Source organism: Sebastes umbrosus, chromosome 7, assembly GCF_015220745.1.
Source record: "Sebastes umbrosus isolate fSebUmb1 chromosome 7, fSebUmb1.pri, whole genome shotgun sequence".
Classification (NCBI taxonomy): domain Eukaryota; kingdom Metazoa; phylum Chordata; class Actinopteri; order Perciformes; family Sebastidae; genus Sebastes; species Sebastes umbrosus.
The window spans coordinates 16,629,134-16,700,462 of record NC_051275.1 but is presented as its reverse complement, the minus strand read 5'-3'; the positions used below and the strand labels follow the sequence as shown (position 1 = coordinate 16,700,462).

Sequence of the window (71,329 nt, the reverse complement as noted above, 5' to 3'; positions counted from 1 at the left end):
TCCAACTTTTTTTGTAGTTGAAAATCTCTGAACTTTTCAGAAAGGCGCTGCTGATGTCATCACTGTGGATGAAGCGCTCCCCAGCGCCTGAAAAAGCACGCTATGGACAGCAGTCTCAGGACTGCTGCTGTGTGATCCCGATAGCCGGGCAGAAGCAGCAGGACTGGCTGAACTTGTAGCCTATAGGTTACAAGAGGAAGTTACCCAGCCCCACTCCCTCAATCTCGCTACATCCACACACATAGGCAGCAGCAGGGGTTGGTGTGGTTGGGAATTAAATTATTTACATTTTATGATAATTAGATTTTTTCCTCTGTCAGAAAGATTCGTAGCTAGACAATAAACATTCCCGGCTAAAGCCCCGGAAGCCCGATGCTGACGACGCCACTGCTCGCCGTAGTTGTGCATTCAGTTTTTCTGTGCAATAACTGATTATTAGCGACACTGCAGCTGCGCTCACTTTGGGTTTTACCTCCAGCCAATCTGGTTTAACTGTTGCCTTGGTTTGAACCTGTCTGATCAGCATTTTTTGATACTTCATTTACTGCTGACTTGCATGCAAAACAGTGATTTTATAACTTTGCAACTGTAAGAACGCTTGTAATTGCACCGCAGCGAACACAGCAAATATAGATAGATAGACTGCAAGGACTGCTGCTGCTCTGCGGCCAGGGTAGAAGAGGTGTAAGGGTGGCAATATCCTCGAAAGGAAATTTAGGTTTGCATGTATTTGTGCAGCCAAAGTAGAATATTAATGACAAATCGTGCTGCAAAGAAGTGCTGCAATGGCCTCAGACACCACAGTGTGCACAGATGGAGCAAAACGGTTTTATCTTCAGGAAGATTTTAATCAATCATGGATAACTACGTTTGCTATTATTGAGTTGGGTTTTTATGTTCTCTGCTACATTCAGGAATAATTTCTCTCCTCTCTTCTATTTCCACAGGGACGATGAGGACAGGAGAAAAACTCAGCACTCAGATAGTTTGTCTGGCTCTACTACGTGACTGGTTGCCCTACAATGTTTTTGCCGTTTCTTTGACTTTACCACCAACACAACCTTTCCATAAAGGACAGAAGACCTGGTGTTACAGTCGAACGCTCTATACATGAACATACAAGCAATGGAAAGACTAAATCAACTTCTGGAGCTTTGCTGTGACAAATAAGGAACTCCTCTACATCCACACTACACCAACCACTGAAACACACATACATATGCACATTATGAGGAAAACGGGGGGTTAAAACAGAAATAAAATCACCATGTTATCACTACATTTTGTCAATCTGCAATCTTTACACACAAGCAGCCGCCTGTGAGTGAGAAGTAATAAGAGAGCTGGGGGATGAAACACTAACCAAAGACAGAACACAGACCTTTCTCACAGCCCTCCTGTTGCTCTCTTGTGTAGATTTCCACTGTAGTTATGGGGGAAATATCTAGCAGTTAAAGATTTTTTTTCATAAAACATACACATACCAGTGATACATGAGAAAAGTGGGATTAATGGCACAGTCACAAGACAAAAATAACGGTGACGGACTCTGCTGAGCGGACCTGCTGGCTTTAAACACTTGTTCTAGAGGTGGAAGTAGGTCACTGTCAAAGGCTTTTATATCCAAGGAAGCTGAAGATGTTAACGTGTCTGTTTAAATGTCAAATGTTTTATGTCTGTGTCCCCACCCCCCGACCATTTCTCCCCCTTCGGGGAAAAAAAAAAAAGCAACTCTTAAGGGACCTCTGCCAAAGTGACCTCCCTCTTTGTCTGTTTTCTCATCCTCTGCTCACTTTGGCCCCTCAGGAATCAGCGTCCCCCTCCGGTCAGTCTCCTCAGATCTGATGTGGAGGAGCTGCAAACTGTCTCTCCGCCTGCCTCCGCTACAACAACAAAAAAAACTCTTTTTTGAAAGTGACAAATTGCTCCCAGCTGAAAAAACCCAGAACTTCTGCGAATGTCGGAAAGCAAGATGTCTGCTTTTGGTTGAGTTATTTACATCCTTTTTTTTTTTTTTTTTTTCATGATTCACTGCATCTTTCAGACACTTATTATCGCTTCGTTCGACCAGTCATTTGTTGTGTTAAACTCTCTCAAGAAAAGCAGCTCGGTCTCTGTCGTCATCTTCCTGTCTTCCACTGGTACTTTGTGCCATTTCACCGCTCCAGCTCATCATTCATGTTGCCTTCAAAACTCACCACTTCAGATTCAGTCGTCATTTTTTTTGTTTGGGCTGCTTTAGAGAAATCAGTTATTTTCTATTTATTTTATAGCTATATGAGACTTTTCTGATTTATTTTTTTCCTTTTTCTTCTTCACCCCCCATCCTCATTTTATCTTTTTTTTTTTCATTTTTTGGGGTTGCTTTTAAAGATTAACCCCATTTTTTTATGTATATTTCAGATTCAAACTAGAGCAAATATTTAGATTTTGTTTTTTTGGGGGGAGGGAAGGGTAATCTGTGTTGGAAGGAAAGGTTAATATGATTGAATGGTTGACGATGGTAGCAGTCGGGGTGCAGTAATACAAGCAAACACAAGGGAGCAGCAAACATATTAGTTCTCATCAAAGTCCTTGTTGTTTTAACACTACTCTGCTGGGTGAAGCTGTGGCCACACGGGAGCGCTAGTGGTTGTGTTGTTTTCCCACAGAGGAGACAGAAGTAAAAAACTCTGAACATCATATACCACACACTGCAGGCGCTGATGACCATCCTGTCCTGAAACTTCCAGAGCAAGGACTTTAGCAAGCACCTTTACATGAAAAGTCAGCTTCATGTATGTCCGTGACGAGAGCTGCTTTGAATTATTTCCTGAAGCAGTTGCAGGCAGGTGTGTTTGTTTTTTTCTTTCCTCTCAAAAGGAGCAGCATTCGACCCTCATGCTCCTCTCCACCCAACAGATAGTTTGCCCCCACTGTTTGTTATGCTTTAATTTTTAGAAAATTTTAATAATTTGTTAACTTAATTGAAATGTGCTGGTAATCACAAAGATATGTATGGCGAAATTTGTTCCTCTCAAATAAATGCATGTAATGACTAAATGATACAACTGAATGTTTCAATGTCTGAACTCTGAACAGATGGAAAAATGTCTTCAGATCAAGTTTGGTTGGGATTTTTAGACAGCGTGCAAAGGGGCCTTTGTAGAGTCCTGTTTCTACAGTTATTCATCATAACATGCTGCCGATTTGTAGTCTAATAATAGTCATAATGCTTGTTATCAGTTATTAATCAGAGAACATAAATATACACATCAGAAGCAGTGAAGTGCTGCATAAACTGTCAGTCACTGTAATTTCATTTCTCCTCGTGGGTCCTGATGATGCAGGATGAGAATCAGTGAGTTACCTGTCAGTCTGTATAACTTCCTGTTTACTCCTCTGGTTGGTTTGTAAAAAGTCAGTGTGAACAGAGCCGGACCAGAACTAAAATGTTTTCTTTTGGTCCGGACCAAATGAACCCAACTACAGGCGTGAAAGCACCTTTAATGTTGACATGTCAAACTGATTAAAATTTAAAAATTGCACTTTATATCAAAAAGGTTGCCAACCCCTGCTGCACAACTACAACAGATTATAACTTTTTCTCTTAATGTTAGACAATAGACTAATTAGGTCAGAGTAGTTTTGCTCTTTTTTCCACTCTTTGGTGTATTTACAGAAAATGTGTCAAAGTTTGATGTTCAGATTCTGTAGGGTCCTTGCACTTCTTACTGTGTTTCTCAGTGGAGAGCCAGAGTCACAGCCAGATGGGGAGCCACTCCCAGAGGTTGGTGCTGGTCCATCTGAAGGTAAAAACAAATACAACCCTCACACCACTGCTCTTCATCATGTCAACATACCATGGACTGTTATACAATAATGACTCATCACATGTTGAAGTAAAAGGATCAGTACCACAATGCAATAATACTTCATTGAAATAAAATCTCATGCAATACATTATACTCAAGCAAAAGTAAAGAAGTGTTTGCAGTAAAAAGAGATAGTAGTTGCCAAATGTGCTCCAGGCATGGCCGTAAGAAGCATTGAAATGTGGGTGGGATTTCAGATGGCAAAACCTTTGTTCACATTTCCAAAGAATGTTTCAGCGAGTAGCTTCTTCATTAGCAAACGTGTAAATAATGTTCTCCACAGACGGATATATATAGACATAAAGACTTTCTGACCAACCATTACATTGCTTTGTTGTTGTCAGTTTACTTTGTAAAATATTGTGTAGCCGACAGGCAAATTTCACCCTAATTTGCATAAAGTTTAACATTTTAAACTTTTGAAATCTCCCTTTTTTTCATATTGGTGATCAGTCCTACGTTGCGGGGAATCCCACAATGCCTTGTGAAGCGATTTGCTCATATTCAATATAAAATTAACGTTGCCTCTTTCAGTGGGTCTTTACCCTCATGACACAGTCAGACTGAAATTCTGCCAAGAAGAAGGGATGCTGCTTGCATGAGTGAAATGTTTCACAAAACATAATAATTAGCATTCAACAAAGTACAACTGAGACTGATGGGAATCATGGCATTCCCTCTAATAGTTGTTTAGATATTTCAGTTCTGGAGCAAAGCGGTGGACCAGCCAACATTACCATAGAGCCACGCTGCTAGCATGAGTAAAAAACTATGTAAAATATTCAAAAGCAACATCTCTTTCCAAAAAGATTTGTCAGATTAAAACAACAGATGTCTCTGCTACCCAAATTGTTGTTATTTTTTCAGAAGTGCCTCCAATCTTTTGTGTTTTGTGATCATTTGTATGTGCTTTAAACCTTTAAAAAAATATTCCTACAAAGTACAGAAAGCCCCTCGCTCCCTCACGTCTCGTGTAGTCAGGGTGTGTAGCGGTGGCGGGGGGTCAAGCACAGGGTGGGAGCTCTGCTCTGCTCTGCTCTGCATGTGAGGAATTCCAGACCACACTAATCCGCTCCCGCCCAGTAATGCTCCAATAATACAGGAGACTGTGAGACAGTCAGAAGTTATTAAAATGTGATTTTAATTACCCTTCAACACTTACAGACGACCCCAGTGAGTCAAATGTCTCTAATATATAACACGGGGTCCTTTGTGTTTTATCTGTATGAGTAGCTTTTTGTGTTTTGACCCCTCGAAATGAAGCAATGTCTACTCAGGCAACCCTGTCTCCTAGAAACAACATTTATATAAGCTACTGCTGAATTGTTTTGCTAATTACTTTTTGAAGGGAAATGTATTTGCAGCCCGGATTATGTTCACTGGGAATGTTTTTTTGTAATGTAGGAAGGTAGAAAACGCACAAAGCAGGTTTTCTATCATGCTTCAAGTCACTGTTAACTTTTTAAATATTAACCATGATATTTTCCTAACCTTAACCAAGTGCTGTGAGGGCTTAAACATAAACATTACAACATTTGAATCAAGCTTTAGTTGCTACCAGTAGATACTTTTCTTAACGTTTCCTCATTATGTTGATAAAAAAAAACATAATCCCTTACAAAAGTATATTTAATTTATAGTTGACTGGAGACATGTTGTCGCTCATTGCATTATGTCAGGGAGTAATTAGAGGCCAGACACGGTAAAACTAGTTATTACACAAGAAAAATGAACAATTAGGAAAAAGCTTTTTTGTGTAGCCGAATTATTTTATGCCATTTTTCCAATCCTGTTAAAAGCATTTTGGGAAATACGCTTATTTGTTTTTTTGCCAAGAGTTTGATGAGAAGATTGATCCTCTCATGTCTGTATGTTAAAAATGAAGCTAGTGTCAGGAGATGCTTAGGTTGCATCTGAAATTCGACACTAACATGCTATTTAGTACGCTAAAACAGATCACAAAATTGCATACCATTTGCGGTGAAATATTACAGTAGGCAATGCTGGACACTACAGCACCATAAATATCCCACAATGTAATGGTCAATGGTAAGTCCAAACAGACCTGTTATATTCGCCACCACAGAAAAAATAATTGAATGTGACCTTTATTTTCTACCCAAATGTTCTCACCCACTTTCTTTATAATTATTTTTTTCCTCCTGAGAACCTGAGCAAAGGTTATTGTTGCCATTTACAAGAATGTAGTGCAATCTTAAACTCACACAAAACATCCATACTGCAAAAGAAAAGTGTCTCATATCACAGTGAGTTGCACCAAGGCCTATATTCACACACACAAACCCACAATACAGATATTGTAGTTTGCTGGTGTTCAGTGTGTTTTTGTAGGTTTTCTGTTCAACGCACACAGAAACATTGTGACTCTGTTGGCCTCCTGTTCTCTGTGTTTCCTCATCATATGGCCAGAGAAACTCCAGAGGCACTGTCTCTGTTCTTATCAATATGAAACGGGTGACTGAGCACCTCAGGGTGAACGGAAGAGTCAAATGTGAAGTTTTCCTTCTGTGAAACTGTTTTGTTGGATCCACAGACTTTAATTTCCTCAGTCTTAGGTAAGAAGAAGCTGGACTTTATTTGGTACTGCGTGTTCTCAGCAGGGGGTCAAACTGGACCAGGTTCAGGTATGTTGTTTCATAAACATTAACACAACATTGTGTACTTGTTTGGAGTTTATTTTTCATCTACACAGAGGACCACTAGATACAAATTCTCGGAACAAAACTGCACCAGCAACTACTCACAAGAAGCACGACAGTAAGAAAGGTTAAAGGTTCAGCCAAGCTGCCGGGTCTGTGGCCTCCAGGGGACAGTGGTAAGTGATCAAATGCTTTCTCGCTGAATCTTTCCTTGGGCTTAGCCGTGCCTCAGGAATGTGCTGGTAGAACAGTAGGGATTTATCCGTGGTGTCAGCCCCTATCTGGCATGTTGATTCGCAGTCCAGTGGAGTGCAACAGACCTCTGCACACTGGCACACAAGAGCTGGGGCTGATGGGACTGCAGCATCAACTGTGGGTTTATGAGATGTCTGAGATCAATCAAGGAAGGAATAACACATTCTCCCTCCTGCACAGATTTCATAAGATATAAAATGCACTATTGCTCACCATCGTAGTCTGTGCTCAGGGTTTTGTTGCTACATCCATACTTGGTCTCGTATGACCAGCAGCCTATGGTAACTGTTATTAAATGCATTTTAAAGGTTCTATATATGACATTCAGAACCACTAGAAGTCACACTAGAGCACCATGATCCATCCATTATCTGTGACCGCTTATCCCATTCGAGGTCACGAGGGGCTGGAGCCGATCCCAGCTGACATTGGGCGAAGGCAGGGGACACCCTGGACAGGACGCCAGACTATCACAGGGCTGACACAGAGAGACAGATTACCATTCACACTCACATTAACACCTACGGGCAATTAAGAGTCAACAATTAACCTGCATGTCTTTGGACTGTGGGAGGAAACCGGAGAACCCGGAGAAAACCCACGCTAACACGGAGAGATCGTGCAAACTCCACACAGAAGGGCCCAAAGCCGGGTTTGAACCTGTGACCCTCTTGCTGTGAGGCGACTAGAGCACCAGCATCTCAGACCAAAACAAATGGGCGCGTCAGCCACACCTCCCACTCCATTTCATTTAAATAACATTTAAAGTTAATTTGGAAAAGGTTTGATTGCACAGCATGATTTAGTTTTTTTTTTACATTTATTTATTCAGGGGAGGTTCTCTGAGAGCAATGCTCTCTTTTTCAGGAACACCCTGATCACATTCACACAGTTACACATTCACACCTGGAAGCCAGGGACGACATGTCCATATACGCTATGCATATACGCTTGTTCCATGCATAGTGTCCTTTCAAAATAAACTTCTGTTTTCAAAGGAAGTTAGATTTAGGCAACACAACCACTTAGGTAGAGTCAAGGCCTATGGAAAGGAGGCTGGTTCACATGCGGACATGGGTCTTGGGGTATGGGGTATGACACATGCGCAGTGTAACTGAAGCTGCGGTCGTGCGTTGCGATTGGCTCAATTTCGGCGAGTGCAGGCCAGATTTTACTGCGCATGTGTTATACCAACAAAGATATGACGCGTTGATGACGCGTGACCCAGCCTCCTTTCTATAGGCCTTGGGTAGGGTTAGGAAACGGCCTTGGTTGACGTTAACTTCACTGACTAACGACCAATGTGACTAACGAGTCACATGACTCACGGGACTGACGGTACCGACGAGTCACGTGACTAAAAACTGACCTGACAAAATAAGTCAACGTTACTTTTAGTTTAGTTTAGTTTCCTGGTTGAAAGTCTTGTGTTTGTTTTCCACCACAGCTCCCGCCCGTCCTGAAGGGACTCCCACGCTATTTTACTACGTCTATTGCTCCGACCATCAAATAACGCCACGGGTGGGTTTACATTGGAGTTAGTGTAAAGCCCGGTTCGTCACATACTGTTGCTAAAGGGCGTCTCTGTGCGTCTCTGTGCATCTCTGTGCGTCTCTGTGCGTACATATTTTTAAAACCAAATCAAACACCTAACAAAGGCTGACTTCAGCTGCTCTCTCGGGTGTGTTTCAGTGCAGACCTCACCTCCCCTTTTTATAGACTCTGGCCCTTGCCTGGGCCAAGTTATAGACTGCCTGTTACCTTCCCTTCCACATCAAGGCACAGTCTTTTTATTAAGACATAACCTTATGACCTGTTTATATAATCCTGACAACACTATAGGAATTTAATTAGTGTAAATTAGCTTCACATGAGCTGCTCAGAGAGTGTGTGAATGATGGGTGGGCTTTGTGATCGTCCACTGAAGGTATTTTCTCCCACCAACCCGCTGAGGTGGGAATGCAAACGGGGATGACTGAGGAGAGGACGGTAGCACCCCCCCACCCCCTCCTCCACAGCTCACATGACTGCGATTAGAGCAGAGGAGGAGTGTGGTGGGACAGAGAGAGGGAGAGATGGTGAGCACCATGAATGACATTTTGTCTGATTTCGGCGCACAGATCACATCCAAGGATTTCAACTTGTCTTTGACTGCTGGCTGAGGGTCGTCCACATTTCTGGGGTAATTTGACTTTATACTGAAGAGAAAATTGTTGACATTTGTCTTAAATTTTGATTCCCCAGTTCTGCTTGAGCAAATAGTTTGTTGTGTGTTACATGTACACACTTTTTCATACAGTCAGTGGTAGAAGAAGAAGTACTGTGATATTTTGCTGAAGTAAAAGTAGTAATACCACAGTGTAGAACTAAAAGTCATGCATTTCAAAATGCATCAAAATACCAAAGTAAAAGTACTCATATGCAGAATGGCTAATTTCAGAATAATATATTATATTTCTGGATTATATTTACTAATGCATTAATGAGTTCATTACTTTAATGTTGCAGCTGGTGAAGGTAGGGCTATTTTAACTACTTTTAATATACTGCTGTGTAACTTGTGCATTTCCTCCTGATCAACAAAGTTTTATCTTCAACTATATTAATACATCATTATTTATTTGTTTATTATATTTTGCATTATTAATCTGAATAAAACAACTCAAGTTATTAAATCAGTGTACTGGAGTAAAGAGTATAATAGTTGCATTTGAAATGATGGATTACATATATGAAGTTGCAGAAAATGGAAAGTAAAGTACAAGTACTTCAGAATTGTACAGGAGTGAATGACAGTCAGGCTCAGTCATGTTGTGGCACACCGGTGTTGTTAATTTTAAATGAATATTAAAAGCAGCGGGGAACTTACATTTACTCAAGCACTGCACTTAGGTAAGAGGAACTTACTTGTGTTACTTTATACTTCTAATCCATTACATTTCAGAGGGAAAGATTAATCATTTTATACCTGACTACATGTATCTGACAGTTATAGTTTGCAGATAAAGATTTTACACATTAATCTTATGAGTAATGTAAATTACCCGGCAGCATGAATGCACCATAACTAGGTATCTAATCAGTAAAGACAGCACAATGGTTCACAATGTGTGAACTGTGTGAGCTTATGCAGCTGACATCCTGACCTTGACTGTATGCAGCTGCAACGTCCAGTGTTGCTCAGAGGAGCCTGGCCGATTTCTCAGTTAAGCTTTCATTTTATTTTCTACGTATCCAAAAAAATTGTTTTCTTTTTCAAGAATACACGTAACACTGCACATCTAAGACAATGTTTCTAGAAATACAAAGTGACAAGAGGGGAGAAAATGCAAATGAGTTTTTAAATTATATTTACATCCATGTTTTTTTAACCGAAAATAAAGAGCATAGTGTCGAGCATGCTATATAGAGGCTGGAAGTGTTTGTGTGTGTGGGTTTGACTGTACTGTCGTGCTCGTTTAAAATATGCCTGTTCAAAACGGGCCGAATGCTAGGCCTGTGTTCATACAAATGACTTCACACTTCCTTGGGTCCTCAGCAATACACCTGACATAGTTGCGTAACACCAAGTCGCGGCTACTCAAGGTCAGAAACATTGGTGAAATACACTCTGGTTCAAGGGAAAAAAACACACCCAAGTCGTGGTTACTCACGGTCCGAAACATCGGTGAAATACACTTAGCGGAGGTAATTTCCAAATAGGAGTATTAGTCACTTGCTTTGACATAACCACTGTGGTTATAAAGTAGAGCATGGATTTAATTAGCGGAGATATTTTGCTGGTGGTAAAGATAAGTTAGCATCAAGTCATATACCAGGGAAAAACAGTCTTACTCACAGGGGTAAAGTCACAACGGTGAAATACAGTCGATCCTGCTTCCAGTTGGCTATCCACGCGTGTCGACTCCAGGGAAGAAGGAAGATTAACTCAGTCTGCACAGTCCTGAAGCCTGTTCGCTTGTTTATTCAAAGTTAATTTTATTGAATGTGTTGAGTGTCCAAATTGCACCAAATTCGACAAAGCACTTCCTTGGGTCCCCAGCACTACATCCACTAAGTGTGAAGTAGATCGGATGAACAGTTCTTGAGATATGCGGAGGACATACCCACAGACAGACAGACAGACGGACAGAGATTCCTTGTTTAAGGCCCTGACACACCAGGCCATGGTGACAAAAGTGGTGTGAAATGATCGGCAAATGCTGCTTTGTTTCATGTCGGCCAATGTATCAATCTTGATATGCTTGCTTGTATATCCGCCATCCTTGGTCTTCAAGTTTCCCTTTTTAAATGACGAATACCGCTACATGCCTGTGTGGAGAGTTACTTCCTCTCACATACGTGCTAGTTGGCCGTTGGCTGTAGTCTTTGCGGTGTGTTCAAGTGCAACTTTTTGGCCAAAACACAGTCGACTTTCGTCGCTGCTAGTATTTTGATGGTGGGTTGGTGTGTCTGGGCCTTTATAGTTAGGGGAAGTATTCTAATGTGCGCTTCTCAGTTGCAGGTATGAGGGTGCTACACTGGTGCATGCTGGGAGTGACCTTCCTGCTGCTGGTGTGCGAGGTCACCATCAGTCAACTGTGCAAGTCCCTCATCACCTTAGTGGATGGTTTCCACACGCTCTTCATCCTCATGCGTATGGCTCTTCCTCCTCCTCAAACGGCAAGCATGAAAAGAACTCCGCTCTTCTCTTTGGACTCCTCTACATCTCCTCCACATAATTCCTCCTCCACCCTGCCAGCAGAGTCCTCCGTCGAATCTCAACCTGGGACCCAGGCTGACGGGTCTCCAGACTGCGGCGTGGCCTTTACCAGCAGCAGGATTCAGCCTGTAGGGGCTTTCATTTCTGCTCTCCTCCTGACCTTTCTGTGTCTCTCTTACTTTATGGAAATCGTCAGCTTTTCCCTGGAGCCACACCCAGTGCAGCGCCCCCTGCTGCTCATGGTGGTCGGCGCCATCAGTCTGCTCCATAAGATGCTGGTGGTCTGGCTGAACTGGGATCGGCTGCAGGATGAGAGGGCCGGGGCCGACAGGCAGCCAAAGACCGAATCTCACCTTGAAGTAAACCGCAAAGGTAACATTACCTACAGATTACATGTTGATTTTGAGAGCTGATACACAAATATAGAGTATAACAATATGTGGTATTATTTTCTAATAAGGAATATTTATTATTAATGATCAATAAATCACTTACAAATGCTTTTTAGATCAGTTATAAGCCATTAATAACAACATTTGGGTTGCCAGGTTGTGGCTGCAGTTTATCCTCCTTCCAGTTTTTAGTCTTGATGCTAAGGTAAACTAACGGGATGCTCGCTGTAGCTTCACATTTACCACACAGACATGAAAATGGTATGGATCCTAGTGTGATTTTTACAACTGAAATCTGTACATGTGACATCTAGTTTTAGCTGAATATCAATAGATTATCTGATTAATCTAATCTGAGAAACAATAGTTACCTGTTTAATCTGTGATGACCACACTTTTACATGTACTTCACTGGATTTTAAAGTCTAATGACATGTATTACTGCATTCTGGTGGCTGAAATTCATTCATTTTGGAGAATGTGAAATTTGTTGAAGCTCACAATGATGCATGAGGCAGAGCCCCTCTCAAGTTAGTCATGTCATGTGAAAGCACGTACTTGTTCTGGCATTATGTAATAATAATCTTTCACTACAGAAGAATTAGTGTGCCTGACCAGGTGATGATATTACTCTGACAGATTTCACTTTGAAGCAGCAGCCAAGTGTATATTCAGCTGTAAGGAACATCAAACAGCGTCCATGTTTGTTTTTCATTCCTCTGTTCGACTCCCACAGTCTTGGCTGCAGAGGAAACCAAAGGCCAAGCTGAGCCGGGGCGAGTCCTGGGTGACGTTGGCCACGTCCAATCTGCCGTGGACGGCTCGCTCCACAATGGGGCGCTTGTCTTCTGTAACCCGGGGACCTCCAGCGTCCCTGACACTGACTCTCAAAATGCACAGCAACAGCCAGAAGTCCACTTGCATGCAGCAGCTCAGCAGGACAGCAGGGACTGTGACGCAGCCAGCGGCGCTACAGATTTGAAGGTTTGCAATTGGGAGAGTTATTCAGAAGACATCACAGAGTTTTCGAAAGACCACGCCTGCATGGGACATCTTGGTAAGAGAATTTAGCTCATTGGACTGTCACCTTTCTCACTTTAGTGTCCCGTGGAAAAAGAGCCTCATGAGAAAATATTGTGAATTCAATGCACACATGTAAATATTAGTGTGGCCAAATGAAATTGCCTATTTGTTATGGGGTGAGGTGTGTTTTTGCAGGTGAAATTACAATTTTTACATGACCATCATTGGACGTCGATAAAAGAAATGTTTCGTCAACGTCCAATGATTGTCGTTAAAACAAATTTTTAAAACTTGAAGGAACAGTGTGTAGCAATTATGGGGATATATTGGCAGAAGTATGTTGTAAGTATGTTTTCTTTAGTGCATAATCTCCTTAAAATAAGAATTGTTGTGTTTTCGTTACCTTAAAATGAGTCGTTCGTCTTGACGGAGCCCGCCGCCATGTTTCTACAGTAGCCCAGAATGGACAAATTAAACACTGGCTCTAAGTAGGGATATTCATGTTTTCACGTTTTCACGTCAGTCACCATAGTTCTCCTACATGCTTGGCACATGGGAGAAGTTTTAGTTGATTGCAATCTGCAACCACACCTCTAGATGCCGCCAAATCCTACACACTGCACCTTTAAGTTGAAAGTTTTGTTTTACATATCTGAAGATCATGTTTTACGGTTTTCTACCCTTTCAGACGGTCAAAATGCATCTAATACCCCAGCCTGCAAGTCATCACTTCACATTGAGAGGACTGTACCAAGCAGCCATTGGCCAGTCAGTCTCCTGTCGTTCGTCCTCGTCATTCAGGGTATTTGTACCTCCCTTCTGGCTCTGGTCAACAGCCTGGTGATGCTGCTGATCGGTCCACAGTGCCTGCACAGCTCTGGAGCCTGTGGTCTCTTGATTTACCTGGATGCTGGCCTCTCCCTGCTGGCTCTGATTACGCTGATTGCCACCGCTGCACCACAGGTCAGTGTGTTTTGTCATGCCTTTTAGTTTAAATGTTGCTTTCAAGCATTTAGCTGAAGCTCTTATGAAGACCAAATTAAGACTTCAACCCACTAATAACAATAATACATATTTGCTGCAGCTGTATCCAACCCCTATCCTGTTTCCGTTGTTTCACCGGTAAATCTCTCCAGGTGCTCAGGTATGGCATGCTACTGCTACAGTGCACACCTCCACACATTTGTGTGTCTGATCTTGGACGGAGGATTACGAGCGTCCCTGGGGTGCAGGCTGTGCACGACCTCCACGTCTGGCAGTTAACTGAATCATTCACGGTGGCCTCGGTCCATGTACACTGCCATGCTGGGTTTCCAGTGCACAGGTGAAGTGGAAAAGTTTGACTTGTGTACCTGCATGGTGCTTCTAACTGTTTATAGTATGGCTATTGAGGAATTCTCAATTCTGATTGGCCGGAAGGTTTGGATTCATTTTTTTTGTAACAGAACAATATAACCGGAGACCTAATATGTGTTTGTTTGCCGTTCTAAATGAATGTGCCAGTATTAAACTGTAGTTAAAGACAGCAACAGTGACGCTTAGCATAGCTAAAGCACATAGAGCTAGGGTTATTTGAACTCACTATTGGTTAAAAAAATGGTTTATGGTGGTTTATATAGCTTGATTAAAGGACCAGTGTGAAAGATTTAGGGGGATTTATTGGCAGAAATGGAATATAATATTCATAACTATGTTTTCATTTGTCTATAATCACCTGAAACTAAGAATCATTGTGCTTTTGTAATTCTGTCATATCTACATAGGGAGCGGGTCAGCCATGTTGCTCCGCTATGTTTCTACAGTAGCCCTGAATGGACAAACCAAACACTGACTCTAGAGAGAGCCTTTCACGTTTTTATATGATACCTGAAGGCCACCGTAGTTCTCCGGCACGCTTGGAAAGAGAGGAGGGGTGTTCAGTTGGTTGCAATCTACAACCTCACCACTAGATGGCACTAAATCCTTCCACACTGCCAGTCCCAGCTCACACTGAGTGACAGATGTGGTCCACTAATCATACTCACATTGATTTTATAGATTCTAGTGGCTGTTACTGGCCGGTTATCATAAATATGTCTTTGTCCAGATTAAAAACTCTATATTTTATTAATGCAGAATCCTTTCACACATGTCCAGGTGTGCTGATCTGATGTCCGGGGTCAGTAAGGTGCTGCAGAGTGTAGGAGTGAGCTGCTGCACTGTTCAGCCAGAGTTTGCCTCCTGCTCTGGATCCTCTGCAGGCAGTGAGGGGGACGCCTCCCCCGTCGTCCACAGAGAGGACCCCTCCCTGCCTCCTCTTCTGACCTGCAGCCTCGCCTGTGGAAAGGCCTGCGCTGGGAATATGTGTTGCTCTCCCGTGGTGGAGGAGACCAGGAGCCTTCTGGCACCACCAGCTGGGGAAACAAAGGAAGAGCCTCAGACACTGGTCATCGAGAACACCTTCCTCTGACTGAAACAAACTGCACTGGAGGAAAATAAATGAACATATGTAAAGATGATGGGGAAAATTAACAGATTTGAAAGTGCTCTCCTAAAACACTGTTTGTACGTTACATAAAATGTTCTGTTAGTTTTATGACATGGTGCTGCACCAAAGATTTTTATTACAACATCAAGTGAGGCATTTCTTCTTGCGTTGCTTCATTTGTACCTGGATGGAACCTCTGTATTCTCTTCCATGTATGTATAAAACAAATAACAATACTAAAGTGTGTCTCTTATCATTTTAAGATAATATAAAATTGATTCCAGTGTCACAGCAGCAAAACAAAGTAGAAGAACAAATGCATGGGTGTTTCTGCAACTACGGGCAATTTTAAGTCCCAGCAATGAAATTTGGGATTTTTGTTAAAAATTTGCAGTGCAATGCTTGATAAATACATACACAGTGTTATTACCCATCTTGATATGAAAAATAATTACTAAAATGTGTATTAAATTAAAATTAAATTAGATTTAAAAAAATGTATGAAGCATTTTATGGGTCTAAACACCACTTTTCTTCATGTCCCATAACTGTTGTCTCACTGTTGAGATACGTAAAACGTCAAATTCATTTATAATATGACATTATTTCATATACATATTACTTAACGCCATATTAAATCATACAAACAAAACAAATACCATAGTAAAATAATAAATAAAAATAAATAAATAAATAAATAAAGGAAAAAGGAAAAAAAATAATAGAAAAGGAAGAAAGAATATATATATATATACATACACATATAATTCAATTCATCTTCATTGACAGAATCGAAGTCCATTAGAAAACACACAACACAAACAACAATACATACATTGAAATAGAAACTGCAACTTTTTATAAAAGACAGTTACACCAATGTTTCCACAGGGATGACTGGTATCGTATAACACAAAAACAAGGATTTGACAGGAGCATGATAATGGCGTTCTGAGAATCATTTAGCCGACATATAAATGTATACATCAGGTTTATCAACAGAGCCTGGAAAGTGTTGACACCTGCATTACAGAACAGTTCGCTTGCACTACACCACCTGGGTTTCTTAAGTAATATCCGCATGCAGTCATTGTGGGCAACCTGAAGCTTATGCATGCTCGCCTTTTTAAACTTGACCCACAGGGAGGCAGTATAGAGGGGAGTGCAACAGGCTCTAAAGAGACCTAGACATGATCTGAACACATGTAGAATTTTCTTGCCAACATGTTAGCTTGAGCATATAACATACGGCACTGCCTGTACATGTCGTCATCATCAGACATTTCATCTGTAATAAAGTACCCAAGATATTTTGTTTTATTACAAACACATAGCAGTTGTCCTGATAGATAAAAAGCCGGAAAGTTGAGGTCCCTATCTTCTTTTGTTCTACAGAACAGGACAATACCCCATACTCGGAGCATATATTCATCAGCTGTTGAAACCCAGCACTGCTAAGAGAGACAATAGCCAGATCGTCAGCATACATAAAATGGTTTACCAGGGTGTTACCAATCATACAGCCTTTTTTACAGCCTCTTAGTTGGTCAGATAATTCATTCATGTGCACCTTAAAGAGGGCTAGTGAAAGTAAACCCCCTTGTCTTACTCCATTACCAACACCAAAGGGATCGGAGACTCGATTGCCCCATTTGACCTGCATATTCTGGTTCGCATACCAATATGCCAAGATTCTTATAATGCTGTCAGGCACGCCCCTTTGACTCAATTTCAGAAACAACTTTTGGTGATTTACTCGGTCAAAAGCCTTAGATGCATTAATAAAACCGATTACAACAGAGGAGTTTTGCCTTCTTTTGCTTTCGGCTACTTCTTTCAAGGCATAGATACACAAATCAGTGCCACGCTTAGCCTTGAAGCCAAACTGGTTGTCTGTGGTACCAAGATATTTACATAAACACTCTAATAAAATCTTCTGGAGGACTTTAGATACCACACTGGCTAGTGCAATTGGTCTGTAATTATCCAGGCTCCCAACCTTGCCAGCTTTGTCTTTGATGACAGGCACAAGAGTAACAGACAACAATATAAATAAAACAAATAAAGAGAGAGAATTACATAAGTAATAGTAGTACAAGAGATAGACAAGCTATATACATGCAGTATATTCTCTTAAACGGTCCGACCATGGACAACACCATTAAGAGAAGTACCAGTATGTGTTTAATTGTAATCCTCTATCATATTTCTTACCTGTGATGACATGTGGCTCTACCTTTTTTTATTTTCGGACAGCCAATCACAATGCGTCTGCTTTGCATAAAACAGTAGACCAGACTATGTTTCCCTTTTTGTGTGTGTTTATTTCACATAAATATGCTTTAGGACATCCAGTAGGTGGTCGTACTTTGTGTAGGAGCTCGTTGTGATGATGCAAACTGATTCCCTCATTGTGACACCCTGACTCAGAACACTAGTCATGCTATGAGGTATAAATACTTCTGACAGACCTAGATGTAAGTGCCCGGATGAGCCTCGGTGGTCCGGGGTGCAGGCTTCAAACCTGTAGCTGCTTAGCGGCAGAGTGGTTCAATTCCACCTTTCGGGCGTTAAAGTGCCCTTTCCTCATGATTGTTTCTTTTATTTATAGCTGAACTGGATTAAATAGCACATTTTAAACCCTCAACACCAGACTGTTCGTGTTTAATTCGGTTTTATTTTCACGTTTTTCAATTGTTTACATTTCCTGACTACGTCACGAAACTACTTCCTTGACAAACTGTGTCATTGCACTTCACAATAAAAGTCCAACTTGTTAAAAGCAATGAAAACAATGAAAGTATGCAATATCTTCAAAGTTTTTAAGTGAAATTATTGTCATACTCTCGCGTGGTCTTTTTTTTAATTATTATTTATTTATTTTTTATTGTGTTTTATCTTATGCTGGTTTTGTTTAAAGGGACTATTTGTAAGATTCAGAAATGCTGCTTAACAGCGACACCTGTGGCCTTGAAATCAACGAAAGTCAGCGTCGAGCTCGCGCTTGCTCGCTCTACATAGACATGAACGAGCATCGCTCAAAACAGTGAGGCGACAGACGTCAGCTAAAACCACAATATCACTCTATACTTCACCTGCTTGGCAGTAATGTTAGCTGACCAGATGAAGGTCTCTCCATGAATCAATGCTGATCCTAGTGTTTGCTTTTCCTGCTCAGCGCAGGCTTCAGCAGCGGGGCTCTTCAACGAGTTACGTTATCGCCTCCCGACCGCAGCCGGCAGCCGAAGACCCCGGCACCCGGACGGTAACGAGACGATAACGTAACTCGTTGAGGAGCCCCGTCACTTCGCAAGACACGGAAAACCTCTGTTGGTCTGGAGGAGCTGCAGCATTTATTTCTGCACAAACGTCCACTCTACATTCACTAGATATTCTCAGAGCTAAACTAACTCTTCTGCAGTGTGGAGTGAGCGCGCGTTCACGTCTAGAGGTGGAGCGAGACAGCGAGGACGCGCGCACTGTCTGAGTGAAGGAGAGCAGGCAGCGGAGACGAGGCTCCGGCCACACGCGAGCGCGCATATGCGAACGCGCATGTGTGCCAACCCGCTACATTTATACGCTTAAAAAGTTACAAACAGTCCCTTTAACTTCTGTTGTCCTTTTATGTTTGGCTGGCACAGCTCTCTGTTTATGTTTTCGCTGTGCTTCTTTTGTATGTAAATGTTTTTAATGTTTTCTGCTGTTACTATGTATACTGTAATTTTGAAATAATAATAAAAAAATAAAAACTTGTTAAAAGCAAAAGCATCACCCGGTGAGTGAGACCTACATCAGGAAAAGAGTATCAGATCATGTGTCAGTATATACCACAGAACTATTGGCAATATTATTGGCCCTGCAGTGGATAGAAGAGAAGGAAATAAACAACACCGTTATTGCATCTGACAGTTTTTCAGCACTTACAAGCATAGGATTTGGTAGATCATCAATCAGAACAGATATAATCAATGAAATATTCCTCATAATGTATAGGTGGAAATGAAAGGCACAGTTACACGATTCATCTGGGTTCCTGCTCATGTTGGTGTGGAGGGAGGGAAATGAACAAGTAGATATTCTGGCCAAACAAACACTAAGAATTAAGAATATTGAATTACAAGTTAAGTAAAGTTGAGGCTAATTAGCCATTCATCAAGACATATGCACAAACAGTATGGCAGGAGTACTGGGATGATCAGGAAACTGGAAGGCATCTGTACATTATACAAACACATGTTGGAGCAGGGAAAAAGGTGGGCCGGAAAAGAAGGGAAGAAAATATCATCACTCGACTGAGAATAGGACACACAGGTCTTCAACCATACATTATATAGAATAGGCAAGCACCCAACTGGGAAATGCACATATTGTAATCAACCAGAAACTGTTGAACATGTACTGATACACTGCAGGAATTACAGTATCCAGAGGAATCACCTTTTACAGTCACTAAGGAAGGCAAAACATCAGGACTTTTCATTGTCAGGTCTATTGGGGAATACAGCAGATAACATATACTGTGAAATTATTCAGTTTTTAATGGGAAACTTATTTAGTTAAACGAATAAAGAGTTTTCATCATTATTTTTTTTTAATTATTATTATTTGTTTCTGCACAATGTCCTGTCCCACACTCCAGTGCAGATGGTGACAGAAGAAGAAGAAGAAGAAGAAGGAAAAGCATCAAACGTTTTTATTAGCTCTTTTTCTTCTTTAAATCAAATTTTAAAAAAAAGGATTTGGATAACAATACTGTGCTGCTGTTCAGCATTCACACAATAAATAAATGTGGAAGGAGAATTTACTGTGAAACTACATCCGCTTTACCCAGAACGCACCTATTGATTGACAGCTTCTGAGAGCCAATCATCTGCGAGAACCTCCTGTCCGACATCCAATCACGTTCCTCCTCGGTGTGGGCGGGCCGATCAATGCGGAAGTGTGCCTGCTGCAGTCAGTCAGTGCATGTCCTTGCCTGCTTAATGTTGAGCTAACTTTGGGCTAACCTCGATTGGAAACTCTCCTTCTGCTTGGTGGAGGTCACTGTTTTCTTCTTACCCGGTAAGACAGACTTGTAGACATACTCTGAACGGTGTATTAGACTAGTAGAGGCTTTGTTTACATGTTTAACTGTGTTGTTAGCCTGTTCCAGTTAGCATCCTGCTAACTAGCCACCTTAGGAAAGTTGTTCACCTGATTCTGTGTTTCTGTTTCTATTGATATGTGTTAATTACAAGAGACAGTCTGTACCAAGCAACCAGCTGCAGCTATACTATCACTTATATGTCAGATTTATTTAGTAGGTTTTAATTGTCCTAAGTTAGATATGTATAATGGCTAATGTTTCAGTTAATGCATCTATTTGTGTCTGTTTGTTTGTTTATATCTTTACTTTAAGATATATATATATGTCTCTGTGTGTGTGTGTGTGTGTGTGTGTGTGTGTGTGTGATTATTTACGAATTTGTTTGGTTAATATGCCCATTACATAAAACCTTAAAATGGTAAGAGCCCTAATTTGTTCCTGCATTTTCACCCAGTCTTGAGGTCCTGTGTTTAGCTCTAAAACCTTTAGTATTTCAGCTGATATGATGCTTATCTGGTGTCTTAAACATATTTGTGTATAATCAATAATCAAAACAAACTTGCACACAGCAAACCTGCAGCAGAGAAGTGTTTCAGTGTAGAAACACTGGTTGGTGACTGGGACTCTGGGTGAAATGGGCAGGGGATTGTTTGTTTGTAGGGTGAACAATAGGGTAGCAGGTTAATCTGCCTATAATTAATCAACAACATTTTTAGTAATTGATTAATCATCTGCCATTTATTAAGTTAATTGCCAAACAATCACTGCTTCCAATTGCAAGCAATTGAAGATGTCGACTTGGGCACTGGGCATTTGTGATGGGCACTGTATTGTGACATTTTATAGACTGACCTGTCAATCGAAACAGAAATAGAACGATTAAAAATCAATAAATATAATTGTTACTGGCAGACCTAGAATTTATTACTTGGTCTGATCGGGAGACAAAATAGTCAGTGTGTCATGAATGAAACTAAGAAAATTAGAAAACCTTTACCATTTGTAAATCGATGATCATAAATCTTGCTTGATAAATGAGTAAAACAGCTTAATAGTAAAATTGAAATTAATAATTTTCTTTAACTAAGTCCTTTAATCATTTCAGTACAAATCTCTAGTATAACTATGAATAATCTTTGCCACCATATAAATGTAACTTGCCAAATTTAGCACAGAAAGGGTCCTCCGTTTCAGCTCTGACTCAGTTAAAATGCTGTGCAGTGAACCACTGATTTTCTTATTGATTTCCTACAGTAACTGAATAACAGTGATTCATTCTTATTCTGTCTTTCAGATTTGACTTTATTGGACGGTCTGTTATGCCTTTTCATAAATACCCCCCCAAAATCTGGGAGGCCTTGAAACTGAAGCAGGGCATCTATGCTCGTCTCCCCAAACACTACCTCAAGTCCCTCGAGCAGAAAGATCCCAAACCTGTGCATTGGAAGCCTCTGGGAGTCCAGTACCGAGCCAACCCAACGACGGGTCAGAAGGAACGGGTGCAGGATGTCCCGGTGCCCATCTTCTACCCTCCACAATCCCAGGACAGCCTGTGGGGAGGAGAGGGCTGGATATCAGGCTTCAGATACGCCAACAATGACAAAGTGAGTCTCCAGGAAGAGGATTGTCTTTCTTTAGTTGTGCTACAGTTTGTTGACATGACATGGTTATCCCATATTGCACCAAGTATAAGCTTCCAGCTGCTGTAGATTAACATCCAATTCAGGCTTTATTAGCATATTAGCCCCTTAGACCCTCCGCTCGCTGTGAACTTCACTCTCTTCATGTTAACCTTTCAATAAAGCAGAAAATCTAGATTGGCCTTAGTGAGAATTCAAATCAAATATCTTGTAGTAGCAAAAGGGTTATAAGTTATGTTTGTAGACAAATAAGCAACTGTTAATGCTATCTTCCTTTGAAGTTATATTATTACTAGGGGTGGAGAAAGAAATCGATTCACCTATGTATCACAATTTTTTTTAACGATTTTGAAATCAATGTCTTTAATGTCAAAATCAACATATTTTCTTCATTTGGGTCTATGCGGAGGTAGAAGGAAGTTACTGCTTTTATTGTTGTAGTCTGAGTAACGTGACGTCATATCCTTTCCGTATACGTCAACCAAAACAAACTGCAGAAAGTAGAAAACGGCGAAGGGTCTGCATGGATACAACTTGCACCCTCACATTTTAAATCCAACGTTGTAAACACACTAACAGTGAAGTATGGAAACACTTTGGGTTTCACACATTACCAGAAAAAGCAGAGCTAGACATCACGGCTAAAGCTGCATGCTAACTCTGTCATGGACAGGAAACGTTATCGTATTGCAGTAACGGTCAAGCCAGCCGTCACTCTCATCTCCGAGGTCAAATCGGCCGACGCTACAACTGTAGAACACCCATATACTGACATTTATGTTAAATGCATTAAAACGGCCCCGATGGAGCTGACCATGGATGTTTAAAGAGAACGGGGCTGACGGGAGAGCTAGAGACGGACATGGCGAAGTTAGCGGAAGTGTAAATGTGCGACTGTCCGGTTTTCAAAATAAGGTGTTAACAAAAGGAACTGTATATACAAAACACATATATGGAAATAAGATTGATGAATTATATTCACCAGTAGTTTAAAACATTACATGCCCCTTATAAACTGAAAAGAAAATACCACTAATTTGTCAGGGAAATGTATTAATGAATAATGCCTGACAGTGACTGATATATTTGACTTCAGGACACCTCTGACTACATACATGCTGAATATCAAACATTCTTTCTGTATTAATTTAAATATTTTCCAAAGTAAAAGTCTCTAGAAGTTTATGATTCAACTTTTTCCCATGGTCTAGTGTTAAAAAAGGTAAGGTAACAAAAATCGCAATAAATCGTAATATCGAATCGCAAGACTTGTAGAATCTCAATACTTAAAAATCGCAATACATATAAAATCGGCACCCAAGTATCGTGATAGTATCGAATCGGGAGATAGGTGTATCGTCCCAGCCCTAATTATTACAATACTTAAGTATAATGTTTTTTTTGTTTTTTTAGATTAGAAATTTCTATTACTTAAAATAGTCCCCAACATTTTTTTTGACACACGTAGCTCAATACATCATACTTCTGAATTATCTCTTTCTGTAGATGTCGACTCGTCTGAGGAAGACCTGGAAACCACAGCTGTTCAAGAGAGAGTTGTACAGCGAGATCCTTGATCACAAGTTCACCATCACAGTCACAGCACGCACTCTAGACCTCATCGATGCCGCCTTCGGATTCGACTTCTATATTCTCAAAGTAAGATAGCACTACCTCTGTGTGACAAAATTATATTTTCCATCTGGCTTTTTATATGACTGTAATCATCCAACTCCCATCAGACATCAAAGGAAGACCTGAACTCCAAGCTGGGGATGGACCTGAAGAGAGCCATGCTGCTTCGCCTGGCACGCAGAAACACAGAGCTTTACCCCTCCGACCCCGTCAAGAGAGAGAAAGTCTTCAACAAATTCAAGGTGGGTGGGATGTGTTCAAGTCCACTGAGTGATACTAAATGTTGTGGGAAGCAATGATTAAAGCTAACCTTGATGTTTACCCACTACTGTACAAGAAAAGGAGTTGTGATTAAAAAAACAATTGATATGTTTCTTTTTCTGATTCATTCTGTCTGAGCAGCAGTTTGAGATCCCAGAGGAGGAGGCGGCCTGGTTGGGTCTGAGTCTGGAGGAGGCCGTGGAGAAGCAGAGGCAGCTGGAACACAAGGTAACGAAGTCCTCAAAACACAACTGCTTGAAGCTCACCTCATTCAACCGTTTTATCTCACAACAGAAATAGAGATTCCTTAGGTTTTCTAGTTTCATATGATACCAGTATCTTCACTCTAGCTTTAAAACTGATCCCACTACAACCTAAAAATCACAAGTTGCGTTAATGCGTTAAACAAATTAGTGCATTATCTGCATTAACACATATCGCGTTAACTGTGACAGCCCTAATAAGAAATGATTAAATACGAAACACAGCGTGCAAATATCTTTGATGAGAAAGACATTCTTAAAAATCAGGGAAAGGGATTTCACATCTCTATCCCACCTTAACTTGAAAAAATGTTGATTTGTAATGATAACACCGTGTACAGTCTGTGATTAGCATGTCCCTACTCTGTCTCTCAGGAGCCGGAGCCTCTGTTTAAGGTCTGTGTGGAGGAGCTGGTGGAAGAGCTGCACATCCAAAAACTCTCGGAGCCACACCTCATAGAGAAGAAGTAACGATCTGAACCATCTGAGCAGAGACAGAGGCAGCTTTTCAGACTGAAAAATGAAGTAGGTTGAACTGTCAAGCTTCTCCAGATGGTGGTGTGAGTCACCAAGTTTCTGTTTGTGTGACATTTTTCACCCGGGAGAACTTATCGCAGTTTCAACTTTCAATTTCGATTTGGGAGCGACACAAAGGTGGTAGAGACACAAATGACGAGGTCATGTTGGAGTAATGCTTATTTATTTCCCCTTGCATTCAAGATCCATACATAAGACATTTTAGGAATTAAAGGAAAAGCTTCCGTCAGTGTAAATACTCCGACCAGCTGTGATATCAGGCCCTTGTACAGGATATCTAAAAAATAAAAGATTCACTTTTTTTCTTAAACCTTGTTTCTGTTCTCCAATAATTATTAAATAAGTTCACTGATTATATAATTCTGATTTACTGCTTGATTTTAGGTGAGATGACACTATGAATGGTTCAACATTTTGGGTAATACGCTGATTTGCTTGATTTAAAAATGTAATCCATGCAGCACAAAGTCATAAGACACAATTGTAAAAGTAAAACGTAATACCACATTGATACTACTAAATACTGCCAAAATAATAATGTGATACAGTTTCTTATTTCTGTTGGTAGGGAGGGTAAGTATGCGAGTGGTATCAATCTTTTTAACAATGGTGGAAACTAACTATGTATATTTTCTCAAGAACTGCACTTAAGTACAACTTTGAGGTACCTGAGTATGTCTGTTTTATGCTACTTCATAGCTTTACTTCACTTTAAAGGGAAATGTTTTACTTTTTGTTTCACTACATTAATCTAACATTTTTAAGTTATTAGTTACTTTATAGATTAAAATGTTACACACACAACCTTTGAACACTCTACATTATCATTAAAATGCTGTTTATATGCATCAGCAATAGTAATCACATAATAATATATGTAGTAATATAACTCTGACAGGAACCGTTCTACTGCATGATGAATACTTACTACTGACACTAATAGCAACAATATTTCTGTACTTTTAATTAAGATTTTGGATGCAGGACTTTTACATTGTAGTACTTTTCATCAACTCTCTGCAAGAATGCAAATAAGCATATTTTCTAAAATGTTGAACAGTTTCTTTAAGTTTCTAAAGTACAAGTTGAATATATGTTTTACTAGAAGATGTATTGTAAACCAAGGACATGTTATTCTGTGTTTTCCCAGTAGATGGAGCCAACATACTTTAAATGAGTAAAATCGCCATTTAATAGTGAGACATTATGGTTTGTTTGCCTACGTTGGTTTATTAAAATCAAGATACAACTTGAGAACTCCAGAAATGAATCAAGCACATACAACTGCAGTTAAATGTGTTTATAGTTCCAAAAAACTGTGAAAATGCTGTGTTTTCTCAGCATTTTCTTGTTAAAGATGATAAGTTATACTACCATCAAAACAAACATTTGTCGTAATAAACCACACATTTGCCCATGAAGACACACTGATGCAACAACCGTCCTTATATGGTGCTTGAGTTGAGTTGAACTACGAAAAAACAGCCGTTTCTCGCCTGGTTTCGCTTTCAACACCTCTGGACCGATATGTGACAGTTGTATTTGTGATATGTGGCTTTGTGGTTGCGACATGCTATTATGGTAAGATGGGGAGTCCCTACTGGAGTGGGGACTCCCGTGGGTGTTGTAACTTGGCAACAGTGGAAAATAAAATATACCTGACTCCTGTAAACAGAAAGATTCACTCCTTATATAGATAAACCTCAATCTGGAATTACCCTGTTCATATTGTGCACATGATTAACAAATCATCCAAATTAACACAAAGTCTTGCCAAATTTGGTGATTTTTCTCTGCCGGAGATTTTAGAGGAACATCTGGCTGCTTCATCTTCACTCCCCTGAGATAAATAAGGCTTCAAATTTTGACCTTTGGTTCATTTGGAATCGGGTTGCAAAGATTTGTTTGTGTGAAAGTGCCATCTATGACCCCGGCCCACGTATGAGCTGCCTTCCAGCTAATCATTAGCCAATAACTTCAATCTGTGGTTTCCTGTTGCAGATCATTTATCTCTCATTCCTATTTGTCTTTACTTGTGTAAATATTTATCACGGTAGTTGCCTCCTTATCAACCCCCTTTCAAGTCCACCTTTGGCCAAATATATTTTTTTATGGTTTAATGTTTAGTCAGTACAACCAAGTTAAATTTTAACTTTAGGGATGGCAATGTAGGTCAGTCTGGCACGTTGGTCCAGACTGAAATGTCTCCACTACATATGATTCATACCTTTAGTTGTAGATTGATATGGATAATAAAAATATTATCAACCAATAAATGATGAGGTATTGTTATAGACTATATATAGACTGATCCCTAGGGGGAAATTAACAACCTACCCAGCAATAATTAAGTAATTAAAATGAGCCCCACCTTTACCAGCTGCAACATTAAAGTGATGTTCATATTAAAGCTGAAGTCGGTACCTTTTGAACAAATATGATAAAAACGTTATTTTAACAAAACGGTCACTATATCCTGCATGAGACAGATAATCTGTGAAAAAAATCATGTTCCTCCTGTCCTCCTAATGACATTTGCAAGTTTCCACCGCGCCTGAACGAAAACAACCAATCACGAGTTTCGCGGGCAGTGATTGACAGCTGCTTTAGAGACCGCTCGGCTCTGATTGGTTGTTTTCCTGCTGTGCTGAGAAATCTTGTAAATGCCAATAGGAGCACAAGAGGGACATGATTTTTTCCACAAATATTCTGTCTCATGCACTACTGTCAGGATATAAAGACCGTTATGTAAAAATAAAGTTTTTATCATATTTGCTCAAAGTTATCGACTTCAGCTTTTAATGCATCAATAATTATAATGAAATAACACATTATTCTGAAATGGACCGGTCTTCATACTTTTACTTTTTACTTTTGATACTTTAAATATATTTTGATGCCAATACTTTTGTACTTTTACTTAAGTAAACATTGAATGTAGGATTTTTACTTAAAAGAGTATCTCTACACTGTGGTATTGCTACTTTTACTTAATTACAAGAGCTGAATTATTCTCCGTAATGTGTTATTAATCAGTAAACAGTTGTAATCACTTGGATGTGTCGCCCAGTGGGTGTGATTTCAGTGAAAGCTCCTTTTTTAATGACTTTATCTGAGAGATGCAACTGAAAGTTAAACCTCCACCTTCACACATCTGAGGTCAAAAACCGTTTGATGATAATTTCTATATAAGATCGTTTCCACCACACATGACTCATCCTGTCTGCTCAGTTTTCCCCAGAGTCTCCAAAAACCAACAGACACCTACACACAATTGAAAGTTGAGATTCATGCCTGCAGTTTGAAACAGGTATTACCAGTCGCGGAGGAAGTATTCAGATCGTTTACTTACATTAAATAAAAGTACTAAAACCACACTGTAAAAATGTTACAAGGGAAACTCAAGTAAAAGTATGTAAGTATAATCAGGCAAGTACTTAAAGTGTTAAAAGTAAAAGTACTCAATGCAGAAAAATGTTCCCTGTGACACACTTATATATTATATCATTAGATCATTATTACGCATGCATTAATGTAAAAGCAGGATTTTACTGTTAAGTTGGTTGAGGTGGAGCTCATTTTTAACTATTTTATATAAAACTAATGATTATTTTGATTATGTATTCATCCGCTGATTATTTTCTCCATTAATAAATTGATTGTTTTGGTTTGTAAAAATTCTGAAAATAGTGAGAAATGTTGTCTTCACAATGCTTGATTTGTCCAACCAATAGTCCATAGCTCAAAATCATAAAACAAATAAATTCAAACTATAAAAAAAAAAAAGAAAAGTAGCAAATCTTCACATTTGTGAAGCTGTAACCATGAATTATTTTTATATGAAAAATGTCTTTAATGATCAAAATAATTGCCAATTAATTTCCTGTTTCTCCACTAACTGGCTAATTGTTTCAGTTTGTCTATACTGTTGGGTTTAATTTTTAAGAAAACATCATAATTGATACACTCTTTGTATGTTTTATGCACAAAAATCTTAATTTGTAAAGGAAATAGCTCAAATGTTTTATCGGCATGAAAGGTATAGTACAACAGTACAACTATAAAGGGACTGGTACTCTACATGTTTTCAACAATGTTATCCTAGACCCATATTTTGTATATAAGTATAGCTGACAAATAATTGTAGTGAAGTAAAAAGTACAATATTTCCCCCTGAAATGTATGTGGAGTAGAAGTACAAAGTGCCATGAAAAGAAAATACTTAAGTTAAGTGCAGGAACCTCAAATGTGTACATAAGAACAGTACTTGAGTAAATGTACTTAGTTCCATCCCACCACTGGGTATTACATAATAACAGGAATACTTCATCAGATTAATTCAATAACCACAATGAATGTATCAGGCACTTTACTTAACTTTGTTGCCTAATCATAATTTGGATCATGAAGTTGCTGTAACCTTTGGACATGTTGGACAAGTATAGATCATGACTGTGTTGCAAGAACACGTGAGTAAAATAAATATACAGTCCCTTGAAGTATTTTAGTGACTTGTGCTAGGACAGCTAACCCCCATGTGACCATTTCAATGTCTTTTTTAAGTGCAGAGTCTTCTCATGAGCAGCTTCATGGAAATAATCATTTTAATAACGAAGACATGGGTCACGTTCACAGTTGTCTTAGATCACAATTATCAATTTCATAGCAAATCCACTTGATTTCCATGGAGTTGTTAAACATTGCTTTACTGCAGAGCATAAACTTTGCCATGAAGGAACAATTTGATATTTTGAAAATAAAAGTATAAAAGTTATAAAGGTTAGATGAGAAGATTGATACCACTATTGTAAAAGAGTGGCACTGATCTTCTCATTTAACTCTCAGCAAGAAAGCGAATATGTCAGTACTGTTCCTTGAAATTTTTGTGGATGCCACTGTCCTAAAAACTCATTTTCCGATGTGATCACACCAGCCACAACGCCAAATCGGGCCAGTACATAAAGTTGAGGGGGCAATGGCCCCTTCCGAAGATCCTATACCCCCATACTTCCGGCGCCCTTGCTCGGACCACGCTCATCTTCGAACTTGGCCTTCATTTTCGATCTCAACTACACACTTGTAAAGTTTCGTGACTGTGACAGAAATTGACACCTGGTAAAATACTCAAAACTACGGAGCACCCCTAGACCCCTTGGAGAATTGTTTTATTAATTTGTGCCATTGAGTTAGTAACCCGTTTCCTCAAGTTAGTAACTCGTTCCCTCGAGTTACTTCATAGTGCACTTCTTCCAATCATTCCTGACAAGTCCAAGCATTGCTACGGATCCCCCCTAGATGATCTACTTCAGTAAAGTTGGAAAGATATAGACAGATTCAAACTTCCTGGATCAATAACTCATAACCGAAACGTTGTTAAAACTCAAACAACGGCTCTTTCTAACCATAGTAAGGTAGACAACGAGCAACGACAACCTAAATTTATTCAAAACGAGCCGTGTTCCGAGCTGCACACATTACATTGGTCTCCATGTATATATTAGTTAGAGTTACCTAACTCGAGGGAACAAGATACTAACTTGAGGGCACGAATTAATAGAAATTTCCCCTGCGGTCTAAAGGGGCTCTGTACAAAACCACTTTTCAAGACCACATTTTGCCATGATGACACACACACAGACTCACAAGGGGAAAACAATACCAACCACACATAGTCACGGCTTTTAAAAACTAGAGTTGTATACAAATAAACCTGAAATAATTCTGAAGTAGGCCAACACTTCCTGTATCTATTACAGCCTTGCTTTCTTTAATTATATCTTTATTAAACCACCACTTTTCAGATCACCATGTTACAACTGATAGTGTGGACCAGACAAGTCCAGACAAATCGCAGCAGCAGAGTATGATCCTATGGTCAGGTGTTACCACTTTACAGGAAATGATGTGTATCTCTTTACACAAGGTCGGAGGCCTTGGCAACCAGCCCAGTGTGGAGTTTCCCAGCTCCACCTCAACTAAAAATAACATAGTGTACTATGTCAAAAAAGTAATAAAAAAGTCATAGTTTAGTATATCATAAAATATATCATAGTATAGTATGTCCAAAAAAGTCATATAGTATGCTATGAAAAAGGTCATAGGATACTGTGCCATTATCCTGCTTCACTTAAGTAGGGTTGCTTTTCGTGCCAACAAGAATGATATTAACTTTCTGAAAGCTACTACATCTCAATAACCCTCTCTCGGAAAAAAAAAAGTCATAATATAGTATATGGAATATTTTTATAAAAATTGTCATAGTATAGTATGTTGAAAAATGTTATGAAAAAATGTCATAGTATGGTATGTCAAAAAAATGTATGAAAAAAAAGTCATAGTATAGTATGTATGAAAATGTTCATGAAAAAAAGTCATAGCATATTATGGAAAAAAAAATTATGGAAAAAAAGTCATAGTATAGTAGGTCGAACAATTTCATGAAAAAAAAGTCATATTATAGTATAGAAAAAAAATTATGGAAAAAGTGGGTCAAAAGTGTTCATGAAAAAAAGTCATAATATAGTATGTCGAATATTTTTATGAAAAAAAGTCATAGTAAAGTATGTCAAATATTTTTATGAAAAAAAGTCATAGTATGTCAATAAAATTTATGAAAAAAAGTCATAGTATAGTATGTCGAAAAAGTTCACAAAAAAAAGTCACAAATTAGTTTGTCGAATATTTTTATGAAAATTGTCATAGTATAGTATATCTAAACATTTTATGAAAATAAGTCATAGTAAAGTATTTCAAAAAAATCATAAAATTAAGTCATATGTCAAAAACATTTCATGAAAAAAGTCATAGTATAGTGTGTCGAATAATTTCATGAAAAAAAGTCATAGTATATTATGGGAAAGAAATTATGGAAAAAAAGTCATAGTATAGTATGTCGAAAAATTTCATGACAAAAAGTCATAGTATATTATGTAAAAAAAATTATGAAAAAAAAGTCATAGTATAGTAGGTCGAAAATGTTCACGAAAAAAAGTCATAATATAGTATGTCGAATATTTTTATTAAAATTGTCATAGTATAGTATGTCAATAAAATTTATGAAAAAAAGTCTAGAATAGTATGTCGAAAAATGTTCATGAAAAAAAGTCATAGTATGTCGAAAAAGTTTACAAAAAAAAGTCACAAATTAGTTTGTCGAATGTTTTTATGAAAATTGTCATAGTATAGTATGTCGAAAAATTTTATGAAAAAAAGTCATAGTAAAGTATGTCAAAAAATTTCATAAAATTAAGTCATAGTATTTCAAAAGAATTTCAGGAAAAAAGTCATAGTATAGTATGTCGAAAGATTTCATGAAAAAAGTCTTAGTATATTATGGAAAAAAATTATGGAAAAAAAGTCATGGTACAGTATGTCGAAAAATTTCATGAAAAAAAAGTCATAGTATAGTATAGAAAAAATGACGGAAAAAAGTCATGGTACAGTATGTCGAAAATGTTCACGAAAAAAGTAATAATATAGTATGTCGAATATTTTTATTAAAATTGTCATAGTATAGTATGTCGAAAAGTTTCACGAAAAAAAGTCATAATATAGTATATTGAATATTTTTATGAAAATTGTCATAGTATAGTATGTTGAAAAATGTTATGAAAAAAGTCCTAGTATAGTATGTCGTAAAATTTCATGAAAAAAATTCATAGTATCGTATGTCGAAAAAGTTCATGAAAAAAAGTCATAGTATAGTATTTAAAAAAAATTATGAAAAAAATTCATGGTATAGTATGTCGAAAAATTTCATGAAAAAATGTCATAGTATGGTATGTCAAAAAAAATTTATGAAAAAAAGTCATAGTATGTCAAAAGAATTTCATGAAAAAAGTCATAGTATATTATGTCGAAAAATTTCATGAAAAAAAAGTCATACTAAAGTATGTTGAAAAATGTCATGGAAAAAGTCATAATATAGTATGTCGAATATTTTTATGAAAAAAAGTCATAGAATGTCAATAAAATGTATGAAAAAAAGTCATAGTATAGTATGTCGGAAAAGTTCACAAAAAAGTCACAAATTAGTTTGTCGAATATTTTTATTAAAATTGTCATAGTATAGTATGTCGAAAAATTTTATGAAAAAAAGTCATAGTATATTATGTCGAAAAATTTCATGAAAAAAAAGTCATGGTACAGTATGTCGAAAAAATTCATAAAATGAAGTCATAGTATGTCAAAAGAATTTCATGAAAAAAGTCATAGTATATTATGTCGAAAAATTTCATGAAAAAAAAGTCATGGTACAGTATGTCGAAAAAATTCATAAAATTAAGTCATAGTATTTCAAAAGAATTTCATGAAAAAGTCATATAGTATGGAAAAAAATGATGGAAAAAAAAGTCATGGTACAGTATGTCGAAAATGTTCACGATAAAAAGTCATAATATAGTATATTGAATATTTTTATGAAAAAAGTCATATTATAGTATGACAAAAAAATAAGTCATAGTATTGTACATCGAAAAAATAAAAAAGTCATGGTATTGTATGTCAAAAAAGTCATAGTATAGTATAATAAAAAAGTCAAAGTATAGTATGTCGAAAAAATAAAAAATTCATAGTATTGTATATTAAAAAATACTTACTTTGTATGGATTATAACTTTAAGTAAACATGCAAAAAATTTTGCTCACAAACCTAATTTAGACAGAAATTTTTCAATGAAGTTTAGATAAGTGTTGTTAATTTCCCAAACTGTGTCAATCTATAAAAAGTGGCGTAATGAGTTTCCCAAATGCCTAAACATGTGGCATTACAAAAGACTTATTGAAAACAGTTTTTAAACTGTAACAGTCAAGTTTTTGAGAATAAAAAGGCATTGTGTGCCGTTAAGACGCTGCGACCACAGGGTGTCTGAAAACTATAAACAACAAAGGACAACTTTCAGCTGAGCGTTTCTCTCTAATTTCTTGACAAACAAGTCATTCAAGCTCTGATGTGAAAATCATAAAACCTTCTACTTGTTGTTGCCAAGCTTCATTGTTTTTATAGGTGAGCAAGCAGGTCAGGAATGTGTGTAGGCCGGCAGATGAAGGTCACATTCATAAGTGCTTTCATCCCTTTGTCACTGCTACAAATCATCACAAAGGCAGTAGTCAGTTTACATTTTACATTTTATTGTTTCTCTTATGAAACACTACAATGTTACAGCGAGGGGACGGAGTTGGACTTGTGAAAAGCTGCGAGTGGAAATTAGAATGTTGAACACGAGAGTGAAACTGCAGGACAATGGGAACTGACGCAGACAGAGCTATAAATAAGAGGACTGGTTTCTATTGCATTTAAGTAGGTTAAATATTAAACAAGCCAGCTGGTGTGACGGCAACATCAACAGAGAGTAATAACAGGCGAAAACAAAGTGTAAAGCAGATCTGAAACTACTGTGCTTGAAACTTTTTGTGTTTTAAAACTAAAATCCTACGTCAACTTCTTGTAAGAAGTCGGGTCATTCTCCCAAAATTATGTTGAAGCAAACAAAACCGACCTTAGACAAACATTACATGACAGGTATTTCAGTCTTACCTCACCAGTCATTTACTACAACAGACGGCAATTCATGGGAGGGTTTCTGTTGTTCCCAAGTTAAATATAGATGTTCATTAGTTCTCCTTTTAAGCTCCACGCTGACTGTGAGTCACCTTCTTCTGACGATTAATGCTGGCAGCATTTAGCAGCACATATGTAGGACTGTTAACCGGCTCCTGGTTGCTAAAGCCTTGACCAGCAAGGTCTTCAGATAAAGATATGGAGCAAGCGGGAGGGCAAACACATTTCACAGTGCAAGCAGCCAGAGCAGTAGTCTTGGATTTGGGACAACATAATCTTGTTTGGCTCTAAATCCAGAGAGGTTCAGGGAGAAGTTCATCGTTTTGGGAAATACACTTACTCACTTTCTTGCAGAGAGTCAGATGAGAAAGATCGATACCATTCTTACAGATGAGTGGTATCAGTTTTCTCATCTAACTCTCTGCAAGAAAGCAAATAAGCGCACTTCTCAAAATGTCTATATCTTTTAAAGTGGACAGAAAGTGTGAAAGGGCGCTTCATGATCCTGACTATCCTATCCTCATAGCTCCTCTTCTGTCTTCACCTGAACCATGTTGGATGGGCTGTCCTGGGCCTCAGACTGCGGAGTCTGGCTCTCATTGACGAGCATGTTGAACTGCAAGTCGCTGTATTGGGAAAAGTCCGGATTGTACAAGCCAAAGTTCTGGTTAAAGTTCATATCCACGTTGGCAAACGTGGAGCTGGCGTCGGAACCCTGCTCAAAGCCAGAGGGCATGGACGAGTCAATCATCTCCCATAGTGAAGGCATTTCTAGCAACTGATTAAGGATGGCCGTTGCATCGGTGGCATTGTTTGAGTCCTGGGGTTCGTTGAAACACATTTCCCCCAAAGCGGAGGCCCCAGGCTGGGCAGCACAAAGCCTCTCGTCTGGAGACATCATGGTCTGAGGCTGCTGGAAGTGGAAGGGCTGCTCCACTGCAGGTGCACCTTCTGATGCATGAGAGGGAACGGGGTTGGGTTGCAGAGAAAATAAATACCCGTTAGAAATATGATCAAAGATCCGTTATTAGGTAGAGAACTTTATACTTGGATCATGACATGAGATTCATGCTGTTTGAAACTTATTTAAATCTTGAAAGAGTTCAAGAGTTTTCTGCATCATTAGAGAAGTGTAGGCAATGTTGTGTGACAACAAAACCCACTTAAAGTTACTACAAGGAACTTTTGTGTTGATTTTGGCAGTCCCTGTGGACAAAAGCAGTAGGACCGGTGGCGCAGCGAGGCGAAGCTCTGTTCCTGGCCGGAGGTTAATAAACGCGTGACAACACCGGTGTTAGCGATTACACCAGACATTTTACAAGAAAAGATGACGGTCAATATGTGTAGAGCGCCTACTTTGATCTTTACCGTCGGGTGGCTGTGTGTCTGGCCTCTACGGTCCAGCTTTAGCTGCGGGGCCGCATTACGTTTTTGGTTCCCTTATAGCATTGTGTTTAAATCTAAAATATTGTCAAATAGGCGCTTTTGCTTTTCAAGTCGACACCAAATCCTTCGCCATCATCTTGTCTGACAACTCTCTCTCGTTCCGTGTGGGAAATCTGATACCTACTACTCTGAGCTGACTCCTTGCGGAGCAGATGCATTCACTTTCAGTTTGTAGTGTTCGTCGTCCGACTATGTATTGATAACACAGCGCTGATACGGCAAAATGAACTAAATGGGTTTCATTGCTGTTAAAAAAAAAGAAAAACGGCGAAGGGGTATATAATGTAATCGGTGTGTGCCAGACCACAGTGTAAGACCGGTAAAACCGACTACCGGGGCATGCCTAGCGTTGAAGCAAATTTTCATAGTGGCCAAACGGTGGTACTACAATTTCTGTGTCGGTCACTTGATGCCATTGGGCCCAAAAAGGCCAGAGACTTACATTGGGAAAGAGACGTCTGTAACTCGGCGAATATTTTTTTTTTTAAATCATTAGACTCTAAAATGCCCCAATAGCCGAATCCAGAGTTATTTTCCTTCCTCCGTTCGAGTGAATGAGCCCCAGACCGAGAGCTGGGAGGCGGAGTTAAAGAAAACACTACTGTGCCTGCTCTGTGGGCCCAATGGATGCGGTTGATTGCCGGATGATCCGGGTACTTTATCTCTCGGCAGTCGAGCCATTTTGGCTTCATGCGCCACTGATCAACTCTCATAGGAATGAACGAGAGCCCGCCTCCAACGCTGTATCCAGTTCTCTTTATACATCCATGCGGCGAACCTGGCTGTAGTTAATACTCACAGCTGTCAAGCCAACAGTTTGTGGAAGACTCCGAGGACGCGCAATAAGTGCACGGGCAGAGTGCAATCAGGCAGGTAGACAGACAGGTAGGTGTCAGATTTCCCCACACGGAACGAGAGAGAGAGAGACAGTGTTGACAGTCTTGCGACAGCCAGATTTTTTTCTTTTTTTTGTCAGAGCATTTGATTTATTGATTGCCGTCACGATGGAAAGATAATTTCAACTTGTATAACAAAAATGTTTCTAAGATCTTAACCAACCCTTTCCCTTAACATATTAATACTAAAACATACACTCCGTTGTCAGTTTATGAGGTACATCTTGCTCAAAAGAATGCAGTCTAATACAATAGTCCTGCAATAAATCCTACTTCATGAAGGTTATTATGTTCAGTGTTTGATGAAACTGTTTTAGAAATGTGTTGATTCAACTGTGTGGGCACATTGGAGGATGTAGTTTGTGGTGCTGTTAAATTGTATTGAGTTAAACTGACAGTACTTTTTTGTCCATCCTATTTATATCACAACAACATGTTCAACAACATGACAAACTACATCCTCCAAAATGATCATAAAGTTAAATCAACACTTTCCTTGGACATTATAAACTTCATGAATGTAGGATTTATTGCAGGCCTGTATCAGACTGCATTTTAGCTAGGTGTACCTAATAAACTGGTAACTGAGTGTAGATGTACTTCTCTGTACAGTTGGTTCATTGCTTGTTACCTGAAACTTTGTAACTGGTTCATTAAAGCGTTGCACCTGTATTTGTTCTACTTCAGTATGTATGTACATTTGATTTTACTTTGTATGTGGTACATATACTATGTGCATACAGTATGTATGTACATAGTATAGTTATACTACTTTTATATTTATTTCACTCTTTATATCAATCATCTGAGGCACAGAAATTTCCTTTGAGATGAATAACGTTCTCTTCTTTTGTCAACATTGTTGGAATTGTGAACGGACAAAACAGACCTGGAGTTTACGTCCAGTGTGAGCATAAAAGTTGCAGGTTCCCGATTAAAACATGTAGTGTGAGTTCACACTTGTACAAGATTAATAAAATGCACAGTGTCTGCTAGGGTTTCAAAAAACTGAGCCATTGTTAATGTTATTAGTAACACTTTCAGTTTGCTCCTAACTGCCTCTACACACCAGAAAACTATCAAATTCAAACAAAGAAAAGATGTCTGAGTCTCACCTGACACACACGGTTTGTCTCTGAAGCTGATGTCTGACTTTATCTTTCTCTTCCGCTTCACCTCATATGGATCTGAAATGAGTCAGAAATACTTCAATTAACCTGCTGTTAGTGTTTGTGGCTTTAAGATGCATTTGTTTTATATCAAGTAAATTTCAGCCATTCAAGCTGATGTTGCCATCAATAACTCTACAGTTCAGTGCTGTACAGTCCTGACTGACCTGGGTTGTGTGGCAGGTACGTGAAGGTAATTGACTCGCTCTCCATCTGGTCTGAGAGGCGACGCAGGACCACGTTGACTTCAATCTCCTCCGTGATGTCCTGGTCCTGGTAGGGCGGAGTCTTAAACACGATGGCGATCTGCCGGTGCACATCTGTCTGGGCAAACTCTCCGCTCGCCTTCCAAGGCCCTCGCCTGAAGATGATCTCGATGTCATCTGTGGATCAGTGACAACACGCAGAGCCATGTCAGTCAAGACAAATACCTTAGAATATAAGATTCGTCTTTTATCCTAATTTCAATAGAACAGTGTGAACTGTACAAACACTTTGTTTCTCCCTTGGCTTCAAGTCGAGTTCATGATACTTAACATTCATTTGGAAGTTCATTTTCATTCTACAGGGGTGCACAAGATGACAAACACATTTCATCACAAAAATCCTGCAGTAAATACCAATTATTTGTTGACACTATCAATAAAAAACAGATATTCAGACAGCAGCTACTGTTAATCACAGTCATACTGGCATTTACTCAAGTTGAGTACTAGTTCTGCTGCATGATAAATACCAAATGAGTGACCAAGGCAACTTACAGTGGTGCAAAGACTGCTAAATAATAGGGCTGTCAATCGATTAAAATATTTAATCATGATTAATCGCATGATAGTCCATAGTTAATCGTGATTAAACACACATTTTTATCTGTTCAAAATGTACCTTAAAGGGAGATTTGTCAAGCATTTCATACTCAACATGGGAGTGGGCAAATATGCTTGCTTTTCTGACAAAGACAAATATTGTCCAGAAACCCTCACAGGTACTGCATTTAGCATAAAAAATATGCTCAAATCATAACATGGCAAACTGCAGCCCAACAGGCAACAACAGCTGTCAGTGTGTCAGTGTGCTGACTTGACTATGACTTGCCCCAAACTGCATGTGATGATCATAAAGTGGGCATGTCTGTAAAGGGGAGACTCGTGGGTACCCATATATTTCATTCACATATCTGAAGGTCAGAGGTCAAGGGACCCCTTTGAAAATGGCCTTGCCAAAATTTAGTATAAGTTCGGAGCGTTATTTAGCCTCCTTCACGACAAGCTAGTATGGTATGGTTGGTACCAATGGATTCCTTAGGTTTTTCTAGTTTTAAGCTAGCTACTAGCTTTAAAATTGAACTTGTTACAACCTAATAAATGCCTTAAAGAAATTAGTGGCCTTAAAACGAAATTACGTTAACGCATTATTATCGCATTAACTTTGACAGTCCTACTAAATACACACTGCTACACTGCTAAATCATAGGATGTAGCAAGAGAAAATGTCTCAAAAATGAAGGAAGGAAAATGCTATGATAAAAGAGAAACGGCGGTCAAAAGAAGACCCTCTTCAACAATGATTGAAAGATGCAAATTCAACAAAAACTAAATATAAGCAGTAAGCTTAACAAAATTGACCCCTGCCTTAAAAAAACACAAATCGCATAAAGTATACCTTAGTTCGTATCAACAGCACTTTGTTTTAAAAGCTGTTAAAGTTTGGGAGCTTAGAGAGACAGAGTCACATCATCATCATACTGTGAATGTCTGCTGTTTGGTCTGGTGGTCTCTGATCTAACAGAGGATGTTTTATACATTTAACTCCTGTATTAAAAACTGAATTTGTCCCTTGAACTCTCTGCTATAGGAGCCCAATTTAAAAACAAAAATAAAACTTCCTCTTACCTTTCTGCACTTTGTCACACAACATGTAGATCTCGGTCTTGCCGGCGCAGGAACCTCTGTACTGGTTAAGACAGTTGATCTTAAGCTGCGATGTAGTTGTGGCCTCTGTGAAAAAAACAAAACATGCAACAATGTGTGAGAATCATGAAACATATTTACATATCGTTGGTGCGGTTGTTTACAAGAGTGTGTTTCTTACTCTTGTCATAGATGGGGCTGGACACCACTGGGCTGAGACAGTCTTTTCTGCCGTCCTCCCACTCGAACTCACACTGAAAACACAGACGCACTGAGTTCATGTCCATGTCCTCAATGCCCTTCGTGTGACCAGCTGAGGGAGGAAAAGACACAAAATCAAAGTCTGTTTGCAGTAGTCAAAATGAATTTCAACAGCAAGGAAAGAAGAAATTATCATCCTTTATATTTAAATATATGGATGTGTAGAAAGATGACAATGCGTTTGTGTAATCTTACTTTGAAAGGGGTCAATATTTTGGCTTCTTCTCTTCTGAAGTGAAGTCTCCAGCTCTTTCCTCCTAATACACTGGATACCGAGGTTACCAAAGCTGCATGTCCAGAAGACAAAAAAAACACATTTTGTCAGGACATTTTATATGTTAAAAAATGCAAGAAAGACATTATGATGTCCAGAGTCTGATGTTAAGAGTCTGAGGAAAAGAAAAAAAATGTATTTGATAAAATGTAATGTGTTGGCAGAGGAGACAAATGAGAGATAGGATGAGCACCTGTGACGTCGGCTGCTGTGAGGATTGAGCGTGACCACACAGATTCCTGAACCGTTCGGGCAGTCTTTACCCACAAGGCAGTGGGGGTGAGGCCGGTGTGGGAGGTCTTTAGTCACCAAGGAAACGGTGATTGTGACCCTCTTTAAGTGTTCGATGGGACCTTGAATCTGAAAGAGACAGGACAGGAAGATTAAATGTAGGAAAAATACAAGGCAACATTAAACATATCGACATCTGGGACACATAAACAACCAAACAGCATACATACACACCAAAAAAATACACATTTACTGTTATGCAGGAAGTGTAATAATTTCTAATACACCAAAAAGGGAAGAGTAGCTGTCAAATTGAGAAAATTTGATAAACTATATGTTAATATGCAGCAGATGCTGCCTGAGGAAGCAGAGTAACTGCCAATCAAAGCATTTCATCTTGTTTTTCACACCATGGAGTGTCTGTATTTGTGCATATATTTAGCATATTCTCACTTTTCTGCATTCAACAGCTCCCCTCCTTTTTTCTATGTATTATAACTGACCCGATCACCGGTGCCTGAGGTACCGATTTCACCAAGAAGAATGCAAAATGCCAAAAATAAAAGATCAATCAAGGGTTTTACTTAAATAACTACATTTCATTAACACAAATGCGCAGATTTTAAACTGTTAAAACCTTCACACGCCTCTACAGCCATCCTCGTTGTGTGATGATGTTTGCATAAGGTGAAGATGAGTGGGAGTGGTTGTTAGTATGTGGGCGGGGCATAAACCACACGTCTTTGACCTCACTTGAGCTGGGATTTGCGGGGACTTTCTAATCAACTCCAACAACCCACATCCTCCCAGCTCCACCCGTCTGCACCGGACGACACGGGGGGTTAAAGAATACAAACCAAACAACTGTGGTTAAGAACCTCTCTAACTGTCACTGAGATCTAGTAAACCCCCTTAAAGGTCCAACACAAAAAAACAAATGCGTCTACCTCTATCGCAGGCTGACTCTTGTTGGTTTCACTGCTGGACGCCCCCAGGATGCTGCCGGCCGAGCGTCCCTCACATTCATAGCGAAACCTCATGCCTCTCTCCTTGGGCTCCTCCACCACCACCAGCTTGGGCTTATTCAGAAGCTGCTCCAGCATCTCGGTGTCGCCGCCGCAGTTCTGAGAGGGAACGCCGCGGGAGCTCTTAAAGCCCGGCGAACACAAAGAGCCTCGACCACGGCGAGAGGAACCGGCTGGAGAGGCTGCTCCCCTTGAAGGATGAGCCATCACTCTGGAAGTGCACGACTGCTGCTGGGGCTGAGGGAAGGTGCAGGTTGGCTGTGGAAAAACAATAACACAACTATATTATTTAACCTTATTTAACCCTTATCTAACCAGGTAAGACCCACTGAGGCTGGAAACCTCATTTGCAAAGGAGATCTGGCAAGATGGCAGCATATAAAGATGCAACACATAAAACAATACAAATGTTCCAAATGAATGGAGCAGAAAACAAAGACTACGTCCAATCTCTGAGAATTTTGACTTGTTTCTTAAAAAATTACTCAAACCGAATAATCAATTATCAAAATAGTTGCCGATTAATTTAATAGTTGACAACTAATCACAATAGGGACTGACATCAGATATATGTCTTGTGATCGGTCATACTGATTGCAAGATAGGGCTGTCCTGAATACCATTTTCCGGGCGCCTCTACACACAACAAACTGATATCTCTCTGAGCATAATAATTAATTTTAAATTAAATATGAATAATGTTGTGGGATTATTCCTTATTTCATGGGCTGTTTTGGGATTTATACATTATTATTACATACTTATATCTAAAAAAAATTAAAGTAGCATTCGAATAGTGATTTGGAGGTCGAATACCATGGCCACGGTCGAAGCTTTGAAGCATTCGGGTCAGCCCTATTGCAAGATAAACAAAAATTATAGCGATATGATGGTAAACAATAGACACTTCTCCTGGCTTCAAAAGAGAAACCTTTTCTGAAATAAAAAACAAACTTGGGTCTCTGTTTCTTAACATGGTTTTAAACGACATTTCATCAAGCCAAATACCTACATATATATTAGTAACAGGTAACAACTTCTATTGTCTGCTCCTGAGCCGTAACAATATCCATTTAAAGACAGCGGTGGGAAATTTAATTATCTGCTACTTTATATTTATACTCCACTACATTACCTGACAGCCATAACTACTTATTACTTTTCAGATTAAGATTTTACATAAAAAAACAGAACATTTAACCAGTGGTTCCTAGACTTTTTGGCTTGTGACCCCTTAAAAAGCAGTGTCTAGTTGGGCACCCATGTAATCTTTGAAAATGTCTATGGATTGTTAGCTGTTCCACCAAAGAGACATTTCCCCTCTAAACATCTCTTTGAGGCCCAAAGAGGTAAAATGATCCAAAATCCAGAAAATACAATAAAAACTTGTCTAACAGAATATAGTTTTTCTAATCATCACCATATAGGCTTCCCAGCATGAGAAAACAACATCAACTTACACTCGGAGGACAAACAAACAGTCTCAGGCACGTTCTTACAGAATAAAACAGAGGACTAGATATCTGTCATCCATTACAGCAGATGACACAGTAGGTGAAGCATTCTGCATCATGGCAGCAGTGAAACCAAGCAGAAAAACTGAGTCACTACATGTGTTTTTCCTTCATGCATGTGCTTTTTATCAGTGCATCGAGTTAACCATGTGCTCATTTGACTCCTCCTCTTGCATTTTTTTATGTCTTATTTCCCCGTTATACCACAAGCATTTCCGTTCCCACTCAGACTCTTGTTGTTGAATATATATATATAAATATATATATATATATCTCTCGGTACTGCTTTTACTTTCTCTATCTGCAGTGCTCCCTATCTTCACTCAGACATGTCTGCACAGTTAGGCCTCTGATGGGCTTCCATGTGATGTTAAAGGAAGAAATAGTATCACAAAGAAATCACACTCAAGTTTTTAAATCTATCTGAAGCACCAGTGTAACAACAGATGAATAATCAAACCTGCAGTGAACAAAGAAGTTGACCTCTTCGTCACCTGTGAAGCAGTAAATCCGGCTGAGAGCTCATTAAAGCGTTGCTGCGAAGATCTGGCTGATGCCTCTGCATGAGATCATGTTTCACACTATCCTGTCGAGTCACAGACGTCTGTCGCCAAAGAGCGTGTAAGCCTGGGCAAACCTGTTAGCCTTAAAACAGTAGAGCTAAACAAAAGCCTAGCAGACCGAGCCAGCAAACAGGAAATAGGAAGTCAGCTCAACCTGACGTCGATCAACCAATTGGAAAAGCAGCGCGGGACGAAGAATGTGACCTTTCACCTCCCGGTGGGTTTGTCTGGTAAACAGAAAGGAAGGCAAACTGAAAGTAGGAGTCAGATTACAGTTATTCCATTTCTCCTCCTCCTTCCTCTCTCTCAGCCTCCTCCCACAGATCAGCATGCTGAGGAGGTGTGTCATCCTCTAACACAGGCCGCAAAGACTTATTTAACAAACTGTATTTACACGAAATCTAATTTAGCAATCTCACATGCAGGTCATTTATTACTAGACTTCAGCGGTTTCCTTGTGCCCTACATTATTATCTGTCTGTGCAGGCTACAGCGTTGCTGAGATCTTATCAGATTACAACACTTCTGATCTGTAAACCACGTGCTTTATGGTAAGAGCCCGACCTGACTGGCTGCTGAAATAGCACGCTGTACAACAACAAAAACACCCAACCGACTGCAGGCTACACATGTACAACACTGCAGTCTTTTCCAACAACATATAATCCTTTAAAAAGAACACTCTTCATAAAGCTGCAGTCCCCTTTTTTTACATCCTAACAGAGAAGAAGCCTGACTGAAGCTTCCTCTGTTCTTGAGTTAATTATCAACAAGCTTTAAATAGCAACATGAAGGCAAAATGGACAAAAGAATTTAGTCACACTGATGTGTAATCATTTGTCTGTGCCTGCATGGATCAATATTTGTGTATAGTCAATGAAGGATTGTTTGCATCAATTAATATGTTGATTTTTGTTTTGATTAATAGTTGAGTTGTATGCCGAAAAAAGTCATAAAGGCATAAATATCGAAAAAATCATAAAAAAGTCATAGTATAGTATGTAAAAAAAATCGTTAAAAAGTCATAGTATAGTATGTTGAAAAAATCATAAAGTCATAGTATAGTATGTCGAAAAAGTCATGAAAAAGTTATAGTATAACGTATAATAATGCTTTGTTATATTTCAAATATATTCAAATAAAAATTATACAAAACAAAAAAAATAAAGCAACAAATCCTCATATTTGAGAAGCTGAAACTACATACATTTTAGTCATTTTTGCAAATCAAAATTCAATCAAAATTGCTGAATTAATTTTCTGACGACCAACTAATAGATTAATGGACTATTTTAACTAAGATATTACTATTCTAACTATTAATGTAGTCTAACTTGGATAAAGACAAGCTGGGAAAAGTAGCACAGAGAAAGTATATGACATCTGCATTCAGTCTTGACATCGAAGCTAAAATATGCAGCTTTTCTAACGCTGCATATAATAATAATAATAATAATAATAATAATAATAATAATAAATTATAAAAGGATCTATTGTGCATAATTAAACTCTATCTGTGCTTGTCGAGGCCTGCTGCTGCCCCATTTGCCATCATGCCCTCTGGGTGTTGCCAACAGTCATTCTGGGAAATGCAGGAAACCTCTAACGGAGATAGGAACCAGATGAGACCAAAACAACACAAATGACTACACTGACACAAAAACCTCCCACTGTGAGAGCACACCCACAAATCGTTTTTGAACCCACTCACCTGACATGCAGTGCCTCTTGCCACCAGCACGGGCTGAGCTGACGGTGAGGAGCTCTGTCGCAGCATCCGGTGGTTCTGGCCGTGTGGCTGGCAGAGGAGTTCAGCAGGAGGGGCTGGAGGTCCGGGGAGGGGCCGATCTCCGTACTCTGAGATGATTTCCTCAATGAGGTCTGCAAAAGAATATTGATAGTGTCTCAGATAGGCAATGTAACTGAAATATGTTGCTGTAAAATGTCTGAAAACAAAAACGTCCATAGCTGGTTTATCATTAAATCAATACTAAGCAAAGAAGAATAAAGGTAACACTGCTCTATGGATAACAGGTCAGTTTTTGTCAGAGACGTGGGACTGCAAGTGATGAAATCATATTAACAAAACAATACAAAAATTATAAAACCTCCAGAATAAATAAGGAACTGTGCTGCCGTACCAATATAAACAGACATGGTAGGTATTATAAATGAAATCTCTCTGAAAACCCATAATTCAACATATATTAATTCAGGGCTTCCCACAGCTTATTTTTTACAGTGGAAACAAAGACAGCTTATACTAACATCATAAAAACTTTATAAATTTGTATGGAAAGTAACATTAATCATCCGGGTAAAGAGGCGATATCTTTCACTGTAAATGCAATATATTTAATAATTTATTTATTTATGTATTTCTGGATGGACATATATATTGGTGTTGCTGTGGTATTACTATAGTTGTGTTTATTTATCTGACGTTCGCCATATGGCACATGATGAATTTCCCAAAGGACTACTAAATATCTATATATCTATATTAGATCTGTTTACTGCTCAGTGTTACGGCTGTGTATAACAAGTCTTCCTTGTTTGTATATGATGACCTTAAAAGTGTTGTTTACTCCACACACTGGTTAGTGTGATAGTGTCAACAGTGACAGTTGCCTATGTGTTGTTGCTATGGTTATCAGCAGGTGAATATTGTGGTTGAGGTCTACGCTGTCTGCCAGACAAACAGAAACTAGAGTTTCCTGCAGCCATAACACGTTAACAAAGCAGAGACGCTTCATCTCTCAGGCAATCAACAGACAATTCTTCAACAATTTTAATGATCAAGTAATCCTTTAAGTATTTAAAAAAAAAAAAAAAAGATTAGACAAATCAGTGGGTACAGCTTCTCAAATGTGAAAATTTGCTGGTTTATACTTCTATGCTCAATATCTCTTGGTTTTGAACTGCAATTGCAATAAGTGCAAATAATTTGAATATGCAAACTTGGCTTTTGGGGAATTATAATTGCATTTTCACTATTTTCTAACATTTTATAGACTTATAAGATAAGATAAGATAAGATAAGATATTCCATTATAAGTTCTGCAGTGGGGAAATTTGCAGTGTACAGCAGCAAAGGGGATAGTGCAAAAAACAAGATGCATCAGCGAACACAGTAAAAAAGAGCTAAACAAAGTGTAACAAAATATGAACCATTTAAATAGAATATATAAATAGGAGCAGTATATACAGTATTGACAATAAACATTCTATTTATACTTTATATAAGTGAGAAAATAGGTAGATTAATGAATAATGAAAACAAGTTGCAGCCTTAAATGCAATAGATATATTAAAATTAATGCTTAATAATGCTGTTAAGTTTTGTTAAATGTTATCTAGTCTTGTTTAGTTTTGCACTTCACTAAGCCTGACATCACCACACCAAATGCATCATGCCAGAGCAAATATGATTTCTGGGAAATCATGGTTCCCAGGCAAACTGTAACCAGAGGCTTTGTGACTGTTAAACATTACAATACAAGATGAGGAAGCAGAAATACTAACGATGGTCTGATCTGAACTTCTCCTTCTGCATGAGGTCGCCTAAGGTCACACCTTTTTTTTGTGTTGCAATAAACCCACACATGCATGACTTCATGTCTCCTGAGCTAAAGGAGAAAAAACAAGAGCTTATACTCACCAAAGTCTGACTGCCCTCGCGGCTCTGCAGGAAAAACAGAAAGCATTATTATAATACTAATAATAATCAGCTGTTAGAAGTTAAACATGCACAAAGAGGGAGTGAGAGCTCTGTTCCTGGGAATGGGTGTTGGCTGCTCTTGCTGACAAATCACATGTTTGGTGATGATGTAAGACCTCTCTCTCACTCACACTCACTTTCTGACACGAACAAACACAAAAACACCAGATTAACACCTACCAGAGGTACCGTTGAAGATGTCCATGTCTTTCATCGCATGTGAGGAGTCCTTAAAGACCATGAACTCCGCCGTCGTGGATCTTGAATCCTTTCCAAAACCAGATTACTTCCTGTACTAATCTTCTCTTCTGGGGTCAAAACTTCTATCTGTCCTTTTTTAAACAGCTCCTGTAAAGACTTGTCAGGCTATAAAACAGCTCTGTGTGTCTGCACCGAGCCGTGAAAAGCTGTTAAACGGACTACAATCCATGTGTTGAGTGATATTTGACTCAGTTTTGTGTTTCCTGAAGCAGCCTCGCTCTGATTGGCCGCTTCAGCATGTGGAAATCCCCCCGACGTGACGTCACCTCCCCAGAGGGAAACCCCCCCATGGGGATATAACAGGTACCCTACTGCATGCAGCCTATTACTGACCTAATATTTTACTAGTTTGAATATCAGCTTGAACCCAAAAGGGGAACGTGACCCAAAAAGGAAAATATGTTTCCATTGTGTAATATTTTTTTTGTTTTTACTGAAACAACCTGCGACTATTTAAATGAGCCTATAAATGTAATTGATAATACAAGCTTAGTCAAAGCCAACTTTTCCTCAAAGAGACATTAGATATTTATCCTGCCTGAACTAATGTTTTACTAGTTTGAAAAATCAACAGATTGTGACCCAAAAAGGAAAATTTTTTTTTTTTTTTCCATTATGTAATTTTGTTTTTACAGAGCTTCACTGCATTATGCAAAACAACCTGCGACTTTCACAACAGCTTCTTCCCAGCTACAATAAGACTGGTGGCAAAGGACATTAAAGAGGGACACAAATACCCCGTACCTCACCTCCATACCATTATTGACACACAGTACACCTGAACTGAATGGACTGTAATGCTGTGCAATATGCTGCCTTCCACTGTGTCATTCTCTGAAATATATTAATTGTTTTTTTAAATATTTTTATGAGCTACAAGTTCTTTTAACATGGTCATGGAGCATATTTACTGTATATTTGCATTCTGGGGGTATCGTTCCTATGCAGAGGGTAGTTTAGTTTATTTATTGACTACAATGAGGGCGTTTTATATTTTAATAATTTATGTATTTATTGTGTTGAGTTGAATGTGCAACTTATTTTGTACTGTACTTACCTTGTGCCTTTTCTACCTTTTTTCTTTTCTTAAAGCTGACTTGGTGTAAACTGCTCAGAATTCCAATGTACTTATTATAGGTGCAAATGGCAAATAAATCTCTTGAAGAAAAAAAAAAAAATCTTAAATGAGCCTTTAAATGTATTTATAATACAATACTAGTCAAAGCCAACTTTTCCTCAGAGAGAGACATTAGATATTCATCCTGGTTGCATCATGCCACCATCCTGCCTCAGCTCGTTTACCAGAAACTGGTTGAACAGTGGGAATTCCTGTTTTTAATCATGATTTATTTGTAGTTGCCAAACTGCATCAATAAGCTCTCCGCACGTTTAGTAAAGACGTGATGCAACATCAACTTTTAAGACTGTTTGCTCAAAGGTTTTTGAAGCGCAACAGTGCCACCTGCTGGAGACACAGAGGACAGGCGGGTTTAAAGGAAATGGAAAACGAAAGCTGAGGCATTTAGAGGAAGCAGTGACTCAGAGATCAATTTAAAAAAAGATATCTCAGCTGCAGTGGTTTTACAGATAAAGCAATGTTTTCCAATCTGAAATGAGTCACACGATACGAAAGAAGAAGAAAAACTGCTTGTAAACAGTTTATGAAAAACAGATGTTTTTTTTGCCTTTTAGGAGCCTATAAGATATTAAAATTAACTGTCACATCACACTTTGTTCTCAAACTGCTCACAGCTCAGAAACACACACAACCAGCAGATCACAAGTTGGGAACTGGTGGGTTAGACACACACAGCATCAGGCTTGGGTCAAGAGGGCATCAGTGTTTCTGTAGATTCAGTTTCATAAAGGCAGGTGACAATCATAAACATCTGCACATCATCTGGTAGATGCATCCTTTGTATAGGTGAATGCCAACGGTGTCCAACACTGGCTGTGCATTACAATACCCATACTATTTAGTAGGCCAGAAAAAGATTTAGTATCTCGCAATAAATAGTATATCAAATGCAGTATGCTAAAAATACCAGGATGTCCAACTACATACGGTCACATTTGTCAGTGCAAGCTTTTTCTGACTATTCTGACCCACAATCCTCTACGCAGTGGATATATGAGCAAGAGGGTCAAAGTTCAAGGTGCAATGTTATGACAAAGTGACAAAGTAGTATGTCCCAATTTTACGCATATTGCATGCAACAGTACGTATTTCGTAAGGGCACCTGCAGTATGTACATCCATTATCTGTAACCGCTTATCCTATTCAGGGTCGCGGGGGTGCTGGAGCCGATCCTAGCTGACAGACTACACCCTGGACAGGTCGCCAGACTATCACAGGGTTGACACATAGAGACAGAACCATTCGCACTCACACTCACACCTATGGGGTCAACAATTAACCTAACCTGCATGTCTTTGGACTTTGGGAGGAACCCGGAGAAAACCCACGCTAACACGGGGAGAACATGCCACGCCGGGTTTGAACATGAGACCCTATGCACTGTGCCGCCCTAGCTGCAGTATGTACTAAAAGTAAAAAGAAAAAAGTATGCGATTTGAAACGTAGCCTACAATTTGGCCTCACATCACTAAGCCACCAGCATGTGCCAGCATTACTCCAACCTGCTTGTCTCTCCACAAATTCACTACAAAGAGGTATTGACCAGGCCTGTCAAATTAACCGAACTTTACTATTTGAATTAGAAAGTGACTGATGATCAAATTCAAGTACAGCTGAAACAATTTAGTATTTTCATGATTACTTAATAGTTTGAGTCAATTTTCTCAGCAAAAGTTACTATGACATTTGCTGGTTTCAGCTTCTTGAATGAGAGTATTGTTTGCTTCTCTTTTTCTATTTCTTTGTAAATTGAATCGTTGAGTTTTGTACCTTTAGTATGAACTTGGGCTCTGGAAAAATAAAGATGGTTTGTCAGAACAAAAAATTTCAGAGAAAATAATTGCTATTAATATTGACATTAGTCAGCTACAATCTAAAACTCAAGCCTTCAGGGTGAAAGAGTACAAAGACCTAAATGATGCATAACCAAATAAATAATAAAGTTTCCCGCAAAAATATTGTTGTTGAACCCAGAACTAGAAAGAGTTAAAATCAAAAAAGCTTTGCATAGACATTTTAAATCACACTTAAGTTTTACTATAAACATGAATGAATCAAAATGTAATATGTACCAACATGGAACCCTCTTTGTTTCAGGATTTACAGCACTCAAAATTAAAACAAGAGACACTGTAATTCCTCCAGCACACACCCGACTGTCTCCACTGTGTCTGTCAAGGTGATCTGGTTTGGAGCTTGAAAACAATTTGAAAATCAGACGTCCAGCCGAGGGGGTAAAATTAAAATTAGACTTGCAAATTAGCTATTAGCTAGACAGTTTTGACAACAGTATTATTAACATGACAAGCTGAGATTCTGTACAGTTTGAGGACATACAAAAAGAATGCTTCAGAGACTGAAAAACAAAAAATAAGTCATTGACAATATTAATATATTTATATTAATACCAACAAGGCTGTTATTTTTTATGTTCATGTTTAGAACATTAACCATTTCTTTAAAATCGAGGGTAGGAGTCACTGTCTTGTGGGTAGTGTCCTGTAGGGTCGTCAATCTTGCCTCCAGTCACCACCTCTCTTTTTCAACCTCCTTCGTGGCTCAGGATCTTTCCAGTTTCCCCCAGAACTACTCACCAGTTTCCAGGCAATCCGAAACACGGTGCTCACATGGAATGAAAAGAAAAATTCACAAGGAATCTACACAAAGAAAAAAAAAAAAAAGCTGCTCTTAGCCTCTTTTTTTCCTTGTATAAAAAAAATGTAGTATAACTGCGACCAGTTCCCTCCCAACCTCTACTCCAAGACATTGTTACCCTCTGAAAAATCATACAGATACAGTACATCACGTTTTGTTTTACTTCACTTGAACTGCAAAACGAGAGGGCCGGGAACAAAAATAAGAATTTACCAAGTCTACACTGAATATGATTCTCTGTGGATCCACACAGAAATCAGAGGGAACAGTTGAACTGCATTTTTTTTTTGTAGTGGCGTCCATGACGGCTAAACAACGACTCCCCTCCCTACCTAATTTCCACAAGTCCTCTTCGCCCCAGCAGTGATGGCCAGGGAGGCAGATAAGGGCGTTGTTTTGCTTAATCGTTCTTCTTCTCCCCCTCTGGTTTGTCTGTGATGGCAGCGGGTGCAGCGGGTGCATCAGGAGCAGCGTCTCCCTCTGCCGTGTTGTCCGAGGTGGGTTCCACTCCGCTTGTGCCAAACTCGTTGACCCTGTTGGGATCCACCCGATAGATCCAGCGCTGGTAAAGGTAGACGAAGAACACTACATCTGCAGGAGAAGAAACAGAGGTTAGTCCAGTGAGAAACAAGCATATTGCAATTTTTTTCATCTCACTTTAGGAAAACTGTCATAGTATAAAGTATACACATACTTTTTTATGCAATCAGAATAGTGGGATCTGCATTTGCAATTATCACAGTCCCTGCAACATCCAACATCATAGCACTACTTGAGTTAATCTTTGCATGTAAACTATTTGAGAATCGATATAGTAACACAAAACATAATATCGCAATATTAAATTTTTTCAATATTTTCTTACACCCTTAGCATCTAGTACATGACCAGTCAAGACCCACCAATAACTCAACTCAATGATGGACACTCAACATTCAACGCACTGATGAGAAAAGTAAAACCCAGATAACCAACTGAGGAGCTGAGCTGACTGAGACAGAGATGATGACATCACCTACCAATGAAAAAAACTTAAATTTCCACAACAACAGACTGTGCACACACACTTCACAGACCATAATGTAAAAGAAAACATTTTAGGGGGTCACATGATTGCCGTGAGGCTGTGTGAAGTTTCCTGAGTGAGGTTTCCTGAGTGAAAGTGAGCTGAAACTCAACCAAATTACTCCACAGTTGTATTTAGTGCCAGCACCTATGAATACATGTTGATTAAATATGGTTGTGTCTAAAAGGTAACCCGCAAATTGCCCAAACTTGCAAAAACTTTCAGAACCCGCTGCCTGACGATCTATCCTAATCATAACTATTCAAGGTCAATGCCTAACCTTAACCATCTCACGAGAGTTTCGCAATTTGCGTGCTACCTTCTAGACATGACCGTTAAATATAATGTGCTCAGCACTGTGACTCTTTAAAATTAATTACACTAAAACAACCTCATAAAGTATGTGGTAATATCAATGGGAATTATGGTTGTGAGTGAGACCTAGTGAGTTGACACCAGGTGGAGTTGGAGGATTAATTACAACTGATGCTGTTACTGGCATCGAAGGCCAACTGTGATTTTGACAGTTGCTCTGTGGTTCCAGGGAATCAAACATAATGCCATGAGTGACTTTATGCGTCAGTGTATTTAAGTCAAAACAAAAAGGGCCAGAAAGGAGGACAGTCTTTCCTTTAAACAAACAACAAATCTGTCTGGATTATCTTTAGCTGTCACCATGCTGAGCAATGATTCAAACCTGAAACCACCTCTAGCAAAAACACTGCACATCTGTGCTTCATCAAGCTACAAACACAAAATGGCTTCTTTAAGGACATTAAATGGCTTCAACTGATTATTTAACTTCCCCTGCTCCTGATAAACTCATAAAAAGTACAACATTTAGATCAGGAAAGACGTACCATCTCTGAGGCATCCTATCCTGTACATCATGGGCATCTTGATGACGAAGGCAAACAGGTCATCAATGAAGGTGTTGAGAGCCTTGTAGGTGAGCATCCTCCATGGGAGGTGGGCCACAGACTTCATTTTGTAGTTGATGAATAGCTGCGGTGTCATTGTAATGAAACCTAAAAAAACAAAAAGCGGAGATGGAAAGGAAGACACCGGTAAGGAAATGTAAACAATTTTACACCAGAGGCAGTAAATTAGACAACAGCCAACGTGACTGAGTGAAGTCTATTAATACACAACACATTAGCAGAGGCTAGTGGGAATTGGATATGTAACCATGATGCAAGGGTGAAAACATTAGCTACATGTACATCCACTTAGAGACGGGATAATTAAGAGACAATAATAATAATCAGATGACTCTCTGGCCTTTAAAAATAGATTTACATAAACAGGAACAAAACGGACAAAATGTGTCAGCAGAGAGTAAAATCAATAATACATTAAGAGAATAAATTTAAAATAGTCCCACAGAGAGAGTTGAGAATGAGTATACAAGTATATAAATACTTAAGACATACTTACCAAAGGTTAACAAGAAGCCATAGAGCATGCTGAGTACCCATGAGTACCAGCCTTTGTGCTCTACGTACAATAAACTGTAGATCGCATAGCAGCCAAACAGAGGGTAGAGCAGCCAAGACAGGTACTTGAAGGCCATCTGTTCACAGTACACAAGAGAGAAAAAGGTTTGATCAAAAACAGTAATAAGACATTGACTAATATATAAAACAGTACTAATTGGTCTGCTTTTATGAGACATACTGGTGATATTCATCCCAACATAGAAATGTGTATTTAGGTTTGCCCCTCTCCACAGAGTGGAGGTCCGTCATCTGTTATAAAATAAATGTATTTTTGAAAGCAGTGTCCTCTGAATGTGGCCGCTGATAAGAGTGTTGCAGTTGAGTATTGGTTTGACTTACATCGTCATAGATTTTGGTTGAAGACTTCACATATGTTGACTTGTCTTTGAATACCAATCTTGGCACCACCCCTAGGATTTTGTTCTCTCTGTCCAACTAGAGAAAGACAAACATTGGTGGTTACTGGAATATGGTAATAATAGTACAACATAGTAGAAATGTACAGATACAATAGGTTAGGATTAACAAAAAGGACAGATGGAAAAAACATGTGAGAAATATTATCTTCAAATGCAATTGCTTGGCTTCAGAAGAGACCTTGAAGCCAGAGTAGTAGTGGAGTCTGCCGGTTTTCATTCAAACCAAACATCATCTTAAGACATTCACTGGTTAACTCATACTTTTCTGGTTAAAGATTAATTCATCAGTTAAATAGGCTGCATTAAGTTGGTCTGACATTTTTTATATTTTCTTAAAAGACAGAGGAGCCCACTGGCTCAAAAGGAAAATTGTTGGAGTTTTTTAATTTCTAAAGAGTTATACTGTTTATCAAACAATATTGTGTATAAAAATACAAGTGTTGCTCTGACTTACTTTAACATCCATGACCTTGGTGATTTTCCACAGGTCAATAAGGAGGCCGATGAACACGCTGACCTGCACCACAAAGTTAGTTTCGTTGTCCAAGATGTACAGCAGCACCACCAGAGACTGAAAGACTCCAAATGTGATGGAGCGCACAGAAAGGCCTTCGAGAGACTGTCTGCTGTTCCAGAACTGGATATCTGGGGAGGAAATGGTGGTAAGTTGAAGCTGAGGGTCAGACAAACAACAGGGCAATCTATTTTTTTGTTATGTTAAGTAGGGCTGTCAAACTTAACACATTAATAATGCGTTAATTAACACTTAAATTTGTTTTAACGCCACTAATTTCTTTAATGCATGAACGCAATCGATCTTTCAGAGGTTGTAGCGGGCTTAGTTTTTAAGCTAGAGTGAAGATGCTGGTATCGTATACATTAGAAAAACTTAAGGAATCCATTGGTATCAACCATGTCATACTAGCTTGTCGCAAAGGCTCCAAACTTGCGCTAAATTTTGGTGAGGAAAAACTGTCACGGCCATTTTCAAAAGGGGTGAAAATGGGTTCTATGAATACCCACGAGTCTCCCCTTTACAGGAATGCCTACTTTATGATCATCACATGCAGTTTGGGGCAAGTCATAGTCAAGTCAGCACACTGACAGCTGTTGTTGCCTGTTGGGCTTGAGTTTGCCATGTTATGATTTGAGCATCATTTTTAGTCCTGCATACAGACCGGCTGTTATGACCTTACCATTCTTGAAGGCAAGAAACTCGAAGATGCTGTGCACAATGGAGACAACGATGGTGAGTCCCAGCAGGTACGGGTTGGTTTCCAAAAGGGCCACCTATACAAAGAGAGAGAGTTATTAATCTAAAGTTACAGATGTATCTCAATTTTTATGTTTGATCAGAAAGTCCACAGGTTACATTTAGCTGCAGCCACAGCTAGAAAACACAGTAGTGTTTCTATAGTAAACCTGTCGAGGTATTTGGGATGAGAATCATAAATAAGTAATTATACTACAATACTATTGTGATACAATGCCAACAAAAATGATTTTATTCCAACACAAGCCAATTAGCAAAAACAAAACTGCTCAGGAGTTAACATGTCTTGAGCTGCAACAATTAATCGATTAGTTGCAAGCTAGTATATTAATCACCAATTATTTTAATAATCGATTAATTGGTTTGAGTAAATTTTAAGAAAAAAAAAGATAAAATTCTGATTCTAGCTTCTTAAATGTGAATATTTTCTGGTTTCTTTACCCCTCTATGACAGTAAACTGAATATCTGAGTTGTGGACAAAACAAGACATTTGAGGACGCCATCTTGGGTTTTGGGAAACATTGATCGACACATTTTTCTGACATTTTATAGACCAAAATGCGAATCGATTTATCAAGAAAATAAATCAACAGATTAATCGACAATGAAAATAATCATTAGTTGCACCCCTAAACATGTCTGTTGAAAAGATACACCTGGCTCATAGTAACTCAAATACGTTTCTTAATCTGTGAATAAGGATAAACAGAAATCTCTGAAATAGAAAACTATAAATACAGTGAGTTTCTATGTAAATGTCACAATAATGATAAAACATACTGCTAATGTTACATTATATATTACATTATTTCACCAATGTATCATTAAATAAATGTCCAAATAGGAGTAATTATTATTGCAACCCAAAAGCAAACCTGCATAAAAGAACCAAAAACACCTTAATCTCATCACATCTAGTACAATTCTTTTTTTCCAGCTTTCTGTCTCTGTGATCCTTGAAGTCTTACCTTGACAGAGTCTTGATCTTCATCAGACTGCTCGTAGGTGTCCTCGGGAAGGAAGTTCCACGGTGAGCGTGCATTTTGGGCAGCATACAGCTGCCAACGCCACAAGGACAGCGGGCAGTAGGAGAGGCGCAGCGGGAGTGCTTTCAGGGAATCGTTGATGGGATAGTAGTCCTTCTGAAGGTTCCAGTAGTCATTGAAGTACACAATGGGATAGTAGTCGCCACTTACTGCATCAAACTTAACATCTAGTGATAGAAGAGTGGAAATGTCAAAGATGGTTTCTTTTTGTTCTGTCAAACCAAGACTCATTAATCAGCTGCTGTAGTAGGGACCTGGCAAAGAGGTGAGAGGGATGAACTTACGTTGGTCTAGAGGAGGGGGAACCGAGCCTTTGACCCAGGCAGTGTGGTCGTCCACCATGTTGATGGTGAGGTTGGGGTGCCAATGAGAGATAACCTCTACTGGACCGTGGCTCTCTGCTCGCTGTGAGGAAACATTTGATTTGACACGTCAGTGATGAGCTGCAACACCATGTGCAAAAGGCAGTTTGTCTTAGCTGCTGTAACAACTATTATTTCTATTAATGATAAAACCAATAGAAAGTCAAATCCAACGAGTAAACTCATTGATATCGTTTTCTGATGATTTTAATTTTGTAAAATGTATTTATATTCTTTGCTCACAGCCTTTCCCAAGATAACCTACAATTAGTGTTTCTGTAAGATTTATTTGGAAATCAATGTCATAAGATGAGGATAACACACAGTGTACTATATCCTGGCCGACACTGGATTTCCGAGGCTGATACCGATATTTTAGATTTTTAAAAACTCTTCTAATGGCAATAACAATCAATAGTAATTTGTTTTTACATAAACAATAAATCTTGATCGGTTTTGTTATTGTGACGATGATGCATACATTTGAAAAATAAGCTTTTCAGTTCTCTCTGGTCTGCTGGACAAGCTATGTAGTGGTGACATTATTTCTAACAGGGCTGCACAATTAATCAATTTTATCGATATCGCAATATGGCCTACTGCAACTTTCAAATTGCAGGATGAGGAGGAAATCGCAATATTTGTTAACGGTGAAATACAATACCATTTTAAATTAAATATTGTCGACCTGCAGAGATGTCCTGGCCTACACATCATATTCTTAATAAAACATCTGTGTTTGGTACAGATCCCCAGAAAATCCCACCATAATTATTTTATTTTAATATGTTTTTCAATGAAAATGAGAATAATGATGTAAAAATTATCATTCTGTTTAATATCGCAAATCATAATAAAATATCAGTCAAAATAATCGCAATAAGATATTTTTTTTAAATCATGCAGCATTAATTTCTAAATTACCTCAGACCTAGTTTGGCATTTCTTTACAGCAATTTCTTGTCACTTGATCAGCCAACATATACACTGATATATTCACAATAAACTAATATCTGTGATATATTGGCCAGGTCAATTTACGGGTCTAGCTCTACAGTGTACAAAACAATAAGTAAAGCAAAAATATATCAACCTTGATCACTTCAGGATCTGCTTCAGTCTCTCCTGTTAGCAGATTCTTGGTCTTCATAAACTTTCTTCGCTTGAATTTATTCAGCACTGAAAGAGGAAACAAGTGATGGTTAACACTTAGAAATGATCAAATAAATTATTCTATTCTTACAACTTTCGTTAAAAGTTTACAATCTGTGCGTTTTCCACATGAGCTTACTTCGTGATGAATGAACTGTTGCCAGTCTGCGATACTGGCCCTTGCGTTTGGGGTCTGGGTGGAATCCACTTTTAGTGAAGTAGACGTGCATGTAAAGGGAACCATTCTTCTGCACTTCCTGTAAGTACACACCAAACAGGAAGAGTATTAGAGTTTCAGACAAAAACACATCCATATTACAAATCTCAAGTTCTTTCCTGTGCTTCACCAAAGTTAATCTCATTTCCTAAACTAATACCTGTTCCCTCTCACCATCTATCTACGGTCTGACACTTCTCTCTCACATTGCTCCTCAGTCATCCTCACCTCAGGGATGTCCATCTCCTTATATTGCTCGTAACAGCCGTCCCCCTCCTCCCCAATGGTCCAGTCTCCGTAGACTAGGTCCCTGTGGAACCAGAACAGGGATTCTGTGTTGTTGAAGTCGGTGAACACCTCCTCCTGGGATATGTACACGTACAGGTCCTGCAGGCATGGTGAGAAAATAAAGGTGTTTATGATAATACAGAGTCAGGGGAGAGGGAGCGAGTTGGTCTGAAAGGGAGAGATATCACTGGTTTGCTGTCGAAATACTTCAGGGGATCACAGTGTTGAGGGGGGTTTACATGGCCATGCAGGTAAAGGCAATGGACAGAGGGGACAGGTGTAATACCATGAGGGTGTCCTTGGGGAACAGGTTCCTGCTGGGTACTCTGGGTGCCCCGGCTGGCGTGTTGGGGTCTGGAGTGGACGGCCCTCGACGGAACCAGCTACTGATCGCCCAGATTATGAAGATTCTGGAGAAACAAGTGAAAACAGAGTCAGAGGAAAATAAGATTTGGTAAATAAGGAATTAACATCAAAGTTAAGAGGAGAAACACAAATAAAAGAAATATGACAAAAATATAAAAAGAGGAGAGCAGCAGGGGTGGGGATGAGTTGGATTAATATTTAAATTTATTTGTAAATGAACAAATACTGGGTGCATTAGCATAAAAAACTCTGAGACAAAGTATTTCATTTTGATCTTTCTCTTGAGATCTGAAGAGCTGCTACAGGGGAGTGAAACCACAAGGAGGCTAATCTGATCAAACTGTGTGCAGTCAAACTGCATTACATTCAGACTTTAAGAGAGAGAGAGACCTTTTCTTGAAACATAAATCAGTGACAGGTCAAAAGAAGCAAAATTAGAAGTGAAAGAAGAACAGAGTACTCTGTGGCAAACAAAGAAAACATTGCAAAATGTCCAAAAATATCAAGAACTGACATGTTTTTTTTTCGGGGGTTTTTTAATCAGTGTAACTGCCAACCTCCCTTTGTACGTTTGTGGTTTTGTTCAATGTATACTTCCCTCTTTGGTTGGTATGGGTTAAACTGACATTTTCTGTTTGATATCATAGTAAAATTGATAAAGAAAAATTCTATGTTGCATGCAGAGCATGCATCGTGTTTACGAAACGATTACACATCCATTTTAGAAAAGATCTTAGTTTGGCATTCCTCAGTCCAAAAAGTTCAATATAATCTAAAACCATCAAGCAAATGTTCCTCTGCTTTAACCAAAATATCTACTTCCTTTTCTACCTTATGACAGATATTTAAAGCTAAATTCAAACTAGGTGCCAAAAAATGTACTACACTGGTACCAGCTCCACAAGGGCTATGCTTTGCATGAGCATTTTTAGTACAAAATAACCCTTGCTCCTGAGATACTGTACATTCTGTTATACAGAGAGATATCCCTAAATATTAACCCTTAGAGACCTTCATACACCTGTTTTTGTCTTTTTGGGGGGTCTAAAACTATGTCACATTGAAGAGGTGTATGTCATCTGAGAGCTGGGAACCTGAAGATTAATTTGAGATGCAGCTCAGCACTGTGTGTCAAGTTGTTCTAGTCATAAATCAGAAATAAACCTGAATTAAAATAAATTGTAAATGTGTATAAAGGCTTAGATTATTATGATAGAAGTATATGATGGCCATCCCCATGCTTTATTATGTCTCATAAGTTGTTGCAACAATTTTGGGGTTGATACAATTTGTTACACAGATTTGTTACTAAATGTAACACTTTTTTACCACTCGTGATTTGATAAAAATGATCAATAATCCCTCCAAATTACCACATTAAGACACCTTGAGGAACATCATAGAAAAAGCCATGCTGTGATTTGGTATCAAAAACTTTTGACATTTGGAGATTTCTACAAGAATTGCATTTTTCGGTGATTGGATAGCAAGCACTTCTGTTCTGTAAACTGCTCAGAACCCCCTTTATTGTCAATATACCTAGGAAAGCCATCCATCCTCTGAATGCTCTAGGTCTCTAGTTTATGGTTGTAAAGTTTCATGAGGCTGTGATTATCCTAGAGGTCACCATAGGTCATTTTATACAGTGAGGTCAAGTTTTAAAAAAAATGGTCTCACTACAATGAAATGGCTACTATGGGGTCTAACATCATCACACATGAATAAAGTTGGGTTCACTGGATCCACAAGAGTCTCAGTGATACCCAGTTTATGTAATTCCAAGACTGTTTAGGGACCCCAGTATGCAGAAATATTCACACATATTTCTAGAATGGGCGGAAATAAAATACTGTAGTTTTTTGCCACAAACTGCATGAGATTATCATAAAGTGGGGATGTCTGTAAAGGGAAGACTCGTGGGTACCAATGTCACCCATTTTCATTTACATATATTGATGTCAGATGTCAAGAGACCCCTGAGAAAATGGCCTTGCCAGTTTTTCTTCACCAAAGTCAGTCAAGCATTATTTAGCCTCCTTTCTGACAAGCTAACATGACATGGTTGGCACCAATAGATTCCTTAGGTTTTCTAGTTTCATGATACCAGTACTCTAAAACTGAGCTTGCTACAGCCTCTAAAAGACAGTAAAGGTCCCAGAGGGTTTAACTGATTCTTGAATATGTTACACATTAAAAAGAATTGTTAAATCCCCTGAAAGTCACTGCAATCTACATACACAAGGCAATTGACATCCACCACATTAAGGCAACACTTAAGCCTACTACAAAGCTATTGCACTGCAGAGAGTAGACAGGTGCGTCAGATCATTAACTCTGACTGTGAAAGATGTGAACCAAAAATTCCCACACTGTTGATTACTCATACACATTTTTGTTGGTACCAATGCTGCTTGGGTGTGATCGACGGTGCAGGATTTTTTTGTTCATCCACCACATTAAGAAGGTAGTACTTAATGAACTTTTTATTGGACAAATCACTGAACATTAAGTCAACCATAATTAGAGAGACGTTTAGAGATATTGTCATCCCCAAGTCCGGTGAGGACAAATGTACCTTAGACTGAATCAAAACATACATAGAAATCCATTAATTAACCATTTGTCTAGTTTGTCTATGCTGCAAATTGCACTGAAAAAGATGAGGAGACAGATTTTAAAATGGACAAATTTGGGTAAACGGCAGATTGACAGGCAACGCAGACTGTAAACTCTGAGATCCGGAGCAGAGTGGACATCAGATGAGCTGTGGTTCTGCACACAGCTTTAATATGGATTTGACACCACCATAATAAATCACATCATGTATTTCGTTAATTATTACAATCACAGTATCAGAGTACGCTTTTATCTGTGGGCTGGCTCTCCACTTGTAAAGACAGGGCGAGCCTGCCAGATTAAAAGACAAAAAGGAAAAACTCACCTGAAGAGGACTCCTTTAATGACCTGCCATGCATTAGGTGCTGGTTGCGGCGGCGGCTGCTGCTGCTGAGGGTCCAGTGCATTTTCAGGTGTCGGCACAACCTGGCCATCTGTTGTTGCAGCAGTCCCATTGCTGTTCACCTACAACCACACAGACACACACACACACGGTCAGTGTAGCCAAAGAAAGTCACAATGATGATGCAGTAATGGCATCATGTGATGAAGTCTGTCATCAAACGAGAACAGCTTCACTGGCAGTAAAAAGGAGACACACATGTTCTCACTGTACTTTACTGAAAGCCCAATGTCGTGATATAATACAGTACAATTGATCCCAGACTTTTATTATGTGTTGACTTCACATAATTGACTAACTGCCCAATGACCATTGTGTTAGGTAGAGCTGTGTATTGGCAAGAATCTAGCGATATGATACGTATCGTGATATAGGGGTTACGATTCAATATATATGTTTGTTGCGTATGGGGCCACAGACCGGTCAGGGTGTCCATGCTGTCCTAATGTTATGGTTGATCGGTGTATGTCAATCATGTCAATGATTCATTCATTAACTGCTTATCCTATTCAGGGTCCCGGGGGTGCTGGAGCTGATCCCAGCTGACATTGGGCAACTATCACAGGGCTGACACATCGAGACAGACAACCATTCACACTCACACCTACAGGTAATTTAGAGTCAAAAATTAACCTAACCTGCATGTCTTTGGAAGGAAACCCACGCTAACACGGGGAGAACATGCAAACTCCACCGAAAGGGCCCCAAACCGGATTCGAAACTGCGACCCTCTTGCCGTGAGGCGACAGTGCTAACCACTGGACCACCGTGCCACTTCATGTCAAGTAAATATTTCTCAAATTAAATGAGTCAATAATAGTGGACACAAAAAAGTTTATTGAAATTTGTATCTGTATTTTTTTACCATAAAATGACAGCTTGTTTGGTAATATTGTTTTCACAATATTTTCTAAAACCCATCAAATGTTGCATAGAGTAGCTCAAATTTCATCTACAAGCCCAATGCTATTTTTACCAGCCTAACTTGATCAAAAGTCGCCCAGAAACCAGCCCAACCTGGCAATGCGGGTAATAACAACAAATACTTTCCACAAAAATTATAGCAAGAAATTTGCAATCAAATGTGCAGTATGCTTGGCAAATAAATAACAAACTTGGCAGATTTGAAAATGAATTGGCAACAATTTTAGCAACTGAAAGATACAGTATAATGCCAAATATTCTCTCACTCCAGCTTCTCAAATATGAGGATTTGTCGTTTTTCTGTTTTGTAAATTGAATAAATTTGGGTTTAGACTGTTCTAGTCAGACAAAACGAGCCATTTGAAGACATAACATAATCCTCTGGAAAACTGAGACAGGATTTCTTTGTAATTTTACTATTTTCGACATTTTATTGACTTTTTTTCATTAATGAAAAGAAAGTGTTGTTGCAGCCCTATAATAATTACAAATTACAAAACATATAAAGATGACATATGAGGGGCACCCAAGCTGAAACATTAAATTTCTAAGGATTGTAACTACCGTGATCTCTTGACCTAATAGAGCCTTTGTATCATGCGAGTATCAGCATGCATATTAGCATGTTAAAGATCAGTGAAATCTGTCATCAGTTTGCTTCGGCGTGTCCATGTAGCCCCCCCACCCACCCCTCCAGCAAGGCCACATTCTATTCAAGTGACACAATACACAAGCGTATGCCAAGTCATGAGACTCATTTACTATCTAAACATCTAATCTCCCCCATTGTCACCAGCACAAGGGAGACCAGAGGCTGGCCTCTTGAAACAAACAAAACTTGAGGGTAAAAAATGTTTTCCGCTCAGCAGGTTATTGAAGTGCCAAGAAGGCCAAGAAATGACTGCGTGAACATCGGAAATGTTGGGGTTTATGATAAGCCACTGACCTAGCACCATCACAAACTGAATTCAGAGGCCATGAATAGGCTCAAAATAGAGCTTTTTATCCTCGCTGCCATGTCCTGTTCCTTTCAAATAGAAGCAATTCTATTATCAGAGACATGGATCTCCGTCTCCTGGAGGGATCAACGTAATAACCATTACCAGATGGATCATCAATATGCTCCAACAACAGAAACAAGGTTATCTGTTCCAGCTCAAGATAATAATTTACACACACTGAACAAGGATTAACAATTAACCACCTATCCATGGTGTAGAGTAAATGCTTCACACTGGGTGTGTGTCTGACAGGAAAAGGGCCAACAGTTCAGATAAGTCACTCTTTCACAGAAATGGGATCGCTCCGGTAATGTTTGTCACACAGTATCTCCTCAAGGAGGAAGCAAGCTAATATAGGCATATAATTATGGATATAAAGGCATGGCTGTTGAATATGTGTCCATTGCTAATGTCTAAAAAGGCTTTCTGTCTGTGCTACAATGAGTATTTGCCAACATTCAAGATGGTCTTTCCACATTAAGAGGACATTTAGTACAAGGAAAATTCACATGTTATTTTAGACATGAAAACACTGACTTCATCATATGTGCGGTGATGGGACCAATACAGTTACACCTGTACCGAGTAGAAATATTAAATAAAACTTAGAAGACAAAAAGCACTAGTAACCACTTAGTGTATTCCCTTGATTCACCACAGAATTTTCTCTCAACTAATTCACCAGCAGTGGGCCTCAAGAGCAACATAACTGCCTCATCTAAAACTAAAAGCCTGACAGAGCGATTTTATTAAGAAAAAGAGACACTAAGCGCATGGTGTACCCTTGTCCTAGATTCTGCCACTTGTGTATTACAATTAGATATGAATTACAGAGCTAGGCATCGGTTATTCAGGAAGATAAATCCCTTACAATTTGTAAAACCCTCAAAAAATGTTATGCAACATTTAACCCTGAAAAAAACAGATTTGTAACCCATTTGTCAAGTCGCAACTATTGTTTTACCCAGATGGTTGTAAGAGAAGAATCTGGAAATACCTTCAAATAAGCAGTACAGGTTTTTAGAGATTTATCTTTGCTCTATCTATGCTTGGGGCGGCAGTAGCTCAGTCCATAGGGACTTGGCTTGGAAACTGGAGGGTCTTGTGTATTTCTGGCCTGTGTGTACTATGTAAAATAACAGAGTGAAAAAATGTAATTTCCCCTTTAATATTAATTAATAAAGTGCCTTTCTTCTTCGTCCTCTTCTTCTCAACTCTGAGACTTCAATGTAATGATAATGAGAACAAGAACATGGGAGGTGTGAATTAGGGCTAGATTTAAAAACAAAACCATGAAAGGAATCTATAGAAACCAAAACTATAAACCTAAAAATGACTGGTCTTTCTTGGTCTTACAGTAAAGATACCAAGCATATGCCATTTGCTACAGCTTTACAATCTGCTTGTTTGATCACATCAATAGTTTGTGTACCACTAGCATTTCTTTGTGTTTGTTTGGTTTAATTAACCAGAGAGGAGTAGACCAGTGGTCTACCTCTCTGGAGAGTGATGATTCACTGTCTTTGACCTCTGGTGACTTGTGATATCTGTCACTCCGGAAATAATTGCTAGCTGGCTTGATGTCGTCCTAAAAATCACCTCCAACAACTACTACAATTTAAGAGAGCATTTTCAAGCCAAATGTTAATGTCTACACACCGATTTATCTCACTTTGTTACCAAGATAAGCTGCCAGATTTGCCATGAGGCGTAAAAAAATATACATTGAGCCTGAAGTGTTCCCTGTAATGACTGTAAATAAATTAATGGTCTGTCTTGGTCTTACAGTAAAGATACTAAACATGTGCCATTTGCTATCAGCTTTACAATCTGCTTGTTTAATCACATCAATATTTTGGGTATCACTAGCAATTTTTTTTGTGTTTGTTTGGTCAAAGACAGACTTTGAATTAAACAGAAGAAGACAACCTTCTGTGTTTTAGAGATTTATCTTTGCTCTATCTATGATGAACTCTGAGACTTCAATGTAATGATAATGAGAACATGAGGTGTGAATTGAGGCTGGATTTAAAAACAAAACCATGAAAGGAACCTATAGAAACCAAAACTATAAAAAAACAAAAATGACTGATCTGTCTTGGTCTTACAGTAAAGATACCAAACATGTGCTACAGCTTAACAATCTGCTTGTTTGATCATATCAGTATTATGTGTATCACTAGCATTTTTTTGTGTTTGTTTGGCCAAAGACAGAATTAACCAGAGAGGAGCAGACCAGTGGTTTGCCTCTCTGGAGAGTGATGATTCACTGTCTTTGACCTCTGGTAACTTGTGATATTTGTCACTCTGGAAGTAATCACTAGCTGGCCAGATGTCTTCCTTAAATCACCTCCAGCTACAATTTAAGACAGCTTTTTCAAGGGTTTAGCCAAATTTTGACGATTTATCTCACATTATGTTACCAAGATAAGCTGCCAGATTTGACATGAGGTGTAAAAAATCTACATTGAGCCTAAAGTGTTCCCTGTAATGCCTGTAAATAAATGACTAGTCTGTCTTGGTCTTACAGTAAAGATACCAAACATGTGCCATTTGCTAGAGCTTTACAATCTGCTTGTTTGAGCATATCACTAGCATCTCTTTGTGTTTGTTTGATTTAATTAACCAGAGAGGAGTAGACCAGTGGTTTGCCTCTCTGGAGAGTGATGATTCACTGTCTTTGACCTCTGGTAACTTGTGATATTTGTCACTCAGGAAGTAATCACTAGCTGGCCAGATGTCTTCCTAAAATCACCTCCAGCAACTACAGCTACAATATAAGACAGCATTTTAAAGCGTTTAGCCAAATTTTGACAATTTATCTCACATTATGTTACCAAGATAAGCTGCCAGATTTGCCATGAGGTGTAAAAAAATCTACATTGAAGCTAAGTGTTCCCTGTAATGCCTGTAAATGATGAAACAGTAAATGAAACAGTGGATCAGAGAGAGGTGTTTGAGAGCAGCTTGGCCTGGCTGGTGAATCTGCGTCGTTCAGGTTCAGGCCTTCTTGTGATAGCAGCTCACTGACACACTGCAGCAGTCAGCTGGCTCTCACAGACACACATCAACTCATTATCTTGTCACTTATTATGTAATAGTGTGTGTTCAGGTGAGATTTCACCGTTAAACACGGCTCACACTCCGCTAACAGCCCGGTTTTAACGGCAGCAGGAGGTCGTTTAAAAACCAACCGGCACTGACAACGTCACTGTGGTCTCGTGTAATGGTTTCTATGGTAATAAGACGATTACATGTTGACGGTCCATCACACTCACAACGCTCAAACAAAGATAAAACACCGCTCTACAATTGTAGGAGAAGATTCACTAAGATAATGAGAGTGTCATTCATTTTTACCTCGCCGTTGCTGACGGCTTCTTTCGACGCTTCGCTCTCCTGCGTCGCCATCTTTCCTTGTCTCTATCGCGGCGCACACTGCTGCTGCCTGGGAAACTGCGCGCAGTCTCGCGAGAGTTCGACAGATTGTAGCGTCATTGCAGTGACGTCTTCAGGGGGAGTGATGTAAAAAAAAAAAAAATGTGAGGCTGATAAATATTTTAAAGGTGCTTCTTTTATGACAGGGCTGATGAAACGGCATGAAACACCGTGCTTATTCATGCTTAATAAAATGAAAGCTTTCTAAAAACTAAAATGGATCCTCTTCTACTTTATTAAATATATAACAAGATGTTTTATAAAGCTATAGCAAAGAGCGTAGCAGTTTTAGGGAAAACAAGACACATACTGGACCATAAATCACTGCACATTCTGTATTCTTCACTTGTATCACCATAACTGAATTACTGTGTGGAAATTTGGGGTAACACTTATAAAAGCAACTTACAACCATTATGCATACTACAAAAGAGAGCAATCAGGATAGTAAATAATGTGGGATATAGGGAACACACTGTTTTTAAAGTCACATGCATTGAAATTCATGGATTTGGTCAAATTTAAAACCGCAATAATTATGTTCAAAGCAAGACATAATTCACTTCCGGGCAATATTCAAAAAATGTTTAGCGACAGGGAGTAGGGGTTATAATTTAAAAGGAAGATTTAATTTGAACAAGCATTGTGTTCATACAACAAGAAGAGTATGTGTATATCAGCCTGTGGGGTGGATTTGTGAAATGGGTTAGGTGATGGGTTGAAGCGGAGCAGAAATATAAATCAATTTAAAAAGCTATACAAAAAATATATTTATGGGAGGTATATGGATGAGGAAGAGTTGTGATAAGGGTTGTGTTAAGGGTTGGTTTATATCTACTTTTTAACTCCGGATGAATATGTGGGTTGTAAATAAACTTGTGATGCTGTTCATATAATTAATTTGGGATTTAAATAAATCTGGGATAGTTTATATATTATATTATATGATATTATATTATATTATCATTCTATGATATATGAGTTAATAGAGGAGAAGTGAGAAAGGGGTAGGGAAATATAAGTTTTACTTCTATCTATTCCTTTTCGGACGCTATTACTCTTTTTTTGTTTGTTATTATTTTGTATCTTTTTTTATTTATTTTTATGTTCGAAATAAAGTCATTCATTCATTCATTCATTCATGTAACTGTTCTCTTATCTCTGTCAATCTCCATAGACACATTTCCTAGTATGAAGTCGCCAATTTGCAGTGACAGAAAGTACCTTGACTAATCAAGTACTGTACTTACCATGTCCATGTACCATGTCATACTAACTTGTCGCAAAAGAGGTTAAATAACAAACTTATGCTAAATTTTGGAAAAACTGGCATGGCCATTTTCAAAGGGGTCCATTGACCTCTGACCTCAAGATATGTGAATGAAAATGGTTTTATGGGTACCCAAGAGTCTTCCCTTTACAGATATGCCAACTTTATGATAATCACATGCAGTTTGGGGCAAGTCACAGTCAAGTCAGCACACTGACACACTGACAGCTGTTGTTGCCTGTTTGGCTTGAGTTAGCCATGTTATGATTTAAGCATATTTTTTATGCTAAATGCAGTAGGGGAGAGTGGGGTAAGATGAGCCAATTTTTACTTATGCTGTCCTCGAGGTTAGGAAAAATGAGACAGAAGCAGAATGAAAACTTGAACCTTAAATTCAGGATCTCTCCTATCAAATGAAATGATCAGCATGCATCCATCACAAAGCTGTCTGGAAAAAATGACCTTCCCAAAAAAAGTGCTCCTGTGGCTCAACTTGCCCCAGGTAAGGGGTAAGTTGATCCGAGTCAGTGGGTAAGTTGAGCCATGGTGGGGTAAACTGAACATCTGAGTTTTTAAGTTTAAACCTCAGCATAAGTGTGTTAACAAACAGTTTCACAGTTATGAACTTGTGAGAACAAACCACCTGTGAGTTTCAAGACCATTGAACAATCAAAATATCATTCAATATTCGACAATATTCCAGTCGTCAAGGTTGCAGTGAAATATGAACTGTTGCTCCCTCCTTGCAGTTCCTCCAGCCTTTTGAGGTTGAGGTAGCTTCTTCAGCACATCACACAGTGGAAAAGATGCCTCATCCTTTTCCTTGAATACAAAGGTGGGCTTCTCACGTCAAGTGTTCCCCCGGATTCTTCTGAGAAATCTTGCACTCACTTCGTTGCCCTCCAGGCTCTCAACCAAGCCAATGTAATGGTAGCTTCTGCCTTTGGATACAAAGTTTACTATGACAAAGTCACCAACTGACAGATCTGAGATGTCTGATTCACTTCTCTCATCATTAGAACTCTCATGCTCAGAAGTGTCATCAAATGGGATGGCATCACACTCTCCTCAGAACTGCTGTACGCTGTGATTTTCGTCTTGGTTTTTGGTTTGACTTAGGCCTACCTGCTAAACCCTGCTCTTTCCAGTTGTTGGGGACAGGAAGGTTGTTCTTTCTGCCAATTCCAATGCCAGTTCACAGCATTTCTTTGGAGTAAACTGTTCAGCCAGCTTCTTGATATGGTCTGCAAGCTCCTTCTCTACCTCCTCTGTGAGGACCCTCTTTGCCTCTGCTGTTCCACTATAACCAACTGTTTTAACTTCCTTTATCTCCTTCTTCTATAAAGGTTAATGCATAAAAAAAATCAAACCAAGTTGTGTAACACTCAACAGTAATACCATTTTATACATCAGACAATTAATTTGGTTAATTTATGGTGGGGTAAGTTGAGCCAGTGGCTCGGAATAATAGTAGAATATTAGTGAGCCAGTGGCTCAACTTACCCCATAGCCTTTGGCTCACTTTGCCCCATAGCTACCATTTTGGAAAAAATGGCCCAGTTTAGCAATTCAGGCTAATCTTTAGCGAAGGGATTAACATGATGTTATACCTTAGTAAATCACCAACATGTATAATATATTTTTTTAGACCTGGATAAATTTGCTTTGACCTAACATTCATTATTCCTGACATGCAGAAAATTTACTTTGATAGGGAAAAAACTGTTTTTGGTGTAAAAAAGTACTTACTACTTCTCCCATGTGCTTGACTCCATCACAGCAAGATAGAAATGATGGGTACTTCCTGAATTTATGGTCACATGACAAAACATAATCACAGTTGCCAAGATACAGGGGGTGGGTCAACTTACCCACTGGCTCATTTTACCCCACTCTCCCCTACCTGTGAGGGTTTCTGGACAATATTTGTCATTGTTTTGTGTTGTTAATTGATTTCCAATAATAAATATATACATACATTTGCATAAAGCAAGCATATTTGTCCACTCCCATGTTGATAAGAGTTATAAATACTTGACAAATCTCCCTTTAAAGTACATTTTGAACAGATAAAAAATGTGCGATTAATCATGGACAACCATGCGATTAATCACGATTAAATATTTCAATATTTGTGTTTGTTTGGTCAAAGACAGAATTAAACAGAGAGGAGTAGACCAGTGGTTTGCCTCTCTGGAAAGTGATGATTCACTGTCTTTGACCTCTGGTAGCTTGTGATATTTGTCACTCTGGAAATAATCACTAGCTGGCTTGATGTCGTCCTTAAAATCACCTCCAACAACTACTACAATTTAAGAGAGCATTTTCAAGCCAAATTTTGACGTCTACACACCGATTTATCTCACTTTGTTACCAAGATAAACTGCCAAATTTGCCATGACTCTGGAAATACCTTCAAAATAAGCAGTACATGTTGTTTAACAACCTTCGGTGTTTTAGAGATTTATCTTTGCTCTATCTATGCTCAACTCTGAGACTTCAATGTAATGATAAAGAGAACATGAACATGGGAGGTGTGAATTAAGGCTGGATTTAAAAAAGAAAACCATGAAAGGAACCTACAGAAACCA

The 71,329-nt window shown here is 38.8% G+C and overlaps 5 protein-coding genes and 1 non-coding gene across 10 annotated transcripts in view; 4 read left to right on the top strand and 2 right to left on the bottom strand.

Annotated features, from left to right (window-relative positions):
* ppp1r37 (protein phosphatase 1, regulatory subunit 37) overlaps nucleotides 1-3,047 on the top strand; it is a 46,751-nt gene extending 43,704 nt beyond the window's left edge. The window contains exon 14 of the mRNA XM_037774861.1: nucleotides 948-3,047. The gene's annotated coding sequence lies outside the window, so the exon portion shown is untranslated. The remainder of the gene's footprint in view (nucleotides 1-947) is intronic.
* A 5,560-nt stretch (nucleotides 3,048-8,607) lies between these two features.
* Nucleotides 8,608-15,759, top strand: LOC119491027 (probable zinc transporter protein DDB_G0282067). The gene is made up of 6 exons (XM_037774593.1): nucleotides 8,608-8,951; nucleotides 11,268-11,843; nucleotides 12,600-12,920; nucleotides 13,575-13,849; nucleotides 14,023-14,210; nucleotides 15,023-15,759. The coding sequence occupies exons 2-6, from the start codon at nucleotides 11,276-11,278 to the stop codon at nucleotides 15,333-15,335; spliced, it is 1,665 nt and encodes a 554-aa protein (XP_037630521.1). The 5' UTR covers nucleotides 8,608-8,951; nucleotides 11,268-11,275; the 3' UTR covers nucleotides 15,336-15,759.
* Nucleotides 15,760-17,836: 2,077 nt separating this feature from the next.
* On the top strand, nucleotides 17,837-17,923 carry trnastop-uca. The gene has a single exon. It is a non-coding gene; the product is annotated as a tRNA-Sec (tRNA).
* Nucleotides 17,924-20,255: 2,332 nt separating this feature from the next.
* On the top strand, nucleotides 20,256-25,090 carry mrpl28 (mitochondrial ribosomal protein L28). Its single transcript, XM_037776396.1, has 6 exons — nucleotides 20,256-20,414; nucleotides 21,734-22,043; nucleotides 23,586-23,738; nucleotides 23,822-23,956; nucleotides 24,117-24,203; nucleotides 24,614-25,090. Exons 2-6 carry the CDS (start codon nucleotides 21,759-21,761, stop codon nucleotides 24,707-24,709), a joined length of 756 nt encoding a protein of 251 aa, XP_037632324.1. The 5' UTR covers nucleotides 20,256-20,414; nucleotides 21,734-21,758; the 3' UTR covers nucleotides 24,710-25,090.
* An 8,792-nt stretch (nucleotides 25,091-33,882) lies between these two features.
* relb (v-rel avian reticuloendotheliosis viral oncogene homolog B) lies at nucleotides 33,883-53,728 on the bottom strand. 4 transcript variants are annotated; one of them, XM_037774913.1, is made up of 11 exons: nucleotides 53,717-53,728; nucleotides 47,284-47,353; nucleotides 45,334-45,503; nucleotides 41,468-41,803; nucleotides 40,483-40,649; nucleotides 40,211-40,302; nucleotides 39,936-40,067; nucleotides 39,737-39,841; nucleotides 38,012-38,227; nucleotides 37,791-37,862; nucleotides 33,883-35,284 (listed from the first exon to the last, which is right to left on the bottom strand). In XM_037774913.1, the coding sequence occupies exons 2-11, from the start codon at nucleotides 47,327-47,329 to the stop codon at nucleotides 34,854-34,856; spliced, it is 1,767 nt and encodes a 588-aa protein (XP_037630841.1). In that variant the 5' UTR covers nucleotides 47,330-47,353; nucleotides 53,717-53,728; the 3' UTR covers nucleotides 33,883-34,853. The 4 variants fall into 4 exon arrangements, with proteins under 4 accessions (XP_037630841.1, XP_037630840.1, XP_037630843.1 ...); XM_037774912.1 differs by lacking the exon at nucleotides 53,717-53,728 and adding an exon at nucleotides 47,524-47,842 and having other exon boundaries at nucleotides 47,284-47,307; XM_037774915.1 differs by lacking the exons at nucleotides 45,334-45,503; nucleotides 47,284-47,353; nucleotides 53,717-53,728 and adding an exon at nucleotides 43,520-43,998.
* clptm1 (CLPTM1 regulator of GABA type A receptor forward trafficking) lies at nucleotides 50,753-67,527 on the bottom strand. Of its 2 annotated transcripts, XR_005207557.1 has the most exons (15): nucleotides 67,391-67,527; nucleotides 62,028-62,167; nucleotides 59,007-59,130; nucleotides 58,661-58,819; nucleotides 58,355-58,472; nucleotides 58,157-58,242; nucleotides 56,986-57,106; nucleotides 56,624-56,868; nucleotides 55,578-55,671; nucleotides 54,836-55,026; nucleotides 54,302-54,397; nucleotides 53,901-54,036; nucleotides 53,324-53,491; nucleotides 51,730-51,988; nucleotides 50,753-51,399 (listed from the first exon to the last, which is right to left on the bottom strand). XR_005207557.1 is itself a non-coding variant. In XM_037774911.1 (14 exons), the coding sequence occupies exons 1-14, from the start codon at nucleotides 67,439-67,441 to the stop codon at nucleotides 51,798-51,800; spliced, it is 1,920 nt and encodes a 639-aa protein (XP_037630839.1). In that variant the 5' UTR covers nucleotides 67,442-67,527; the 3' UTR covers nucleotides 50,753-51,797. The 2 variants fall into 2 exon arrangements, 1 of the variants encoding a protein (XP_037630839.1); XM_037774911.1 differs by having other exon boundaries at nucleotides 50,753-51,988.
* Nucleotides 67,528-71,329: the final 3,802 nt, after the last annotated feature.

Bases quoted from the DNA above. Each gene is read 5' to 3' on its own strand.
- LOC119491027 (XM_037774593.1), top strand. From the start codon at position 11,276: ATGAGGGTGCTACACTGGTGCATGCTGGGAGTGACCTTCCTGCTGCTG. The intron at 11,844-12,599 runs GTAACATTACCT...CGACTCCCACAG, and splicing joins CCTTGAAGTAAACCGCAAAG to TCTTGGCTGCAGAGGAAACC. The intron at 13,850-14,022 runs GTCAGTGTGTTT...AAATCTCTCCAG, and splicing joins TTGCCACCGCTGCACCACAG to GTGCTCAGGTATGGCATGCT.
- relb (XM_037774912.1), bottom strand. From the start codon at position 47,584: ATGGTCTTTAAGGACTCCTCACATGCGATGAAAGACATGGACATCTTC. The intron at 47,308-47,523 runs GTAGGTGTTAAT...TTTTTCCTGCAG, and splicing joins CATCTTCAACGGTACCTCTG to AGCCGCGAGGGCAGTCAGAC. The intron at 37,863-38,011 runs GTCAGTCAGGAC...GACTCATTTCAG, and splicing joins GTACCTGCCACACAACCCAG to ATCCATATGAGGTGAAGCGG.
- mrpl28 (XM_037776396.1), top strand. From the start codon at position 21,759: ATGCCTTTTCATAAATACCCCCCCAAAATCTGGGAGGCCTTGAAACTG. The intron at 23,739-23,821 runs GTAAGATAGCAC...AACTCCCATCAG, and splicing joins TCGACTTCTATATTCTCAAA to ACATCAAAGGAAGACCTGAA. The intron at 24,204-24,613 runs GTAACGAAGTCC...TCTGTCTCTCAG, and splicing joins AGAGGCAGCTGGAACACAAG to GAGCCGGAGCCTCTGTTTAA.
- clptm1 (XM_037774911.1), bottom strand. From the start codon at position 67,441: ATGGCGACGCAGGAGAGCGAAGCGTCGAAAGAAGCCGTCAGCAACGGC. The intron at 58,243-58,354 runs GTAAGCTCATGT...TTCCTCTTTCAG, and splicing joins AACAGTTCATTCATCACGAA to TGCTGAATAAATTCAAGCGA. The intron at 57,107-58,156 runs GTTGATATATTT...GTTTCCTCACAG, and splicing joins CAGATCCTGAAGTGATCAAG to CGAGCAGAGAGCCACGGTCC.